Source organism: Lepisosteus oculatus, chromosome 15 (genome assembly GCF_040954835.1).
Source record: "Lepisosteus oculatus isolate fLepOcu1 chromosome 15, fLepOcu1.hap2, whole genome shotgun sequence".
In the NCBI taxonomy this organism is placed as follows: Eukaryota; Metazoa; Chordata; class Actinopteri; order Semionotiformes; family Lepisosteidae; genus Lepisosteus; species Lepisosteus oculatus.
The window spans coordinates 2,226,309-2,298,397 of NC_090710.1; the positions used below are offsets into that span (position 1 = coordinate 2,226,309).

At 37.6% G+C, this 72,089-nt stretch overlaps 1 protein-coding gene and 1 long non-coding RNA gene across 3 annotated transcripts; both read left to right on the forward strand.

Moving 5' to 3' along the window:
- Positions 1 to 10,778: 10,778 nt before the first annotated feature.
- si:ch211-214p13.9 (cell surface glycoprotein CD200 receptor 1) lies at positions 10,779 to 31,316 on the forward strand. Of its 2 annotated transcripts, XM_069179066.1 has the most exons (7): positions 10,779 to 10,995; positions 22,941 to 23,015; positions 24,108 to 24,413; positions 25,433 to 25,696; positions 26,069 to 26,180; positions 27,003 to 27,054; positions 29,237 to 31,316. In XM_069179066.1, exons 1-7 carry the CDS (start codon positions 10,923 to 10,925, stop codon positions 29,321 to 29,323), a joined length of 969 nt encoding a protein of 322 aa, XP_069035167.1. In that variant the 5' UTR covers positions 10,779 to 10,922; the 3' UTR covers positions 29,324 to 31,316. The 2 variants fall into 2 exon arrangements, with proteins under 2 accessions (XP_069035167.1, XP_015219031.2); XM_015363545.2 differs by lacking the exon at positions 22,941 to 23,015.
- Positions 31,317 to 49,790: 18,474 nt separating this feature from the next.
- Positions 49,791 to 54,812, forward strand: LOC138223158 (uncharacterized). The gene is made up of 5 exons (XR_011181678.1): positions 49,791 to 49,992; positions 50,764 to 51,075; positions 51,634 to 51,769; positions 52,860 to 52,902; positions 54,353 to 54,812. It is a non-coding gene; the product is annotated as an uncharacterized lncRNA (long non-coding RNA).
- The last annotated feature ends 17,277 nt before the right edge of the window (positions 54,813 to 72,089 follow it).

Here is a 72,089-nt window from a genome sequence, read left to right on the forward strand (position 1 = left end):
CTAGAATGGGTTAACTGATTAATTTGTCGCAAATTCGAGCCTGGGTCATGTCAACAGGCAGAGCACTGCCGAGGGTACAGTGGGTTTAATCAGCCAGGGCTCTCTCGGATCTTGGATGCACAGTGACCCTTGTGGTCTCCCAGGTGCTTGCAGGCTTTCAATGATTGAGAGAGAGAGTCTGCTTCTTTACTCAAATAGGCTGTTTTTTACTTGTGCAGTGGAAATAAGAGATAAGGTCTCAGATTTACCAGGCTAGGGCTCTGAATCCTGGACCTACAGGCCTACATACCTGCTGTTGTTCACTCCAACTGATATTTGCAAAGCTTCAGTTTTTTTGTCACTAATGAAGGGTAATTGTAAATAGGCAACCTCCAAGGAGTTTAAAACAGTCAAAAAGATTAAATTAATCCTATTATGAAGTCCGTCAATTGTGTAATGTAGATCTGGGCTGGAACAAATACCAGCAAGTGTGTACGTGAGTTTTCCATGACCGGGACTGGGTAGCCCTGTTTAGTGGAAGGGAACAACATATTGACTGAGCATCCAATTAAAATGGCTTCACATCAATTTTGTGACAATTGAATTAATTGCAAAATATCAATCAAATCTGGACTGGGGTCTGAAGGGATGTTGACAAGAGCAGGAGGAAATTGTTCTGCCTCAGTCAGCTGTGCTTGGATGCAATTTGTAACACTTTAACCATCAATTGTGGCTTTGCAGTAGGAAACAGAAAGAAGAATGTTCAATGCATTTCCTTTCATTGGTGTTTAACATACTTTGAAGTGGTATCACAGACCTTGATCTATACTTATTAGCACTAATTCTATTTAGTTCTTCCTATAATTTAAGTAAAGTTGTTCTAGAGCTATTGTTTAAGTTTTGGATCATGATTAAAAAATCTTTATATGGAGCTGAATTATAAAAGATCAGATTTCTTGTTTGTATTGTGGACAAAAACAAAAACAAAAACATTCTGCTAAACCGACCAAAGTATTACAGTGTCTCACGCTGATAAATAGATGTGACACTCTGGGAAATGATTTTGGATTTGCAGAGTCCAAAATAGTACATTTTTACATCTTACACATTTTACCTACCTCTGCTATTTCTCTCCCTGTCTAAAAAAATGAACAGCTGTTCTCCCTTCCCAGATATTGATTTTTAATTACCTCTTAAATTTTTCACCTTTCTTCGAGCTCACCAAATTATTTTAATTATTAAGAAGAAATTGCTTTCAAGAGGGAATGTAATACTGTACATAACGTACATTGTATTTACACTTTATACTCTTGTATTTTCACTACACTATAACTGATGGCTTGGTAAGATTATTTTCCCCCACGTTCCTCTTGATTTTAAAAATAGTTAAAAGTTACCTTACAGACATAAGGACAAGTGTAATGAATACCTTTTTGAAGTAAATTTCCTCAACACAATTGCTTAATTTCTGTAATTCCTACTTGTAATACAGTATGTGATGTATTACAGTACTTTTAACGGGAAGGTTGTGAATTCAAATCCCAAGTGAGGCAACAAAGTTATACCTTTGGGTGAATTACTTTAAATTGCTGAACTATGTAAATGGGAGTCACTTTTAGCAATTTAAGTTATATATATATGGCAACTTAATTACAAAGGGGAAGATATCTGCATTATTATAATTATATTATACGATTATATTGTATGTTTTGTTTTAGTGGTTCTGCAGTTCTGTTGAATGGTGGGTTATCAAAGATATATCTTAATAATCCACAGAGGTCTGTAAGATAAGATAACATCACTTTATTAGCCATACTGTATACAATTCTTTGCATTAGGAATTTGTCTTTTCACATACCCTAGGTGGCTCTCTATGAGACACATAGGCAGGGAGAGAAGCTTGGGGTCAGAGCACAGGTTCAGCCATTTATATGGTGCCCCAGGAGTAGATGGGGTTAAGGGCCTTGCTCAGGGGCCCAACAGAGTAGGACTCCTCTGCCAACCACAGGATTTGAACCAGCAGCCTTCAAGCCACAAGGGCAGAGCCTTAGCCACAAGGCCACTGAGAAAACTCTGTCAGAAGTGGGCTGTTTCAGCCAACAAAAAGTCCTGGTCTAGATTACAGTTTTCTTTTTAAATCTTCATTGTGATATTCTTATAAATTCTAAGAGTCTAGTTTCAAGATCACCCAATCTGTTTCTAAATGGAATGTAACCTCAACCATTACTAAGACCTTGCGATAGAGATCATCAACCATACCCTCAGTACACATCTGATTTTATATTTCTTGCAAAAGGACATATTTTGTAAAATAACCCACGCAGAAGCAAAGTCAGCATTTCCCTCCACATCCTTTTAATTATGTATCTGTAACAAAATCTTACTTATGTGAGAAGGGGGTGTGTAACTGCTTGTTCAGTAAATAACAGCACAGGAACACTAAACCCACAATGTAGACATCTAAGCTAGCAAAGGTCTCACTTCAAGCTTACTTATATTAACACTATAAACAGAAAACTATACCAAATATGGACTTTGTAACAGACATTAGAAATATAAAATTACAGCCTTACATACCAAATGTTGGGTAATTATTTGTAGATTATCAGAGTACTTAATATTTTTAAAACTAAATAAATGTTTATTTATACAAATGCAATATAATGCAATGCAATATAAGAAATAAATACTGAAAATAAACTGATTTGTGTAAGTTCTATGATTAGTGTCAAATCCTCTTTTGACAGTTCATTAAAAGTAATTCATTTTTAATATGGGTCAATACTATCTGAGTCTGAAATACAGCTAATAAGAGAGAGTTATGATAAGGTATTGTTTCATCTTTCTTCGTAAAAATAAATCATAGCAGCACATACTATAGGCATTCTCTCACACAAATTTCACAATTTATTTCTAGTCATACTATTAGATTTTAATTGGTGGGGCAACTGGATAGATCATTGTGACATTTCTAAACCTCTTTTTCCTGAGTAAAATTAAACAAAACCCTATTTATTTTTTAATAATTTTTTTAAGATTTAGTCTGTGTTCTAAGCCTACTAAGTGTTTTCTTGTCTGATAAAAAGCTACAGCTCTCTCTCTCCATCTTTTTCAAGCTGTAATTTTCCTGCCATTAGCAAGAGAGGAGGTTAGGAAAGGATTACCCTGGTGCTTCTGAGTAATCGGTCTGTCTTCTCTTTCAGCTTTTTCCTGTTTTTGAACAGCAGCTAGGCTTTCTGTAGCCATATCTTGTCTGGCAACAAATAAACTTTTCCTTAACAGAACAACCTTCCTTGTTCAGGGGAATTATGGACACAGGTTCATGATAGTTCTTCCAAAACTATTAATTTACTTTGGATTGACTTACCACACAATACCAACAAACTTCACTGCTTGTAGATAATTTTCACTTTTTATGTAAATTTAGTTCAGATTCTGAAAACTGTATGTAGCCCTCTTTATTGAAAGGGGTTTGTATAGTCCATCACAAACATTTAAGTTTTAAACATTTAATACTATAGAACATAATCCAGTTTTATATTTTCTCTTGAGTTGGATAACACATTTTTTGCTTCATAAGCAGATAGCTTTTCTCTGTAAGGTTTTACATAGATTTATAGTTGTTTCAATAGATGTAGTAACTGACACATTCAATATATTTAATATGGACCTGAATATCAAAGAAATCCACCAAAAAGACAATGGCCTTTATGAAAAATATGAACCTTATCATTGATTTCTTAGTTATTTTGAAGTCTTCACACGTCTTTGTATTTCAAACACCACTTAAAATCTTTTGTATTGAAACTACTGATATCAGCAGTGTGCAGTACTCTGGCAGTGACAGCAGTTGTTTGATTGCAAGTTTAGTTTTGTGCAGATGCATCCTGAATCATGCAACTCACATTAAAAGGTCAGCTCAAAAAATGCTTTGCTATGCTAATAATGCAAAGCATGTTGCTTTTAACACACATACTGTAATAAAAAACATCATCCTGCAGAAACCCACCAACGGTACTAGAAAACTCTCAATTCAGCTAAACTGTGCAGTATTAAGAACTAAAACCCAAGCTGTATTTATGGTATACTGAGATGCCTTATAGGACTTGGTTCCAATACATTATTCTTGTATATTCATGCCTTTCAGTAGAATATTTGTTATGCAAGTACACTGCTCAATATTACTCAAGACTTCAAAGGCAAAAAAAAAACAATAGTTATTAGCATGATTGTGAAACAGCCAGATGTTTGACTCATTCTGCAATTGCAACTTGAGGTTTGTATTAGGGGGACAGTCTTTCATTTTGTTTATTGAAAAGACAATAGTTTATGAGAGCTTAATTAATAAAATTGTATAAGAAAATACCTTTTTAGTCTCATTTTTTAAATGCCCTTCAATGAGACTTTAGGAAATTCATACAACCTTCACAATTATCCCTGGTACAAGTCTCAAAACATTTCAAACATTTGTTGATTTTCAGTATTGTTCTGCTGTGTAATTGGAGTAATTTTGACAATAAATATTTTTACATTCTTGCTCTCCATTTCTCTGTCTCAAGCTGCTTATTGACCAATCCTTAATTAAACTGTATCTTCTTTAACAGTCACAGTTTCCCATTCTCTGTTCACATTGTTTTGACAGGCTCTTTTTAGGATCTCATTAGTAGTTGCTGCATATAAACATAAAAACACAAAAATAACACAAATAAAAACTGTTCTCTGGATCTTTACTGAGAATATAAATATATAGTCAACAAAAAGTTATTGGAGATCATAGATTTTATTTTCTCAGTGCATCCAGAGTAGCCTCGGTTGTGCACGAGAATACAGTCAGAAAGACAGCTAAAAGAAAAAAACAAACAGCAAAGGAGCAAGTAATTAAGTGTTTATATCAAAATGACAGTATTAGGAAAGTATTAGGAGCTGAGAGCTAGAAATAGTAGGTACTGATTTAGCATGTGATTATGATGCAACTGAAATCATAGAAAGAAGAAGTGGTTATTATAGGAGATTTTAATTTCATCAAATACATTGAGAAAAAACTTCAGGGATGGCAGCAGCTGAAACTGAAATGGTACACATGGCTAAACAACTGCTTTCACATGCCTCCTAGAGTCTGATCCCTAGCAAGAGGCAGCATCTTTGTCCATAGACTCTTTTATTATAATTAAAATACCATTTTGTTTATGAGCAGCCTTCAACAAGCCTACTGTACAGTTGGTCAATTTACAAGAGCACACATGAAATGCAAACAAAGGATGCAAAAGCAAAGCTAAATAGAAAAGCAAATTTACATAGTGAAACAGAGAGTAAAAATAAACTACAGTGATGTGAAAAAGTACAAACCCTTAGGATTTTAAGGTTAGACATACAGTATTTGTTCTTTGCCTAGTCCTTATCAAGTCCAATTAGTAGATAAAACTAACCTCATTTAACAACAAAAATTCTATTTTGTCATTTATTTAAAAATAAATATGTTGACATTTCCATTGGTCTCTTCTTCATAAACTGTATGCTTCATAAACTGCTTCCCCATTAAGAGCTACTCTTAATAATAGTTCCCTATTATTTCTGTCTAGTCAGAAATAAGGGTGAGAAACTGAGGAGAGTCCGCTTATACGCTGTTGGAAACACAACCCCAGAACCAGGATATATTTGAATCTCAGAGATGAGCGCAGGAACACATTCATGAAAAGTCTAAATCAGTTAAAGGCACCAGGTAGCACAGGAGATTTAGGGTATAGATGAAAAAAAACATCAGGCACAGTGATCCCCAGGACTGGGGCTGAAAACAATTACTGTATATAAGACAAACCTTTCATACCCTTAAAGGTGAGCAGCAATATTTCAGATCTTAATCCTAAATCCACAAGCAGCAAATGCAAACAAAGTAAAAATGAATACTAAATATGCTGAAGCATTTTAGTTTTAGTTAAGATCTGAGCCACCGAATTCACAACTTGTCACAATGTCTATATTTCTTAGAAGTGGATTTAAAAGAGAGAACAGGGGGTACTTTTATGCAAAAAGTTGAAGGAATATGGGACAAGCTACCCAGCGTGGATACAAGAGTTACAAAAAAGATAGACTCCTTAACAAGATTGTGAAGATGTGCATCTAGAGCTCAAGTTGACCTGAATATTTTGACTGGTTTTAGAACCCTCTATAGTCAAATTAATGTTGACCCATTTGGAGAGTTGTTAAGGAGATAATAACTTCAGAAATTCGGTCCAGATGTAAAATTTTGTTGAATCCATTTCTTAATGTCTAAGCAGCGTTAAGGCAGAAGCTGCATTATTAAACTCAGGTTTTGTGTGAAAACTGTTGACATAACTAAAAATAAACTAGCCAAATGGTAACATATACAGTAGATACTAAACTGGATAATACAAAGAGCCCCACAGATGTCAGCATTGCAACAGAGAAGAATGCATGATTTGAGCAAATTGTTTCATTTAGTTAGATAAGATTTAAACTATATCAAGGCAAAATAATACCAACAGTCTGATCATCTGGTCTGATCAGTAGTGTCATTGTGGTCCAGCAGAAAAAGAATCCCCTAGATAAAACCTGTCAGTAGTCATGAGCAGATCATTAGTAACTCTGAAATTGTCAAAGTTTACTTGCAGAGTACAAGTGAACGTGTAACGGAATAGCAAAGGACCAGTAATTACAGAGCAGACTGGAGTTCAAGTTCTGCTTTTATAAACAGAGGGATATTAATTGGAAGTTAAAGGGCCAAGGAAACAATTGTAATCCCGAAATAAGGCAGTGGGAATAGAATCCAAAGTCCATGTGATTCAGGTACCTGCTGAGGAGACACTGCATGAAACTATGCAAGGTGATACACACTACAGTACATTTGAGAGAAAATAAATTATTCTCATAAGTGGCGTCACAGTCTGACTCTGGAAGTTATCAATCTTAAATCAGAAAACAATTGCATTAGACCACAGCCTCTTCAAGAGTGTTGTTCATTACTGGATTTGAAAGACAATGATCGATTCTTCTTCACTTCAATTAGCTTTCCCAAATAATAACCCTTGTGATAGTCAGTGCATTACAATAGGTTTCAGATTGGCCAGTAAATGAACTGCTAGACCTAATTCCCTCCATCTCCAAGGGTGAAACTGTAGACTAGAATGAAGTCCCAGGTACTAGTTGAATGAGTAACTGACAAAATGAATAAGGACATTAAATCTGAATCAGTAGACCAGATGCTGTGAAACTAAATATTACCTTTAGGTGCAGTAATAGTCTTTTTTTCTTGAAGACTACTGTTGTTTTTGACACAGTAATTAAGCTCAAATGCCCACACGGGTGTAGCCATGTGGAGCCTTTCACACACCTCTGACTTGGCCATCGCATCCAGCCACCACTCTGGGGCTCTAGAAAAATAAAACATTGTCTTATTTAATGTTACAGTTGCAGTTTTGTTAGAGTGTATCTCGCACGTTGTTGCATTGCTCGGTACATTAGACATACTCCTGGTAAAGTTGGAAACTTCAACTGTAGTATCTGTTTTGGTTTGTAAATCAATCTATGTGTCATCAAGATAGAAGTAGAACCCAAGTCCCCTATGGTGAATAATTTAACCTTGTTTAGGAATGCAGGAAAGCAATTCCAAATATTAAATTATGTATCATTCAAAAGTTTTTGATTAGGTTTTACTAATATATTATATAGGTATACTCCTATTGATAGAGGATGGGCTGATCTTGGTTTCAGAATATGTTGCTGTTCTGGAATCTGTTCAGAAAAGAACAAACTGACACATTCCAGGGCTGAAGGGAATGCCCTACACTGACAAGCTGAAGGAACTGGACCTTTTTATACTTAAACAGGGAAGTGCGTTGCATTGTGCTAGTCAAATCAAGAACAAATCTCCAGTAGCATTACTTAAATGTAAAAGGTGTTATCTTCAAAAGACAACACTGTATTTGAGCTTTTTTTAGTACAGTATTATGGTCAGCACAGTGACAGCACAGAAACAGAGAACAAAAGGCATTGAATTAAACTGCAGCATGTACGTGCTGGGAGCAGTGCATGCTGGATAGAAACCAATTAAATGAGTCTTTTAATTGTTGTATTTTCTGCTAGCCTCCTACATTTGATGTACGTAATGTCATGTTGCAAAAACCTAATTTTTATTTTGCTCCAAATCTATCTGTGTATTCACTTTACATGATAACTATTAGAATATGATGAAGGGAATTACGTCTGTCTTCGTTTTCAAAGAACCATGTGCACATTTTAACATCATCCTGGAGTAATGAGAGATACAGAACTTCATAAAAGTATTCAAAATCTTCAAAACTCCTGATGAATAATGAAGTGAAACATGAATGAGACCCAAATGGAAGTGCATTTAAAATGGAGAACAAAAGGCAATTCTTTTCCCAGAGGGTCTTGGGAGTTTGGAACAAAGCTGTCCACCCATATGTGGTCCTTACAAGAAATAGCTGGATAAGATTAATGGCTTAAATAACTACAACCAAAGGGGCCAGATGCCCCGAAATGTTTTCTTTAATCTTTCTTTTCTCTTCATTTTAGCACTTCTTATGTTCTTATATAATTATCCCATCATTTCCTATTTATTTTACATACAGTACTGTATACACACTTACAGTAAGTGTACACCAGAAAGGCATGTTACATTAAAAACTTTGCAATTCCTTAATTATTCATAAGCCACAAGTTGTAAAGGAAACAAAGAAACACTGATAGCATCTTCAAAGCTATGACATTATAAATGTGCAAAATCACCAGATGCCAGAACCACATTGAATTTTGCAACAAAAGAAAAAATCTCCAATAGCATTGCCAAAATATAAAAGGTCTTATCTTCAAAAGACAACTCTGTATTTTACTTTTTTTAGTATTACGACCCGGACTGTGACAGCACAGGAAGTTGACTTTCTAGACTATGCTGAATTAAACTACAACATACTGTATACTTACAGGGAGCAGTGCATGCTGAATAGAAACCAATCAACTGATTACTGTAATTTTGGTCATTTCTGCTATTGTCCTACATCTGATGTATATAAAGCCCCTTGAAATGTTGCAAAAAAATATTTTTTTCACAGTTTGCCCCAGATATCTCACTTTATATGACAACAATTAGAATGTGATGAAGGGAATTATTTCTGTCTCTGTTTTCACATTTTGACATCATCCCAGAGTATTGACTCCTGTTGTTCTGTACAATTCTTTACAAAGCTTTTAAGTTAGTTTTACACCTGTCCCTTTAGATATTGTTTTTATATATTTATTATTATAATAATTTTAAAACAAATTAAAAATAAATAAAGTTAAATAAGTAAAATAAATTACTATACCCTTAGCTATCATTATAGTCTATTTATCATTTTATTGTGTCCTAACATTATGTAGACTATGTACCAGCAGCCATATCACCCTGCAACTCACAACTGGCAACCCACTGAAACTCAGCAGGTGTGAGCCTGGCCAGTATGGGAGACCTCCTGGGAAAAACTAAGGTTGCTGCTGGAAGAGGTGTTAGAAGAGCCAGTAGGAGGTGCTAACCCTGTGATCCATGTGGGTCCTAATACCCCATTATAGTGACAGGGACACTATACTGTAAAAAGGTGCCATTCTCTTGATGAGATGTAAAACTGAGGTCCTGAATCGTTAAAAATCCCAGAGCATTTGTTGAAAACAGGGTGTAACCCTGCTGTCCTAGCCAAGTTTCCCATGGCATCCTAATAATCCCCATCTATGAATTGGCTTAATTACTCTGTTGTCGTACCCACTTAAAACTTGATGTGTGGTGAGCGTTCTGTTACACTATGGCTGCCATCGTATCATCCAGGTGGGGCTGCACGTAGGTGGTGGAGGGGAGTCCCCATTACCTGTAAAGCACTTTGAGTGGAGTGTTCAGAAAAGCTCTATATACTGTAAGTGTAAGCTTATTATTATTAAATGATGTGTCAACATAAACACCTGTCTTTTTCAGAAGTAGCCTCTTCTAGCTCAATATTTCCTATTTTATTTTTTTTAGTAATTGCATGATTGCATGTAAAACTCTGCGCTTGACTGCATGAAACACCATTTGCCAAGTATTTATCGAGCTGTGAATTTTATCTTAATCTTTCTTAACTTTATTTTCTGCTTCTACAGTTTGCTAATTCTCCTATTTATTATTTACAAACTTGATTAGTTTACTAACAGTCAGAATGCAGATCATTGATCTACAGTACATAAGGAAGATCATTGGTCCTAGTACAGATCCTTGTGGAACTCCACCAATTACCTCACCCCAGTTTTAGCATTCACCCATAATCTGTACATTATACAAGCTTTCTGAAAATCTAAGTACATTGTATTGTGTGCTGTTCATTACAGTTTACATTGCTTGTTCAAAGAACTCTAATATGTTGGTTAGAAAGACCTACCTTTAAAACAATGAATCCTCCTTCCACACAGGTTATGCTACTGTTACAAATATATGATCTTATTGTATTGGAACCAGTAGCTTTACTTACAGTAATCTTAAATACTGCATAACAATTATTTTTAAGAGAATAGTTTGGTTTGAAATCATCTGTGTCATATTAACTAACTACAATAGGGGGCAAACAATTGAAGGCAGCTATTGAGCTAAATTGGAAAGTGGGAGAGAAAAAAAAGTAGCTAAGCCAGTATTCATGAAAGCAGGCAAAAGAAATTCTGAAAAGCCTGTACACTCTGGATAAATGCTCCCAAGCACTCTGATAATCACACCACGTGCTTACAGTGGCAACAATAACCCAGGCGGCAGGAAATGAATGTGTCAAGACAGTTTCTCAGTATCTGAGAAGAACAGACAATGCTCTGCTGGATCACCAGTGGTTTATCTAAATATAGGAGAGCCTGGGTGACTCGGGCAGTTGCCTTGTAACAGTTTATTGGGCATTGGAAGTCTTGGGACTGTCGAAGACATGACAGAGAACTGGATTGTTAAAGTTATTTTCTTTCTGACTTTTTATGCTAGTCTGAGTCTGGCGATTAACGGTAAGATCATATTTCTTTCAATCTGGATTATTTCCCAGTTGTTTGAGAGAAGTGAAATTATTTCTGAAAATGCTGTCTGAATACCAGGGATTTTATTATGCTTATGTGTATTACAAAAGCATTGTTTTGAGTGTTTATGGAACATCGCTCAAAGGAGACACCTGAGTGTCTCAGATCAGATTCAAAATGTGACTGCCGAATCTTTGCACACTTCTTTACTACTTTCTAAATTATAAGGAGGAGCATGAGCTGGCTGGTAAATTTTATTTAACAAACAAAATGGCAATGATATATATTAACAATGTGATTGGACCTGTCCTGAATTTTCTAAATCATTACAATGTAATTTCTTGTGAAAATGAGGATCAATGTATTAATTTTAAAGCTTAAACACAATTTGGCACTATAAAAGCTCCACAGTAAAATTACAATGGCAATTATTACTTTTCTCAACAAAATTACATTAAATACTTGCATCTTAATAAGAGAAATGTGAATTATCATATTATATTAGCACATATATTAACTCAGCAATGTCCAGAAAAATATTTATCATTGATATCAATTACATATGTCTAGATATGTATATATATGCCAAAACAGGATTGTGTTTCAATTTTAAAAAATACATCAAATGATGTATCTTTCATTGATTAATAAGTATTATTTTAAATCTTGGTTACTGTAAAACTTTGTGATTTAAAAAAAAATATTTTCCAATAAGACATTGACTCACCTTTTTTTTCTAAAAAATACTAAAATGTATTGACTCTTATTTGATCCAGTTTTTGTACAGACACTGGAATTAACACAGAACTATAATTTGTATGTCATACTATCAAGTAGTGTGATTTACAGTATAGATGATTAGAAATAAAATTGTGCTGCAAACACAATGGAGTCATGGAATATATTTATCATTGTGCAGGAGTAAAATGTTCACCAAGAAGTGGAAAACAGAGGCTTAGAGCAACCTTTTACTGACTATACAAACGTTTGCTACAATTTAATTGCACTTATTAATTCATCTATTTTCTAACCACTTCATCCAGTTCAGGATCATGTGGGAGCAGGAGCCTATTCCAGCAAGCAATGGGCACAAAGCAGGGTACACCTGGGTGGGACGCCAGTCCATCACAGGGTACACACAGACACATACTGTACATGCACACCAGGATCAATTTTCCCAGACCCCAATTAGCCAACAATTATGTTTTTGGACTGTGGGAGCACCTGGGGGAAACCTAAGCTCATATGGGGGGAACACACAAACTCCAGGAAACCCCTGCAAACACAGTGGGAACAAACTCACACAGATAGCACCCCACATCTGGAATTGAACCCTACTGTAATTGCATTTCTCATTTTGTAAAATATTTTTCACATTAGATGTCTGACTTATTGTTTTTTTTTTGCAGTGTTAAGGAAACACATTTAATATAGTGGTCCCTCACTCCTCCTCAGTTTCAGGGAGTTTTCAACATTATATTGTGAAAGATTCTTTCTTTTCTTAGAATTTTAACAAAACTAACTTTTCAGTCAGACTATGAAATAATAAGTTACGTCAATGTTTGTGAAGGCCTAACTGAAAATGTGATACAAAAACAATTTAAAGCATCTAATTTGTGGAAATTTGATTCTATTCATCGCTTTGGTTCTGAAGTGAAGACATTAGTAAAATGTGAGAAACTAATTTTCAAGAATATCCAACATTCATTGTGAGGGGCTTACACATTACTATTATGATTGTGTATTGTGATTGTAGTACTACTGTAGTTCAAGTTTGTTTCTTTTTTAATTTTTAATCTTCTATTTTATTATTTTATTTTGGCTTTAGAAATCTGATATGGTCCTTGCATTGAGGACAAATAACCTTTTTTAAAAAATAGTGAAAAATATACAGTACCTAATTCCACACTTTTGAGAGATTTGGATCTAAGCACGCTGAGCAATTTCATGCACTGGCTGAAGTGAATATTGATTTCTTACAGTACAAACAAAAAAGGGAAAGGCAAGTATAGTTTAATGAGAGGAAAAGATTTAAATATAACGTAAAAAGATAACATAATAAGGATATGATATTTAGCTTTTTGGTAGCCAATTTCTAATAAGTGTGTGTAACATGTGTAAACTATAATTGTCTGGAATTGCCAAGAAAGATTTGATTACCTTTTATGTGAAGGTGTTGATTTCTATGTACAGTAAGAATATGTAGCTGGGATGATGAGATACAGTAACAGAAAATTTCAACTAGGGCTCTCATGGACCTCCCAACTTAAAGGAGATCGTCAAAGGGGCCCAGCTCTGTAACATGTTGAATTGGGCCCATTTGCCAGGTAGAGTCTCTGTGGGATGTACAGTAGCTAACCTGAAATATATTCACCTTGCAACATAACACATAATTGTTTTAAAGTCCCTGTCCCTGGATGAAATTGAGTCCCCAGTCTCCAGCTCCTGGGGTTTCCAGTCACTTTAGGCATTTGGTATAACTGGCTGTAAAAGTAGACTTAAAATAATAATAAATCAGTAGTGATGTTGTGTTGAAAGCCTGAAAATGAACATGTTAGGTGTATCTATAATGGGGACCCCCGGTTGTCACTACTGGGGAGACGCGTGGAAAGAATAATGATATATCACATAATTAACTCTGAAGAGCAGCAGTAATGAAAAGTATCTGAGTAGATCTGCTGTGGAGGAGGAGAAACTTCTGATTTGTTACTAAGTAGTGTAAGTGACAGAAACGCACTAAAAAGATGCTGTGTTACTTTCTTTGCTAGAAAAAGAGCAACAAAAAACTAAAGACTACAAGAACATTCAACTATGTTAACTTCCATTCTTCTTAAACATTTCTGTTTTATATCTGCACCATCAAGCCCCATCTTACACAGGCAGCTTAGATGACCAAGTAAGATAAGTGTGAAGCGACTTTGCTTCATGCAAAACTGAAAGCTTTACCATCATGTCTCCTGGTCCAAAATGTCAGTTAAGTGTTTAATTAAGGAAAAAAATAACCACAACCATGCCTTTACTTTCAGTCTAAAATATGCAAGATTACACTTCTCTGAAAGCTGTAGTCACTTCTTAGAAAATAAAGAGCACTGTGTGAGTACTTTAACACACCAAAAAATGTGGAATTTTCATAGCACTGTATCAGTAAAGCACTGATTCTTGGGCCCTAACTCCAAGCAATCTGTGTGTGTTTTTCAAGCATGGAGCAGAAAATGAAAGAATTTCTCAAAACATTTTTTCTTCCTACATACTGTACCACATTTTATCTAGCATTTCTTTAATTATGACTGACGTAAGCATTTTTCTTGGGTAAACTGTATGATGTGATATTGCTAATTTTGTTCTTTGACCATTTCTGAAGAATTTTTCTTCTGCCAATTTCTTTTTCTTACTAAAGATATTATAACACTGCTGATTAAAAAAAAATATCAGAAAAAAACACACCTTTGTGGGTAATTTTATTTTTTCCGCATTCAGAGAATAGCTCTTGTCTTTGCTTCCGACTGCTAGGTTTAACTCAGATACGAGGATTTTTAATGAAGAGGAGTTTCACAGCAGTGTTTACTGAATGGGTGAGAGAGGAATCATAGATCTTAACCTTCAGAAAGCCTTGTTTGGTCGTCTCTAATAAAAGCTACAAGTGTAACAACCACCAGATGGATAGGATGGCCTGAATGTTGGCTTCTCTTTTGTGATCTTTCTTGTGTTTTTCTAACCAGCCACAAAGTGCCTAAACACCCCAGTAATCAGAATTTCCAGCCCTCTGTGAATTTGGCCCTTTCACAGGCACTTCTGGAGAGCTCAGCAGTGTTTAGGTCAGTGTGCTTGGTGAACGCAGACACTGTTTGAAGCTTGCTTGATGGAGGCACACAATTCGTGCTAGTTGCACTAGCATATGATTCCGCTATTAGATGGGAATTGGGAGTAAGAACCGGCAGTGAGAGTACCAACTGAGATGTTGCAGTTAATTGTCCTGGAGCATGATGGCTCCAGTCTGAACTATGACAGACGCTCCTCCTTCTCTAATGGGCACTGCAGCTTCATGTTTCATAAAGGCTTGACCACAGCAGCAATCTATATTTCTCCACAAGGGCACCAGTGTTCAACCCCAGGAATGATCCCTGAATCCCTGCTGTATTCTTGCCTACATGTGAGCAACACACACACAAGCATTTGCTGTGGGTCACTGTTCCACCAGACTCATGAAAGCAGCTGCCCATGATCTGTGCAACAGGGTTCAGTGCACTGAGCGAGGTGACGTTAACCCTTGAAACTTAAATGGCGTAGAACTCTGCTGCTGCTGAGAAGGCGGTCTTTACGCATAGTGAAGTTATATGCGTGAGCAGGATGTGGTGTTGCACATGCTTAGAGCCAAGGATTGACAGGGACAGAACGGAGCTGTAGTTTGTCACATCTGTATAGCAATACTAACTCCTGCTGCAGCCTGAGCATCATCAAAATGCTTGTGCTTGGTGAAGGCTGCTCATAATGTGGCTCAGTTTGACAATTCTTCCTGTGCATCTTCTTTACCTTACAGCAAGATGTGATATTGACACCAGCTACAGTACATGTAAGGGGGAGCAGAACTGTGGACACATTCACTGTCTAAAACTGGAATTGCCCCATTTTCCATCCATCTTCATATGGCAGTCCAAGTCGTAATAATGAGTTACTCTTTAACCTAAATTTTCCCATTTGCAAAATTAAAAATTCACACCACTTACTGTATATCACTGTTAGCAAGTTTAATTGACTTCAATTTATTCAGTACGTGGATTACTTTAAAGCTGGAAGGCTAACTCTTAACAGAAGTTGAGTACTATTTAACACTACTGTAAATGTGTATGCAAGGAAAAAACACAATGCATTGCCATGCATTAAATACAGGTAAATCCCTTAAATTTAAAAAATATAGTATGAATCGGGTGCAGCAAGCAATTTATCCATCCTTCTTCCAGATTATAAGGGTGCTTATTCCAGTTCAGGTGGCAGGGGAGTTAGAGTCTATCCTCTAAGCAGCCATATCACCCTGCAACTCACAACGGGCAACCCACTGAAGCTAAGCAGGTGTGAGCCTAGTCAGTACCTGGATGGGAGACTTCCTGGGAAAAACTAAGGTTGCTGCTGGAAGAGGTGTTAGTGGGGCCAGCAGGGGGCGCTCACCCTGCGGTCTGTGTGGGTCCTAATGCCCCAGTATAGTGATGGGGACACTATACTGTAAACAGGCGCCGTCCTTCGGATGAGACGTAAAACCAAGGTCCTGACTCTCTGTGGTCATTAAAAATCCCAGGGTGTTTCTCAAAAAGAATAGGGGTGTAACCCCGGCATCCTGGGCAAATTTCACATTGGTCCTTACCAATCATGGCCTCCTAATAATCCCCATCTATGAATTGGCTACATTACTCTGCTCTCCTCCCCACTGATAGCTGGTGTGTGGTGACCGTTCAGGTGCACTATGGCTGCTGTCGCATCATCCAGGTGGGGCTGCACATTGGTGGTGGTGGAGGGGATCCCCATTACCTGTAAAGCGCTTTGAGTGGAGTGTCCAGAAAAGCTCTATATAAGTGTAAGCAGCTATTATTATTATTATTATCCTTGGCAGCAAGTAATGTGATTCACCAGATGCCAGGGAGATGATAATATGTATTTTTATAGATAATAACCATTGTGGAATGGTTAAATAGATAACCATTCAAATCCCATCGAAATAATGACATTTAAATTGAAGAAAAATCCCCCATTTTATGATTCACATATATATATATTATTTTGTGTTATTATACCATAACATACTGTACCAGCACCAGCTCCTGTACTGCAGAAAGAAAGAAGAAAGGCAGAGAAGTGCCTCTGACCTGCCCACCTATCCGAACTGTATGTTTTAAGAGACACTGATTTCTGCACAGTGTCTTACAAGAGAGTTTGTGCTTATTGTACCAATCTGCACTGACCTCTCTCGCTTAAGTCACTGTTTTGCTGAGATCCCCACAACTCTCGGTAGAGCTCAGCCAACTGTACTGTACTCCACCATTTGGAGAATCCAGGTCAAAGGCTAATTAGATGACCCACGTTCGAACCTATGATATCAGTTAAACTTAAGTTCAGCCAGTTGTGGTTACAAGTCTCTTTTCTGAATGACTCCCCCTTTACATGATTCTGAGTGATGCGTGCATTTAATTAAACAAATATATTAAGGGTGTACAATTTTAAACATCATTCTGAACGTAATGCATTTTACAGACACAACTCTAAAAGATTTAAAATAGACAGAATGACAATGTCTTACATGCAGTAGAACCCCCAAAATAAATCTTCCTGTTGTAAATCTCCTCTACCATCCTAAACCAATAGGGGATGGTTATAATCAGTACAATCAGACCAGCAACATTGTAGATAGCTTTAGCTTTGCCAGGGACGTACAAGACTTAGCCATGGAAACCTTTGAAGGTATCTGAGCTTCCAGTGTGAATGTCCCCGTCTGAACAACATCTCCTAATCTTTGTACAACAAACCAAATCTAATTCTGCATTTATGCAGCAAATGCTGAATATATCATTCCTATTTTAATACTCTAAAACACTAAGGCCAAGATGCTTTTTTTGAGTTCTGCATTCTACAGAGCCAAACAATGACGTACAGTATCATAAAATTAATTGCACAATTTAGGCTCCTGGATACAAAATCAGGATTTTGTTTAAGTATTACTCATTGTAAAACCACTCTGTTCTTTTTGTGATTCTTCCTTTAAAGGTGCTTTTCATTTAGACAGATTCCACTGACATACAGTACAGTAAATTCTGTACCATCAGCTTACAGATAACGTTTGGCGTTTTGGGTAAGCATGAAGAGAGCTGGTGGTTGCTTGTTAATAAGGAATGTGCTACGGTATGTTTAATACTGTATTGTAGTGAATGGATTTTGTAACATAAAACAAGTAGAGCTTGGATCATGAAAGACAAAAAGACTGTTTATTTCAGACCTTTGCTTCGCTACTAGAAAATGTCAGTTTACACTTCAAGCATATACTTTGTGAGATTTAGGATCTAATAAGTAACAAAAGGTAAAATACTCCATGAAGTAGTCTTATACCACTAACTGATGTGTTCATTTAACTCAAGGAATTTGTCACCATTACAAAGAAAAAAATACAAATAACTGTTTCACTTTTTTAGCTAATTCAGTTCTCTGAAATCTGATAATTAGCTCTAACTTTGGTTTTTCACTTAGGTTTAGAAAGTGCCTGAACAACTTTAATGTTCTTAAGAGTTGAATTTCATACCTTGCTTGTGATGTGTCAGCATTCAGCAAGCTTAAGCAATTTGCTATTAGTGCAGAGTACAAGATCAAAAGAAAAGAACTAAACTGCTGTTTAATTTCAAAAGTCCTAGCTTCCTTTCACATGAGTCTTTTGTTAATAGGCAGATTGATTCCAATTTATTGAGAGAATATATATTGAAGTCCCACAAACTCAAACTGTAGTCTGGATCCTATTTAGTAATATTTTTCAATTTATCTATTTTATATAAATCTCAAGGTTTGGCATAATAAAAAGTATGACTTCAGATTTTACCTAAAACCCTCTGATGTAAAGAAATATTTTCTCCTTTTTACTTTATCTCTCCACTGAGATGACAAAATGAAAGTACAATTTTATTGTTGCACAGAACAGTGTTGTGAACAGTGGTGACCAGGTCTTAATTTGTTCTCCTTTATTATACTCAGGAAATCTTAGGGATATCTTGCATATTTTCAGTGATCTGTCTTAGAGCAGAGTCTCCTAAGAATTAAGGATTCTTTATTAGCTGCAGTCACAAGCTAATAAAATCAGGAGCTTTTTCTCATTAAGAATCATAATTTGCATTTATTGGCTGCACAAGCTCCAATACTGAAGAACGATAATGCGACAGTTGTCAAAAATTATGTGAAAGTATAAACTGAACAAGATAAACATATACACAGTTGAAAAATGAAAGGTCAGATGAGAAAGAGAAGGTAAATACACTTTGAAAATTAAAATATACAGCAGAAAGGCTAGTAATCATACCAATTCAACAAATTATCTTTTTTAAATGTATCTTCTGTACTCTTAATGTAGACCACATCCTTATGAAGGGAACTAATGTTTCTCTCACAGGGTCCAGTATGATGTCAGCCCACTTTCCTCTGTCCACTCCGCTCCTCTCCACAAGCAAACACATTTCTTGTACTCCAGCTCCCTGATACACTGTATCAGACTAAGTAGACATTGAAGATGGAGGATTCAATTTTTTCAGCATCAGATAGAAAGAGCAAGGACTGTAACTAGAGAATTTTACACAGAAAAAAGATCCATTTTGATGTTTTTAACATGACAACACACAGACCAAAACAATACCAAGATCAGTTACAGAACTGAACCTCACCACCAACAACACTGAAATCACCAACATTTCTAATCTGTTGCTGGCTGTCATAACCACAGACCTACAGTATCACAGTTCAACTTTTAAAAGATTCTGCTGTATCCTTATCTAGATATCAGGCAAGCATAATCTTGTTATTAATGCTATAGGCATCTTTCAGAGCGCACCAATCTATACCATGTAGATTTACAATTCATTCATCCATCCATTTTCTAAACGCTTCATCCAATACAACGTTGGGGAGAGCCAGCAAGCAGCCTGGTAAGCAAACATGCTTAAGATAGGAAACACCCTGGATGGGGCACCAGTCCATTGCAGGACACACACAGACGGACACAAATACTTACACTCACACCAGGACTAATTCTGAAGTTAACATACTGGTATGTCTCTGGACTGTGGGAGGAAACCAGAGCACCCGGAAGAAACATGGGGAGGACAAACAAACTCCACACAGATAGTGGCAACACCGTGCCACTGTGCTGTCTGGATCTACCATTTGGTAGGTTCAATTAACAATTAGCTTTCTACCTCACCAATGACAGCAGGCTAGGTAAAACACATGCAAAGCTTTAAGAAAAGTGACCAAAGTTCTCATATGACATTTTTTTGAAAGAAGATGGGTATCCTCTTTATCCACTACCACAAGGTGGCTCTGTACATTGTTCCATACTTCTACAACCATTTGTGTAATGATGTGCCTCCTGTTCTGGGTTTTAAACACACTTCTTCATAGTGTCCACTGTTGACTTCTGCTTTGTGTTTCACTATGGACTCTGAAGAAGTCTATTGGATTGACTTTGTTAACGTGTTCAAAAACTTTGAAAAACACATTTACTAAACCTGATGTTATATCTGTAATTTTTGTAATAGATAGTTTTAAAAAACAAAACAAGAATTAATCTCACAAGAGACATCAGTAGTGCTCAGGAAGTTTATTTTTCTGTGGTTGAATCTATTTGCTTGTTAATTTAATAGGATCACAGAGCAAAGAATCCCATAAGAATGAAAACAAACATATATTTATGAGGAGCTATTGATTGATATCTTTATGGTTTTCAAAATCTTTTATGCTGTCAGCTTCAGGTGTGAACTAATGTGAGGCGAGAAAAATGGAGATGAAAGGATGGAAAGTGAAAGCTGAAAGCACATTCAGAAGAGATGACAGAAGTTTTACATACAAAGTCACTTATGTGTGGAACAGTTTACTACTATAATGCTACACCAGGATTCTCTCAAGAGCAAAACACACCTACCTGAAACTGTGGGATGCTTTACAGTAACTGCCTGATTTGCCGCCTCCATTTTTCACTAATAAAAATGTGTTTTTCACCATAGGAAATGGAATTATGTAGTGGTTGCTACTAAATAAAACACAGTTATAAACTGGTGTCCAACATCACAATCTCTTCAGTTTCATTTTGATTTACCAGTGTTCACGAATTCTTTTTTTTACATATTGTCTTAGGTGGCTGTTTTAATCCTGGAGAACAGTGGAATTTTATTTTCATTCTTGATGCATAGTTTCAAAATATTTTTAAGAAATGTCACCTAGAATTTAATTAAAAATGTCTATATAATGAGTTGTGGTTGCAAGGTGCTAAATTTGTCAAGTCGTATTTACTGTTAATCTGATTCAAACTTCCCACACACTTTCTGAAACCCAGGTTGAGTGTTTCGGAGCTCTAAAACCAGAACATAAAAGGGCAAAATACAAGCACTGGCAAGCAAATGAGACAAGTCTTCACATTTGGAAGGCTTGTGATTTTTTGAGTATAGAACTGCAAAGTTATTAAAACAACATTTAAAATGTCATAGAAGAGTGAAATGTTTACTGTACATTGATTTTAGTTTCTGTCTAATCTTATACTGCATTGTCTTGAAAAATTACACCTGACCTTAACACAAAATTGTTAAATTAATTTTATACTATACTTATATTACACTTGTGGGAGTCCAAAATTAGACACTCAGCCATGTTGTTGAAGCCTGGCTTCTTTAAAGAAAAATACTAAATGGGCTGATTTGCCCTCTCATTTGTAACCTTTCTAAAGCTCATACTATCTATAACATACTATAGAAAAAATGTTAACACTGAACTTGTCAGTCAAAAAAACAAATAAAATGTTATTTGTTTATTTTTTTTCTCCTGACTTTATTGTGATGTCCATATCAGCTTGTTTGCAATGGGCCAGTGACATGTCTCATCCTTCATTTACTTCTCTGATCTTTCGCCCAGTCTTAGCTGCACTCCAGTCTTAAGGACCAGACTGAGCACCATACAGTAGGTCATAGAATGTCAATGCACCAGTGGTTCTCAGTTCTTATCTTAGCATAATCCTGTGCCTGCTGGTTTTTGCTACAACTGAGCCCTCAATCACCAGTGTTACCAGCAAGATATCTTTTTGCATTCAGTCCTGGATTCAATTCCTGTTGTGCTGTCTCCATGAAGTTTGCTTGTTCTCCATGTGTATATGTGGGTTTCCTCCAGGTGCTCCAGTTTCCTCTTATAGTCCTTAAACATACTTGGGTTTTGGATACATTGGCCAGGGTATGTGTGAGGAAGTATTTGTTTGTCCAGGAAGTATCCTGCCTTGCTCCTATTGCTTGCTGGGACCCCTGCAACACTGTGTGAAGCAGTTAGATAATGGATGGTTCACTTCAGAAGAATGAACTTCTTGCTTACAGTCTCTCCTCAACGAACTATTTAAGACATTTCTCTTATTTCTGACAAAACATTAGGTAATCAATTGATTCTGAACAGGCAGTTGGGAATGACAGTTCCCACAGTGAGTCTGTGTTTTTCTTGAAATCCAAATGGTAAAAATTCAGTTAGCACAACTTAGCATGCCCTTAAACCATCCATTTCTAATTACCTGGAACAATTTCATTTTGACCACTTAATCAGGTTATTTGCTTAACTAAGCAGGTTAGATATCTTTTTAAATGAAATTTCCCATACTTCCTATCGTTTTATGACCACAGGTAACTATTTCAGACTTCAATTAACCAATTAACTTACTATGTTTATCTTAACTTTGATCAATCTCACTTATGTATTATTATTCTATATAAATTACTGATTCAAGTATGATGAAAGACTTTGTATCTTGAAACCTCGGAACTAGACTGTGGAATACACTTCTAAAAAATATCTGTGTTTCCAGTTCTTCATGTACAGCGAAAGATAAACAAATCATATGATTTTGAGATGCACTAATGTTCATTGGAATAAAACAGAGACTAAGTCAAAATGTATTTTAATGAAGCTCTTGCTTTTGTTCAAAGGAAAGGTGGATCCTGCAGAATGTACTGTACAATGCTTCTTAACTAATTATCTGTACTAACAACTAAATGATACTCCTTTAATTTTTAATCTAATTCCTAACCTTTTTAAGTATATCTGATCAGTAACAATCGCATGTTTATGTGTATTTACTATCTTAATGTCACTATTTATTAACATGCAGGAAATTTTCTGTTTTTAATGTTTTACTAACGTATTATCACGCCTAACTCTCATTCCTATTTTAGAAAGTGGTTCTAATTTCACTGGAACAACGCCACTGTCAACGCATGTAACATCGACTAATCCTTTGGGAGTAATGGGTAATTCACTATCATGCTCATTTGTAAAAACTTTAAAAAATGTCAGTTTTAATGCTTCTCTGTTTGATGTGTTAGAAAGACATGAACAAAGCAAGAAACAGACTGTGTGGACTGGTACAGAAACCCTGTATTAAAATTATTTGGAAATACAGAAATAAGAACAGATATTTGAATGCCATTACAAATTAATTAAATCAAATTAGGGAATAGAACTATTCTAGAGCAATCACGCTTGTTCTTCATGAGAGTTCAGTCCATAAGTATTTGGACTACTACGTTAAATTTTTTATTTTTGCTTTACAATCAGGGAATTTGAAGATTTATATGAGTGATATAATAATATACTGTAGAATAAGATAATGTACTGTAGTTTATTTTGGGGTAATTTCCCTCATACATTTGATTATATTAAAAGAAATATACATTGGGTATGAAATATACTTTTGTTAAACCCAGTGATTTCCAGTAATCATAAATACTGAGATGTATTGACTTTTGATACATTTCAGTGTAAAAGTTAGTATTTGATTCCATATGACTTTGAGGCAATAACAGCATAACTGTAAGTCTATGGCCAACTGAACACACCCAGCTCTTTGTGTAACAATTTCAGATGCTTTGCCAGGCTTCAGTGTCAATAAATAATATCACTTATCCATCTGCAGAGGATTCTGTGGAAGGATGTAATATTAACACATAAATATTCCAAGAATAGAGTGAAATAGGGTGAATCGGCAAGAAATAGAAATATAGCTATTTATGGAGTATATGATGTCACTTTATGTCATTTCATCATGGCTATAGTCAATAATATGTCAATTGATTGTGGTGATCTACCTTGTAAAAACACTGTAAGATTAATCAAAGAAGGGCGGGGTCACTGTACAGCACTGACAATATATTAGTTTATAATAATAATATTTGACACAAAGTGTTGTAATTAATAGCATGATACAAAACAATATGTAAAATGCTTAAACAACAGTAAGAAAATGTTAAAAACATCAAGCCAACTTATCTCCATCAATGATACATCTAAAGTTTATATGTTTTTAAAGTTGATATGTTGTTCATTTTGTTTTATTTGCACAGAACACAGAAGTGAGATTGTTGAACTGGACAGGAGTGTTGATCTGATGTGCACAAACCAGACCTGGAACAACACGATATTTGTTGTCTGGAAGAAAAAGAAAGGAGGGAAAGAGGAGTGTAATATAGCAAAGAGAACCATTGAGCCAGAAGTTAATTCCTGTAATGATGGAAAAAGGATACAAAACAGACAGAATGGAACATTTCTGCACATCCCTCATTTTCAGTACAAGGATGAAGGGATTTACTACTGTGAGGTAGTTTATCAGGGAGGCTTGCACGCTTCACAGATCAACGTGTCTGCTAGAGGTAAGAAAAATCTATCTAATCGAAGGATTTTAATAAAGTGTCTCCACAAATTTTAGGTTTTACTGTGACATTATGATGGAATGGAATACTTAGAAATTATTTGAAAGATTTTGTTTTCTAAAAAATAAGACTGTCCCTCACAAATCAGATTCCAGTTGTTTATGAACATACTTATCATCATTACAACCATCTCCATCACATTTCAGTATGCAAAGATAAATTATTCTGGAACTAAAACTCATGCATCCCACTGCAGTGCTTTCTGCACCTGCTTTGGTAAAGCCTGAAACGTGACATTTAGCTGACATATTTAAATGCATTTCAAGGCGTAAGAAAGTTCTGTTCTTCTTGAAGGCAGTTCCACTGTGGTATGTACAGTAGTTATGTTGAACAGCCCTCAGAGTTCAACAGCTCAACAGGATTCTGGAAACTCCAGTGGTCAGTTAGAAAGACTGAACTTTTAAATTTTCATTTCACCTTACACAAGTGAATTGTAAGTATAATTTATTATGTTTTAAAAGCAACTTTCCACAAGGATGAAATGTATAAGATATTGTGAGAAAGCAGTTAGTCCAGATAAAATGGAGATTCCTGTATGAGCTTTCTGTGTTGCTCATTTGATGAGTCTGCAATCTGGAGGTCAGAGGACAGATACTCTATGCATGGTATTAGCCTGAGGGAGAAGGACTCAGCAGGTACCTAAAGGACTAAGAGTCTTTGAGAGCGTTCAGTCAGTAGCTTATAGAGGAACTTAAGTTTTTGTTTGGTGTTTGTTTGGTTTGTGATGTTTTTATTTTCCCTCCACTGTAAACAGAATAGCTGTAGTTTTAACCTTTCAGCTATTACAGCTATATGTGTGTCTATTGTCCTTGACCATATGATCTTAAGATCCTGTTACAACAAGCCCAGTGGGCGTTCACAATATATTCACCTTTAGAACGTATATTCAGAATATCCAGATGTGAACATTTCCTGGAGTAAGTTTTGAATTGACAGCTATCTTGCCTCTCTTCCTCAAGTTCCACCGAAGATAAATTTGGTGTATGACATCACCCAGAAGATGGCCACTTGTACAGCAGCAAACAGTAAACCAGCCGCCAACATTTCCTGGATTGGAGTGTCAAACTGGACCGAGAAAACCACCAAGAACCCAGATCACACGTACACTGTGGAGAGCTCGGCCAGCATCCCTGACAACACATCCCTGCAGAATGTGTCCTGTGTAGTTGAGCACCCAGTTTGGAAGGAGGGTGTACATAAGACCGTCGGACTACCTCTTGAAAGTATGTCACATGCTACTAAAAACTTTACAGTGAAGAGAATTGCTTAGTCTGTCATTAGTTTTCCAAGTTTAGATGTAAACAAGAAGTAGGTAAAAAGGAGAGAGATGACGTTTGATAGTAATAATAATTTAATTTGTAACTATTAACTGAGAGCACTGCAGTAAAGTCTCAAGTGTTTCCATTCACCAATTCTGTGCTCTCTATCAGTGTCACTTTTAAGATTCTGACTTTATTATTTTCAGACAAATCTGCTCACGAATAAACATTTTGCAGCTTCTTTAATTGATCTTTTTCTACAAAAAAAGAACAATTTGTTTCTGTTTTAATTTACAGATATTCACTTAAAATATTGAATTGTTTATTTTCTTTTAGATTTCCCTTCTTTCCCTCTCACGTGGACGATCATTTCTGTAAGCTTATCCGGATTTGTAGTTCTCATTCTTGTAGCATCCTTCTTTATAAGAAAACATCTAAGCAAAATCAGGTGTGTAATATTGGCCTTTTGTTCTACAGCTGTCTTCTGGTTTATTAAATAATACTAATATTGCTACTAAGTGTAATAAAGATACTGCGCACAGACCATACTGTTATATGGTATTTCTGATAGTTTTGTAGTTCACTGTAGGCAGCAGGATCAATTCAAGAGTATTACTAGATATGGGTGTCTGTTCTGTTTCAAAACCCTTGTGTTTTGTGAAAGTGTTAGTCTAATAATCTGATTATGTTTCTAAGCACTAGGTAATGGTCAAATCTAATATTATCTAGAACTATTATATTTCTATTATCTAGAATTAAACACTATGTTTGCAGGTTGTTATGGAAAATTAAAGCTGCTATTAGGTGACACTGACTCCATAACTTGAATTAATTATCTATGAAGGGGTCTAAAGAATGTAAGAATTCGACATTAAAAGGGTATTTCTATATGCAGTATAGGGAAAAAACAAAATTAAAGGAAGGGAACAACTGAGATGGGGAAGAACATTCCCTTTAACAAATCATAATCGTGGTTATCATTAGGTAAAGTAGATGGTTAAGCTCTTGCAGATGGCTGTTTCTTGGCTGTTTTCCCCACTGTTTCTTCTGTTTTTTCACAAGTCACTTAAGGATCAGATGTGATCATCTGCACTTGTCAGTAAACCTTCCTTACCTCTTTCTGAAGTGTGTGATGCTGGATCTCAATTTGTTCAATGCTTTATAATAAAGAGTGGAAAAAATTACCCACAAAATGCACTGCCTGCTAGTTTCTACTCTACATTTGCTAGTACAGTAATTGTAATCAAATTAAATATTGTGTGTTCCTTAGAAATTGCTGCAAATCCAGCATTCCTGCACCACCTCCAGCCAACAGAAAACAGGTGAGTGAAATGTCAGATAATTCCACATGGATAGTTGCATTGTCTTATAATCTTGTCTCCTTCCTCTTTCAGGAGATGGGAACATTTGGAATGAGCAGGCTAATTTTTTTTATATTGTGTTATTGCTCAGCAGAGATAAAGTAACAAGCAGATGTCTGCTAGTGACCTTACTCCTATATGAACAATTCTTCCAGTTTAAGAAGGAAAGCTGCAATGAGAGAATCAATTTCATGAAAGAATCTGCCGATTGGAAGAAACAGACTGTAGGACAAAGGCTGTGTCACTCAAGTCCTGCAGCTTTTGAAATGAAAAATAACTCAGAGGAATAAAGACTAAACTGGTTCAGTTCAGTAGATAATTAGATAATCGTAAGTAGCTCTGGTTGATTGAGGATCAGCAGATGCCACAGCTGCCTAGTACTGAAGATCAACAGCCTAGATGTTAAAGTCCATATGGCCATATGATCACGGGTTTCCTATATTGAGTTTTATCAGTCATCTTTCCATTTCAGTAAGAATAAAATCCAGCAGAGGCACATCTCCTTTTTGATAGAATGAATAAATGAAATGCAAGGAGAGGTTTCTAAACTCATATTCAAAAGATGAGTTCCCCATTATCAAGGACTGGTAGTGACAGTAGCTTGCAGAATGAAGATGAGTGTAGGCAGGTGATGTCATTTTGTAATTAACACTTTTTTAACAGACATCTCCTTATTACAAGTGATATCTCACAGTCTAAATTTTGTATAATGTGTAGAATATAAAAAAAATCCCCTAAATTTGTCATCTACCCTACATACCAACTGCCACTGAGAAAAAAAATCAATTATTGCACTAAGTGTGTATCTTCGATTCAGCTCAAGCTTATCAGAAAGGTGAGATATTTGCAAGTTAACGGTCTCTAAAAAACAACTTGAGCAAATCTTGTCCAGTTCAAGTGCCAACATAAATTATTTCTGATATTTTTGCAAGCGTGCATTTCCTCAGTTACAAATGCTTTAAGCAAAACATTGTGTCTTAGTCTGTGGTTTCAAAGAAGTCTCATTTCTTCAAAACATTGCATAAGAGGGTATAGTAATAGTGGGTCTGTCTGAGGATGACTCACTTTTTGATAAAAATTAATACAAAAGATACTGTTTAGGTTTTTCATGGGATGATAACTTAGCCTAATGATTTTCTACCTCTCTTTTTCAATTTTATTTTTACCTATACCTATACCTTTATTTTTCTGTGACTGTTTTTAAAACACCAGCTTCAGTCCTGAAAGACCTTTGTATTTAGTACATTAAATATAAAGAACATTACAGTTCAGGTGAAAAACACCTAGAAAACAAATAGTCTCTTATCACTGTGGTGGTTACCAGACATTAAATTAAACTTGCGTTGAATGATAAAAAGACATTCACAGATATGTAAATTGGTGTTTTATTACTTCGCAAAAGGACAATTAAGCTTTACAAAAAATAATTTATGAAATCATAATGTCTCATTTTTGATGTTAGGAATTTAAAACAATGTGTGTTTGGAGCGAGAAAATGGTTTCTGGATAGTAAGCAGAGACAGCTGTTGTTCCATTTCAGTGATGATTCTCAAAAAGACCACAGGGTTCAATTGGTCAATGTCTGTGAGGATTTTGAATACTTGTATTAGGTTCCTCTTAGCCTTCTGTGCTCAAGACTTTAAAAAATACAATTAATTCAGCTCCACAAAGTAAGACATTTCATTATCGCAGAGAATGTGTCATGTTACTGAACTCTGGACTGATTCCTGTCAGATTTGTTTATTTAGAATGGTTCAGCCGCTAATAACAGATGGAACAACTCCTCAAGTCAATGACAATATACAGGTCCATTCCAGATAGATTTCCTGTGAAGGATGTTATGATGATATAACAAGCGAAATGTGCATAAATTCTTTCGGATTTATGACCGAAATGTTTTTCTAGGGTGTGTCTTCCTGTGAATGACAGAAAATTTACCACCAAATGAATCTGAAAAATAAGTGTTATTCTGTAAATGGCTTCATCTTGCAGCTGCTATGGTATTCTCAAAAATGCTTCTTTGTTACAACATAACCAGAAACCTAGCTTGGGTGCGTGTTCAAGCTGTGTCTGTTAAAACAAACTGTACATGTGAAAAAAACCTAAACATTTTATTATCTGTTTTCATCTCTTGTCCGTGCAGGATGTGGAAGAACTCGAGCCTTATGCAAGCTATGTTGAACGGGTGAACTCTATCTACAACTCATCAGCAGAGCTGTGCAATGCATAGACTTGTAACTGATGCAACCCAGCAGCCATCTTCATACAAAACCTCGGGCTGAGAGCTGTTCCTCAGAATGGAATCAGAGAAAGAAACATAAAATAGAATTTGTAGGAGACGCTTGGTTACAGTAAGCTGCTGTTCTCAATGGAGGAAACCTCAGACTTGCACAAAAAAAATATATTTTTTTCTTTACACTATAGCCATGAAACTAAAATGTCCATTTTGAATTCTCAGCTTTGGCTGTAACAGTGAAGTTGAAAATTGTGTACAGGCCATTATGCATGTGTTTTTACTGCAACAGCATTCACACCTGTTAACTCAATTCAGACTTGAATGGGAATAGTTAGACCCAAAAATGGGAGAACACTTTACTCTGTATTCACTTTCAATGAATAAGGTATTAAAAATTGATGTTTTTATTTATTCATCATCTATATCATAAGGATACACAATATTACCCTGTTTCAAAACTTCAATATTGTTCAGTATCAGACATACCTCCTGATTCTGTAATACACTCCTACTGTATGTGTGCCAGCTGAAATTGAGCAAACTGTCAATATCTGACTTTAGGTCCTTCGTAATGTATGGGCAATCCATTCCCTTTCTTTAGGTATCCCCACAGGAACATATTAAATTGGCTCACGGGACTTTAGTGGCAGAACAAAACTGGGCAGAAAGAGTTCAAGTAGGAAGCTACAGTACGTCAGCATGCACAGGAAAAAGTCAAGGTTTATTCCATGCTGAAAAGAGAAGAAAAGAAACAATGTTGACACCCACTGAGGCTGCACAGTCAAAATGTTGTGTTTTTCTTTCTTCTGGACAGGAAGATATTAGGATGTCACAAATTTCAAAAGTCACAATAAAAACTTCACTGAATGCTACAGAATTGCATGTCTGGAAACACATTGTCCACAATGAACACTTGTTTTTTCACCTTGTATGACAACATCACGAATATGTACTGCTTTGGGATCTCTTGAAACCAATTAGGTCTTTAAAGAACAAACTTCTGAATCCTTATAACTGTCAAAAGAACACAAATTAAATAACAATAGATTTAAATAGTCTGCAGAACACATGTGCCTAGATGTAATATTTCACTCCTCAGTTTTCTCTACACAGTGATGTATAGTGACAAAACAAGGTCTTGTAAATAATTTTTCATTATATGATCTTTCACCCCCCTTGGGGAGCTCTTTATTTTACGTTTAGGAAATAGTACATAGCTGAGACAGAACTGCTCTGTGAGATTCACATTGTTATAGCATCCAGGTGAAACAGGTGACAGCTCTTGGTCCCACATCCTTAGTGGTTTGATTGGCTGGATCGACTGACATTACAGCAGGTTGCTTGGAAATCCAAATACGTGTAACAGCAAAAACCTTCTCTTTGATTTTGGTTATCCTCAAATGGTAGCAATTCTTCTAGAGCAGGTTGAACTGTACAAAATGAAAACAGAAAATGTTTGTGTGGGACACAAGCCTTAAAAATGTTTTTGCAGGGTGTTTTAGGGCAACAGTCTACTCTGGTTCTGTTTTGTAACTAAAGTACATGTCCAGAATTCAGGATCTGTGTCTTGCATTTCCTGTAACACATGATTATTTAAACCTTGTGTATAAAACAGGCTCATCCTTTTCTGTTTATTGATGTGTGTTATTGATGCAAGTCCCATATGTTATTCATATTAAGAAGAGTTCCATTTAGAAGTGTGAATGGCAGTGGACAGAGTGTGCCCTGTTAACTCTATTGTACTGTTTCTTTTCTTCTTGTGTTATTCTTTTTAAATGGACAGTCTTGGGGAAGTGTGCAATCTGAATGCTTTTCTCTAAATAGGGACATTTCTGCATTTAAAAGTGAACTTTGAAAATAATGTTGGTTATCATTTTTCCAATTTCATGTTACCTATCATGGGAAAAGATGTAAATGGTGTTAATATAAATTATCAACATACTATTTGTGTCTGTACTTTAACATTAAAAGTTAAATGATGAATTCAGCCTTGAGTAGAACCTATTTTAATTACTGCTATTCAATGGAAGTTATTAACTGCTGTTTGGGAGGGATAACAATGACAAGGTCATCTCACACAGCTGTTCCTAATCACCATCGTTACAGAAATTAGATATAGTATATATAGAACACAAACACCTCCCTTTGCATTTGTCTGAAGAATCCCATGTCCACTCCATCCCCACTTATAGCTACAGTACCGCTTGTTTCATTTATCTCCGAACAGGGATGGGGTTCGAACCTCCTCTTCCTGTGATGAGGCAGGTGTTTTGAAACACTAGCCTTGTTACAAAGAACAGCATGTGACCAGTGAAATCATGCACCTTTCCACAATAACAAACATCTCTAATGTCTTCCTTGAGGTCCATAGCCAAGTGTCTGGATGTTTGTAACATTCCATTTGTGCTTAGAGATGTGTTATTTCCTATTTCTAAGTAAGTCACTTGTAGATGATTGAAATCTGTATAAACCTAGTATTATTTTTCCCACATTCAAATGAGTGTTTATTATCAAACGCTCAGTTAAACAGTGCATCGAAGTAGCTCATGTACAAGTTCCACTACCCCTAACTCAAGGTTAATATTAATAAAATTATATATATTAATAGAAAAACAAAAATGATTAAAAATAAATGTATTTGTGTTGTCTGTGGAGAAAAAATGACCAATCTACTTACCTCAGCTACCCACAGTCAACCACCTATAATAACCACCATTACCAGCCCCACATAGATTTTCAACTCAAAATGAAACTAATTATCTCTATAGGTCTCATTTATGGCTGAACAGCAAATTCCCCGTTACCCCACGGCTTCCTCGACTAGGAAAAATTCTACTCATAGTACACTCTCTGTAACTAATTGTAATGAATAGACTAAAGCAGTGGTTCTCAAACTTTTTGGACCAAGTACCACCCTTGATCAAACCAAAGCATCCAAGTACCACCTACAAGTTATCGTCTCATAGGAACCACAGAAAATGTCAATGACCACATTGAGCGGGCGCGCACACACACTCACTCACAAATATAATAAAAATAGCACTGAGCACTTAGATAATTTGGATCTTATCGCCTTGTAGCCATTTTCTGATGCTTGCAACAGGTGTGCGTGATCTATCGGAGCTGGCGTCAGGACATGGCGTCAATTCCTTTCAGCCATGACATAATACTTGACTTTTGTGAGGTATTCATTTTCGATCATTTGTTCTGTTGGCGAATGTGGCACTAAGCTGTGTCTCAGCTCAAGTATAAGCGCACCCTGTATCGACATAGCTAAGTATTTAGGCTGCGTATTTGACACATGAACTAATTTTATTCAAATAGAAAATATGAAAACCTGTCTCAGGCTTTATGAAACCGATTAAGTACATTACAGATGACACATTTACATAATTTATAATTATTCAATTTTTAATTCCCAATTTTTCAGTGCACATAACAACTTTCTAGCATTGCTGTAGTTCTCCATGAAACACAAAGCAGGGAGAGAGAAGCTTGGGGTCAGAGCACAGGATCAGCCATTTAAACAGCACCCCCTGGAGCAGCTGGGGTTAAGGACCTTGCGCAGGGGCCCAACAGAGTAGGATTCCTCTACCAGCTGTAGGATTTGAACCAGCAACCTTCAAACCACAGGCACAGATCCTTAGCCGCTGAGTCACCACTCCTCTTGTCTGCTACAACTACTAGGCTGGCCTTTTCCATGACTTTGAGGATTTTGAATACCTGTAATCTCCTAATCTCCTCATTCAAGAATTAAAAGGTTCTCATTTTCTTATGTATAATATGAGTAGAATGAGACTTGTAAGATCCTTTGCAGTGCTGTATGTTGCAAAGCTTAACCCTACAGAAGTTAATCTGTAGGGTTCATATGTTGGACAGTTACAAAGGTTTACCTGCTGGCTACATGGACTCCAGGAGTCCGTCTGAAGGGTAAGGGCTGGCGCTGCTGAGGCCATGGGGTGCACAGGTGACTGATGGTAGCTGTGGTTCTGCCTACAGACCCTGGTGCTCTCTTCAGCAAGTGAAGGAGGAGCCAAAGGCAATCTACACAGTTGGGCTCTGAGTGACCCTGATGGTTGGAAGAAAACCAACCACATAAAGAGCTTTTTTTTCCCCTTTTTGTCAAAATAAAAGCTTGGACTTGCGCTCTCATTATGAAGTACACCTGTAACACCTTGCATACTGTTACGATTTTGTACTGACACAAAATGTAAAAAAAAAGTAAAATTGTAAGATTTTTGTTAGAATTTGATCCCTTTAAAAAGCTTTCCTTTTTATATTATGTCAATTTCGTTACACACCAGTTCAATTAAAATAAGTTATTCGATATCAGTCAGACTTTTCTATTATTGTCTTTGGGGTTTGCCTAGAAAAAATAAATCACAAACCTGTATGTAGTACAGTATGTAGTGTAGAACTGTCCAGCATCAGATATGTTATAGTTGCTGTAAATTATCAGAACCTAAAGGTCAAAGGTCATTTAACTTTGGAACCGGATCTGTTGGTCGTCTGCCTTTTCTTATTAGAGAAGTGAGTGCAAGCAAGTAGACTGCACTGCCGTTTGAGAAGTTGTTCTTAACTGTTCATTAAATTACAGTAAAGAGTGTTGAAGCTCTTCAAAGCGTCCTTATTGAAAGTTACCATGAGATACTCTTGTCTTGTATTATAAACACAGATTCAGACTGTATACTTAATGTTTTGTCAACATTACAATTTTACAGATTTTGTAACTAAAATAAATCCTTTGTGATGAGTAAGCTCTTAACCAAGAAAATGTTATGTTGTATAATATTGTGCCACAAGAGGTCGCTCTAGCATGTGTCTAGAAAATACTGCAAAAAATAATTCTAAGCGAGATCAAGGAGGATCACACACTTAACTTAAAATAACTTATTTCGTATTTATTCCTCTAACAATAAATGTTTCTTTTAAAAAATGTCACTGAAAATGTGATATTCATAATATCATAAAATCAAACATGCTGTTATTAATTACTTCAAGTAGGCAGCTGCGTCTGCATGCGTAGGCTGCAAAGGAACAAGTAAAGGTTTATTCCATGGTGAAAAGAGAAGACAAAAACAACGTTTTGGTTGTGGAGCCTTCTTCACTGTACATATTCCGATATAACTGTTTTACATATATGTTTTACACATATTGGAAGACCAGAGCTTGTTGCTAATGAAAGAAATATAATGTAACCGTGCTTTTTAGGCAGTCAGTGGAAAGAGGGAGGCGAGGAGGCTGATGTCTTGGCTCTTCAGGAATCGTTAGGACATTTTATTATTCTTTTTATTTATAGAGGGCTTGCTATTGAAGGAGGGGGGAGTTGTGGGGGGTAGGAAAAGCGGGCTGAAACGAAGAAGAGAGAGATGCTGTTCCGTTCCAGGAGGGAAGAGAGCATGCAGAGGTCTCTCAGTGATATTATGGGGGTAAAAGGTGGGAAAGTGTTAGAGCCAGAGAGGGAAGGGCAAGGGGCACAGCAAGAGTCCATGTTGGGGAGGAGCAGATCACTACAATAACATTATATGCTGTTTTATTTACTTGTGGTATTTGAAGTCTCTAATATTGGAAAAGACTAATGTCACTATTGTAACTCCATTTGCAGGTGACGTAGCCAACTATGCCACCTACAGATTTAAGAGCTTCTCCCCTCAGGAGCTGTTGGATGTCCCAGAGTTACTGAGCAACAACATGTCTCGTTAAGCCCTTTGTCCAAACACAATCATGAATTTGATCTGGAACACGAATGGAAGTAGAAGCTACATATGCAGGAACTCAAATTCAGTAAATATTTTTTTAGTTTTTAAATCCAAATTAATGTTTTTTTTTTCTACTGATGTTTATTGAACTTTAAATAACAAAGTAACAAAGGAAAACCTGTTACAACACATGTCAGCAAAAACTAACATGGTAGCTCTAATGTCAGAGTGCCGATGAAGGTGTGAATTCTGATTTAAATATCTTGCTTAATGAAATGATTGCCCAGTGGGTTGGGCCCAACAGAAACTGTATCCAAAAAGAAATGTAAAAAAAAAACCAAAATTTTGCCAGAGATAACTTCAAATCTGAACAAAATATTGATTTTTGCACACATCAGTTGTGTACAATCTGTCAATCTATCTAAAGTAAAAGAGGGACAGAGCGTAGTTGACTCAATAGTAGAGTCAGGTTTCAGAAGTTAAAACCTATCAGCCATGCACTCTTTTTTCATTAACAGAGGATACCCTACACACGTTATTGAGAGGGCCTTCTCCTGAGTCAAAACTAGCCCTCGGATCATCAACCCAATTAGGAACTGCTGGACTCACAACCTCTTTCCATTGGTGCTTCCCTATCACCCTAACTCCCTGTAGAAAGCAGGTGATGGGAGCACAGGTTATTCAACAAGGAGCAAGGTCATCTCATTTAGGTGAGGCACATGTTTCAAATTCTCACGAGAAAATCACTGAATTGGGTGTACCTGGAATCTCTAGAATAATTTAAAAGCAGTTCCTGAGACAGAGGTTGGCTTTACACAGACCCTCAGGGTTAAAAATAACAGTGAGTATTTAAAGGAAGATATGGAGGTTAGAGAGATCTTCTTGTACAACTAAATCACAGGAAGATTATAGTGGGATAATGTTGGTAGCGGACTCTGTAATTTTCCGGGTCGGGATGGCAGTAAACAAGAAGGCGGTTAATGAGCGCACCTGGCCAACTGGAATCAAACAAGTGGGGCTCTTGCCATTGCCATCTGGGGAACTATACAGTTACGGTTCATGAGAAGAACTCCTTGCCACGCTCTCAGAAAGGGGGATCCTTCCCACTCTGTTTCTATCTCTAGGATCATTAATAACAATGTCCCCATCTACAGGATGATCCCTCCACTAGTATCTTTTTTTCTGACCACCCCATCTTCTCATATCATGGACTACCTAATCTGCATAAGCTCCCTTGACTGTGCAGAGCATCCACACCAGACACCTTCCCCTGCAACAGAACTCGCTGCATCACCTGTAAATATATATCCGGTACCACATACTGTACATTCAAGGCCTGGACAATTCTGGATAATTCTGTATCACTCAATGACATCTTTTATTCCCAGCAACCTTATTAACTGCATCTCTTGTAGAAAATGTTAAGCTATGAGTAGAAAATGTTTACTTTGGTGAGACAGGAACGAGACTGGGAGACTATTTCAGGGAACATTTCAGGGCTGAGAGGATCAAATCTCTCCAAACTCATAATTGCAGATTTCACCTCTAACAGTCATGGTCATACTGATTTCTCTGTCTGCATCCTCACAGAGGGGTTTTGGAACTCCTGTTGCAAAAAGACATCCAAAACCATAAATTATCCTGAAAACTAGGATCACACCCTCCCCCTTCTCTTAACGATAGACACATTTCTTCTAATTCTTTTTAGTAAGGTCTACGCAGGTTTTGACTTCACATTTTTCTTTATCGCTTTTGACTTCACACCACTCAAGTCTCCCACCTCCTCTCCACTCCTGGCTTTTGTTCTCCCATGCTTTATCAATTGCCTGTTTCTCTCTCTCCCTCACACCTGAAGAAGGCTCCACAGCTGAAACATTGTCTCTCTTTTCTTTTCAGCATGGAATAAACCTTGTTCCTTTGCAGTCTACACATGCTGACGCAGCTACCTACTTGAACTTCTTCAACCTATCAGGAACAAGGCCGCATTTACATGAAAGACATTTCCAAATGTCGACTACTCGGTTTAGTCTTTCGTTTAAGGCAATCATGTTTCACATTTGGAGGCAGTAATGCAACACCCCCTTCCAGCTCTGTGAATCTGGCAGCCTTGTTTTTTTGGTTTGTAAGGAGAAGGAAAAAAAAATTACTATGTATTACTTATGTATTACTATACATAATTAAAGATATGTATAGTAATTAAATCTGAACAAAAACTATGAAAGCCTACAAAGAGAGCAGAGCTGAAAATTGCCTGCTAAGGTAAATTTTAATTAAAATCGAAGAATGAGGATTTTAGCTCCAAATCTTTGCTTTGAGTAAGAAGGAAGGAGACCAGTGAAATTTCAGCTGCAGATACACAGGAGACAGCTGGCGCCAGCTCTGCTTGCAATAGAAGTTCAGGAAAGGGTGAATTAAGTGAAGTTAATTGCACCAATGTGGTGGTCAATAACTGAGATGCATATTTTTAAAAGGAGCAGAGGTTTATGCAAGAATGCATGAAACTAAATTATGAAAAAGTCCAGTTAGTGAATGGAAAGAAGAGGACTTAAACTTCACTTAACTTCAGGCAGAAATTCAGATAAATATATTCTGGGCAATAAAACGTGAAAAGTGTTTGAAGTGCAAAAATGCTCAAACACAGAGATAAAAAAAAATCAGGACTTTTATCAAAACTTGTGGGAACTGGCAGAAATGTGACCTAAATATGGAAAAGACTGGCGAAAGGTAGTAATGAATCACAGGATCAATTGCAAAAGCTTAGATTCATGGAAGAAAAATGAATCTTGGACAGTTGCCTGTTACAAAAGAAAATGTGGACCTTAAGCACATTTTACTCCTAGAGTGTGGGACATGAATGAGCAGGTTAGGTTCTGGCTGGGAGAGTATGAAGATTTGAAAATAGAGAAAGGATAGTGAATCACAAAATTATCACATAATAAAATAAACTGACAAGATGTTTTGGACAGCATGAAAGGAGAGTCTTTTATGAATTTAGTGGGCTTTAGTGCATGGAAAGGTTTCATAAATAGGACACATTTGGATAAATTGGCAAGCCTGGAGAAGTTTTTGTAAATGTCTTGTGTGAGAAGAAATTTAAAAAAAATAATTTAATCCTCACCAGTAATGGAACCACGCAATTAGGACAGATTGATCAGATACAGAAATTCACAGAACAGAGGAGTGCTGAGTTTGTGAAAATGACAAAGCAGATTGTGGAATTGATCCTTTCTAGTTTAGTGGAGGCATACCACTGGGAGTAAAGGAAAAAGTAATAGGTTTATTCCATGCTGAAAAAAGAAGAGAGAAAAAACACGTTTCGTTGTGTTTTTTCTCTCTTTTTTTTCAGCATGGAATAAACCTATTACTTGTTCCTTTGCAGCCAACGCATGCTGATGCAGCTACCCACCTGAACCACTGGGAGTAAGGCAGGCATGATGGGGAGTCACAATTTTGGGTTGTTGAGTAGTGTTATACTTTGTGTTGGATGCATGTAAATTAAACAATAGGCAAACTGCTACTACTAATCATACTTTATAGCTTATACTTATACCTGACTTTATTTAGATGTATTTAATGTATTAAATTGTGACAGCTCTTTTACAAGTACAATCAAGAATAACTTGTAATGATGCGGCGAGTTGAAAAATAGCTGCATCTGACTGAGAACACACAAGGAGGTCTCAGGCAGCGGTGAGGTGAAGAAAAATTTAACAAGGCACACAACATATACTCAACACTCAGGGCTGAAAGGCGGTAGCGGTTAAATACAGCTTAAGTGCTGAAACGACAAAAAAAGTTAAAAATATAGAAAGCTCACTGGCGAAAAAACTACGAAGTAGCGAACGCACAGCAGCTCAGCTAATGACAGAGCCCTGAGTGATGAAACTAGTCAGAAGACTGCTGTTAAAGTCTGCCTGAGTATGTTCTAACAGCTACAGGAGGTGTCCTGTCCCACGTGTGCAAGTGGGACTGATCAGCTGCTTACACCGGGACATGACATAATTGAGAGGTTTTTGTAAAGATGATACTTTTCTGATTTATAAAGCATTAAAGATTAATGAAATCTATAATATTTCTTTGTGCAATGCCATTACAAATTACTGTACTGTACAGTTGTTTTGTAATCAAATTTCAGTTCCAACTGGTAAAGCTGTTATTAATGATTAATGAGGACAGAAAAAGAAAACATTATGTTACCAAAATAATTTTAAAAGCTAATTAAAACTTAATTTTAAAAGATCAGCCGTGTTTTAAGTGTGATCCAAGATTGCAAATACTTTTAAATGCTTCAAGGTCAGTTTTTCATTTTGAACTTCCACAACTTGTCAAGAATCTCCGTGATGCCTCCTCTGAGAGTGCTCAGTGGGTGGTGTGCTGATTTTGTTGAAAATACTGTGATTTTTGCTGAATTTAAGCATGTTACTTTTATAAAACTGAATTATCATAAATTTAAAGAGCAAATGTAAATTATAAAACAATCAGGAGGAAGACTGATTGTAAAACTGGCTGTATTTGGAGGATCTATAGGCACAAACTCCCTTGAATACAGGGAATATGGAACCAGGGCTGAGTCTGGACCAACCATAGTCTGGTCCTGAATAACCATGCAACTCACAACTGGCAACCCACTGAAGCTAAGCAGGTGTGAGCCTAGTCAGTACCTGGATGAGAGACCTCCTGGGAAAAACTAAGGTTGCTGCTGGAAGAAGTGTTAGTGGGGCCAGTAGGGGGCGCTCACCCTGCGGTCCATGTGGGTCCTAATACCCCAGTATAGTGATGGGGACACTATACTGTAAACAGGTGTCGTCCTTCGGATGAGACGTAAAACTGAGGTCCTGACTCTCTGTGGTCATTAAAAATCCCAGGGCGTTTCTCGAAAAGAGTAGGGGTGTTACCCCGGCGTCCTGGCCAAATTTCCCATTGGCCCTTACCAATCATGGCCTCCTAATAATCTCCATCTATGAATTGGCTTCATTACTCTGCTCTCCTCCCCACTGATAGCTGGTGTGTGGGGAGCGTTCTGGCGCACTATGGCTGCCGTCGCATCATCCAGGTGGGGCTGCACATTGGTGGTGGTGGAGGGGAGTTCCCATTACCTGTAAAGCGCTTTGAGTGGAGTGTCCAGAAAAGCACTATATAAGTGTAAGCAATTATTAGAAATTATTATTATTACTTGCCTTTATGTTTCCCCTCAAGTCTGAAACCTGATCTCTATTTGTCAGTGACACAGCTTGTACTTTATTTCTCACCATGAGACTGAACCTTTTCTCTATATACAGTCTTGCTACAAGACCTGTCTGTCTCAAAACCAGACCAGATAACTCTTTCCAAGGTTTGAACTTTCTATACCCATAGGCTTGTGGTAGTATGTTGATGGCAATCCTCTGACTTTCATCACGAAACAGCTGGATCCCTGTATAAACTAATTACTAACAACCAAATGGACTGAATGAACTCCTGTTTGTGACATTTTTATGATCAGATTGCAAACAAGGGATTTGTCTCCTAATTTCATGTAATTATAGAAAACCTATCAAGTTCTCTCCCTGAACTGTACTTCAACTGCCCTCTAGTGGCGTAAACCAGCATTGACAATTTAGATCCAGCCCCTCTGTCACACTAGACTTCCAAACCAGTTTTTTGCTTCAGTTGTATGTGTGTTGATGTACAGCAATTTCAGGTGAAAAGCATTCTTAAATCAAATTATTCTTCTTATTAATCATAAGATTAATTAACCTATAGAATGTAAGGTAATTAAGCACATGGATTGAAAACTGGTTAATAATCAGGAAACCTCAGATCATTTGGGGTGATGTAAGAAGTGGTGTGCTGCAGGGATTTGTTTTGGCCTTATTCATTTTTCTAGATTGATCTTTATCCAAGATGCTGATATAGATAAATTAAATTTGCAGATGATGCAAACATAGAGGTAGTGGCAAACAGAAACAGCAGTAAGTGAATTATAGAAAGTCTTAGATATAATCAAGTAATGTACAAACACTTGCAAATGCAACTGGAATTTAACGGTAATCTGTCAGAAGTGATCAACACAGTAGACTAAACTGAAGAGGGTTTAGGTTGTCTTAGAAGATTTTACTGTGTACTTATTTCTGTCCAATTATTTTGGGGAAATAAATATATAAGGAAACAGAATGATTCAACAAATAACTAGGAGTGTGGAATTTAATCCTGGACCAATTATGCAGATGCAGAATTATGAAGATCTACAAAGCACTAGTAAAACATTATGTAGACTGTTGTGCTCTGCTTTGGTCACCAGGATCAACCTTTTGAATTTTCTCCATGGTGTTATGCCACACTTGTTTTGAAGGTTTGCATTGTTGCCGCCAACACCATTTCACTTTTCAAATCTCTTATCATCTGTGCAGTTTTCCTACACTTTGACTTTAGGGTGTCCCCACAAAAAATCTAAAATCTGTTTTTGAAATCACTCAGTCCTCAAATTGCATCATAATTGTTGGGGTCAATCCTTTAGTGTTCCTGTGCAAAAAGCAGATCGGCTCGGTCAATAGGACAAAATAAGTTGTTCACTGTTTTCTTGTATCTTGTATGTAAAAAAGACACATGCAAGCACATCCCAGAAAAAAGAATGAAGCACCTGTGCAACCACTCAGTTCTTTTAACCATGTCCTCACACTACATAAAACCACAAGCTGAGTAATTCCTCCTTTAGGAGGACAGTGTTCTGCAAAAGCATGCATCATTGAAATAAACTTTTCTCCAGATTGAGCAGCTCTGCTGAGCAGACACCCACAACCTTCTTCCATCTTCAAAGACCTGTCACTAGCCACAGTCTCTGTCGAGTGTAAACTCCAGGCCAATATTGACTATTGCTTTGCTTAGCTAACTTGCTGTGCTTTGCTCAATCACTCCACTCCACCCTAATCAAAGACTAGTGCCTTTAAAAGAGTGATATGGTGAATTCCGATTTTTAGAATACTTTTCTTCCTCATAAAAGATGAATTATCAAATTTCAGGCTGTAGGCATTCAGGGAAATGATAGTGTTTGGACTGAAAATTGATCAATAAAAAACTGCACAGATAAGGTGTGAATAACACAATTTGGAATGATGTAAGCAGTGGAATACCACAGGGATCTGTACTAGGACCACTGCACAACTTAGTTTATATTCATGATCTAAATCTTGGTGTAGTTAGTTAACTAGTTCAGCTTGCTAATGGCACCATGCTAACAAAAATTGGAGAAGCTGCAAATTAAATTAAAAATAGATAATCTGGCAGATGGCATTTAATGTAGAAAAGTGCAGGGTTTTATATGAAGGTAGCAAAACCATAAACTAAAAGAGTCTACTTAAAAAATGACATTCACATTCACAAATCATGTTTGCATAGGTTTCCTCCAGTTGCTCTAGTTTCTTCCCACAGTCCAAAAACATATTAGTAGGTTAGTTGGCTTCTGGGAAAATTGGTCCTATGTGTGAGTTTGTGCATGTGTGTACAGTATGTGTCTGTGTGTGCCCTGCAATGGACTGGCATCCCTTCTAGGGTGTATCTTGTCTAGCACCTGTTGCTTGCTGGCTTAGGCAGATACTGTATAGCTGTTTTTAGCACCGGGTGAAGGGATTACACCTGTAGAGTTCTGCACAGAGACGATTACGAGGGGACATGATACAAGTAATTAAAATAGTCAAATCAGTAAGTCAACCCAGTAGATGTCTTTAGAATGAACAGTGAAACATAAACTAGAAAACACAAGTAGAAACTATGTGGAAGTGCATTTAAAACCAAGAACTGGAAGGAAGCACTTATTTACCCAAAGTGTTGAGAGAGCTACCCAGCTGATACCCTGGATTCTTTTGAGAAACATCTGGATGCAATCTTTGGATCAATTAGGTACTTACTTCCAAATGCACCAGATGGGCCACATGGTTTGTAACCTTTCATATGCTCTTAATCTATGTTCTTATCTTTCTGATGTACAGTACCTTTACCTGTAGCTTTGTTTGGCGAAATATTTAACTTTCACCCATTTAGCTTACAACCCTTCCAGTCAGAACTATAAATGGAGGTAGTAGTAGTTTCATCAGAAGGACTTTGCTGATTCTGCAGTGAATTTGTAAAATGTTACCAAATGTCTCACAATCCATTATAGAGTCAGCAAAATACAGGACTTCCATTTCAGTTATGACCTTGAAACAAAGAACTGTAAGAGTACAGAATCTATACCTCAGTTTCTGATCAATGTAGTGTGAGGAATGCAGCAAGCCATTCTTTAAGGTGAATCTATTTTGAAAAAGATATGTAAGTGACAAAGGCAAGACACTGAAGATCAAAATTAATTTTCCTTTTTTAATTACAATTAAAAATTGATTACTTTTATCTCCAATTTATAGAGCTCCCAAAATGGTGATTCTCCACCATGTGCTCAGTGTACCCTGTCATTTTCCTAAATAATATGCAAGACAGGAGGCCAAGCTAAAAATCAATACAGTTTTCCTGAGGCCACTTGGTGGTTTTATTATTCCACAGCATTCTGGAAGTACACAACAGGAAGATAAAACATTTGATAAAAGACAATAAATTGTCATGAGTTACACGACAATTGTCATGAGGATTAACTTGCAAGTCTGCATGAATTCTGAGGTGAGAGCTGTCCAAAGATCACATGACGTAAACGAAACCAAGTAGGTTTTCATTCTGTAACTGAGGTAGAGTTAAAGCTGACTTTGTCTGCAGCAACGCCTGTGGTCTGCGAATTACTGTATCTGCCTCATGAGGTGAGATTGCAGGTTTGCTAGTGTACTTGTATAAGCAGTGTTTTAAAGTGTTTTCTTGCTTTATTGTTTCTCTCTTGACTCTACATTGTCCGGTTTATAACTAATTTTGAAAACTATCCATTGCTTACAGTCTTGCTTGTAAGAAGTGAAGACTTTTACACCTGTTAAAATATGGCATCTGTTAAAGAGTGTTACAGAAATAATATGATACAAGGTCATAGTGGCTTTCAAAAGCTGTCACATTTACTCAATAACTTCCCCACTTCCAGAAGGGGAGGTTTGAACTCTTTTTTAACATGAGTGCTCAACTCCAGAAGGTCTTTAAATCAGGGGTTCCCAGTCCTGGGCCTGAAGGCCGACTAGCTGCCAGTTTTCATTCCAGTCCAACTTAATTGTTCAGCTCTGAAGCCTTATGTGAACTTTTAAGTTGGAATTTTTTTTTTTAGTTTACTTAATACATGTAATGGTTAAAAGCCAAATTCAAACATATTTAAAAACAGAAAAAAGGCAGACAACTCAAAGAAATCCCATTATTCAGTCCATTAAGGGTGCACACTCTGTGGGACAATCTGCTGGTGAACTCCAGGTCTGGATCAGAATTTTTTGGTCGCATTTGGAGTAATTTCTCCCTCTCATAAATAACAGAGGCATCAACTTGTCATGATCGTCATCCCTCCTCTTAAGGACGCTCTGACCCTTTCGAATTTTAGTTAATTATGTGCACCTGCCTGTTATTATTTAAGCCTGGTGCTTTCGCTATTCCTCGCTTAGCATTGGAAGATCGACGCCACAAGGCTTGCCTATTCCCCAGGCTCGCGGGTAGACCGTAGGTAGACCTTATTCCCTGGCGTCCTGACCATCTGAGTCTGGGGCTGGCAGCGCCAGGCCTCATTATCCTGTTTTTAACTCCCTTTTCCTGTTCCGGATCCCATTCTGGATTTTAAGCTTGTCTGTCTTGGATGGTTCTCCCAGCACCTTGACCCTGGAATGCACCCCAGTTTCCCTTTTGGACTGTTTGGACTTATTTCGCTTGCGCCACGGCCCCCAAGTACCGGATCACCGTCATCAAGTCTGTCATCCTGTCCTGATCCTCAGTGTATTTTCCCAGTTGTCCTTTTCCAGTTACAATGGATATTAAAGGTCTACACACCCTTACTCAAATTGCAGGTTTTTGTGATGTAAAGCCAGAAATCAACTAACAAAATTCAGGAGAAAAACAAATAGATAATTATTAGGAAAAATAATTGAAATTAAAAACCTATGACACCCTGGTTACATAAGTGTGCACCCCCCAACTAATACTTTGTGGAAGCACCTTTTGCATTTATTACAGTAGTAAGTCTTTGCGAATAAGTCTCTATCAACTTTGCACACCCGGACCCGGCCAAGGGATCTCCTGTGTACAGCTCTCTTAAGGTCATTCCACAGGTTTTCTATGGGATTGCGCCATCCAAGACTTTGATCTTCCCTGTCTGAAGCCATTCCTTGGTTGACTTGGATGTGTGCTTTGGGTCGTTATCATGTTGGAAGTTATAATTCCTCTTCATCTTCAGCTTCCTGACAGTGGCCAGCAGGTTTTGTGCCAAAATATCCTGATGTTTGGACCTATTAATTATCCCATCTATCTTGAGTAGAGCCCCTGTCCCATCTGAAGAGAGGCAGCCCCAAAGCATGATGCCGCCACCACCATGCTTCACAGTAGGTATGGTGTTCTTTGGATGATGAGCTGTGTTGTCTTTGCACCAAACATATCTTTTAGAATTAAGGCCAAAAAGTTCACCCTTTGTCTCATCAGACCATACGACATTTTCTCCATGTGTTTTAGGGTGATTGAATGTATTTTTTTGCAAAATGTAGACGGGTTTGGATGTTCTTTTTTTGTGAGAAATGGCTTCTGTCTTGCCTTCCTACCCCATAGCCCAGACGTGTTCAGAATAGGGGAGATTGTTGTCACATGCAAAGAGTGACCAATACCTGCCAGAAATCCCTGCAGCTTCTTCAATGTTGCTGTAGGCCTCTTGGTAGCCTCCCTGATAAGTTTTCTCCTTGTCCTGTCATCAACTTTGGATGGTTGTCCTGATCTTGTCAATGTCCCTGTGGTGCCACATTTTCTCCACTTATTGATGATAGTCTTCACAGTGCTCCACGATACATCCAATGCCTTTGATATTATTTTATATCCCTCTCCTGATGTACCTTTCAACAATAAGATCCCCTAGATGTTTTGTCAGCTCCTTGTGGACCATGGCTATCCCAGTAAGATGCAACCATAAACGTTTCAAGGAAATCCTACAGGAACAGCTGATTTTTATTTGGGGTTAATCAGAATCACTTTCATTGATGGCAGGTGTGTGCAACTTACCTTTGGACATGATTTTAAATGTGATTGGTTAACTCTGAACGCAGCTACAGCCCCCATAATAAAAGGATGTGCTCACTTATGCAACCAGGGTATTGTAGGTTTTTTAATTTCAATTATTTGTTAGGAATTAGTAGTGAGGACCCTATGCAGAAAACCAGGGCAAACTCCAAAAGGTGTAGTCGAAAGAACAATCTGAGGTCAGAAAGCCGTAGGTAAACCAGCCGGTGCTAAAGTACAAATAACCAGAGGCGGAGTCGTAATCCATAAGGAAGGTGAGAGTCAAAACCAGAACGAGAGCAAAAGTACCAAAACCGAAACCAGGAGACGTAGATGGAGAACAAACCAGGATCAGGAATCCAACAACCAAATAGTAAATAACAATAAGACTGGGAGTAGCTCTAGCCAGGAAAACCCTACGTCCGTCTCCTGAGGGTATAGGCCTTATCTCCGACACCTCCAGCTTCCTGAGCCCGGGGTCTGGAGGATCTCGCCCCGTCACCCTTGGACCTCCATCTTTTGGCCGTGTTCGTGTTTTCCCCCTTCCCGGGGATTTTAACCTTGTCGCGTCCCAGGATGGATTACTCGCCGCTGGACTCCCGGACTGTGCCCTGACCTGCCTTTGGACCTGTTTGGATTTGGATGCCATTCTTTGTCTCCCCCGCTCACTGTCTCATGGATTGTCACTATTATTTTGTGCACTATTAAACCCCTGTGTGTTTCCTTTTACCACGCCTCCTGTTTTCTCCAGCTCTTACCGCATCACATCATACAAGACCTGGCACGGATCTCAGTCCGTGGCTGTAACATTATTTTTCCTAATAATTATCTATTTGTTTTTACTCTTGAATTTTGTTGGTTGCGAGATCACATTAAAGATGGAAAAATGTCTGACACGATCTTGATTTCTGTCTTTTCATCACAAAAACCTGCAATTTCAATAAGGGTGTTTAGACTTTTTATATCCACTGTACTTCTGGATTATACCATGTCCATAGAGTCCTAAACTATGCACTTCACAGGACCCTGGACCAGCACCCGTAACACAACTATTGTAACAAAATATATAAACACAACCATAAACAACAAAAACACTGTAATGCTGCCATTACAGTATTAACAGTCAATTACAGCTCATGTCACTGTGGGGACTGCTGCCATTACAATATTAACAGTCAGTTCTTACAGCTCATGTCACTGTAGATAGTGCTGCTATTACAGTATTAACAGTTTCTTACAGTTCATGTTCATCACTTTACTGCAAAACATTTTCATAAATTTCCCTGCATTTCCAAAAAATTATCTGCAAGTACCGAAAACTGCCTCTTGAAATTAGAAGAGTAATTGAAATGAAAAAAAATGGCCACCTTGCTGACCTTCTTAATAATCAGGACTTTGCTACAGCAAGCTATTGTGGTCGTATCATAAAAGCTGAAACTTTCGTAACTAGACAAAACAGAAACGAAATCTGACACTATCTATAGAGTTCCCCTATTAATGACACACGGGGACTGAAACCACTGTAAATTAGCACTCTGATGTACAATTAGTCTGAAACTTAGTGTGTAAGTATTAGATCTTCAATCCTTGACTTTTTCTGAATATTGGAAAAAACATATACCAATAGCAGTTGCATGTTCCTCTCATTCATTTAAATACAGGTATCAAAAGAATAATTTTTACTGTCACAAGATGTGTGTTAACTGCACAGAGATACAAAACTTGTCTTCCATTAGGTGTGTTCTACATTGCTACAGAGCTGTAATGAGTCTTGGGGTTCTCAATTTACCTGGAATAATTACTAATTGATAGTTAATTATTATTGCTTATCTAATGTCCGAGCCCTCGACACAGAGCTCGTTTTAAGGCTTAATTGGATACAAAAGGTTAGATGGCATAACAGCTCATCACTAAAATTAAACTATCAAAAATTAGAACACGGGAAACTCTACACTTACAAACTCTCGGAGTAAGGATGAATAGTAGCTTGTTTTTGTTTTTGCAGCTACTGAAGAAGTTTGGAACACTTCCTGATTTGATTACTGAAGTCAGTGGCTGTTTCCTTCTGGGTTTACCACTGAAGACACACTGAGTTTGAAAGTTGGAGAGTACAGTATGTAGGCTGCACAGACTGCTTTAAATAATTGCTCAGGAAAATCGTTTAAACATTCAGTCTTTAATTATAGTAGATATACAACTATTGTTGATGAAAATTATTTTTCAATTTTTATTTATGTCAAAAAGAAGGTTTTATTCATTTTCCAAATAAATGTAATTAAATCAGACTAGTAGCACATAAAAATGATGTTTGTATGAAAAAACACAGTTTAGAATAGAAAACAAGAAGCATTTTTTCTTGTAAAAAAGGACTTTTAGTTCATTTCTTGATATGATTGTTTAATGTAAATGGGTACTTTTCTGACATTAAAACATTTTATAATTGTTAGTATTACTCAGATAAATAGTATTTAGCTATTATTTTTGTTAATTGCTGGAAAACAGTAATTATGTGAAGATACATTTTCAGCATTCTTTTCTTTGGTGGGTATATGTGCATAGTTATTTACATAGATAATTGTGTTTTCCAGTTAGAGGATGTGATGATGATGAATCTTGTATGCAATGTCAAGGTGTTTTGCACATGGCCTTTAGTCCTTTAGTCCTTTAATCATTCAGAGAAAAGAAGAAAAATGACAATGAATGACTTAATGTACACCATTACAGATTTGTGCCACAAATATTTATTTATATTCTAAAAAAATATCTGTATTTTGATAAAGACCTTGTGCTGACGTCCAGTGATGTGTCCTGCTTATGCTAGAACCTACGGTGTGCAATTCATTTCGCAGTGGAGTCTGGAACTCAAACCTGTTAACTCACTGTTTTGGTATAGTGATGCACTCCGCTGGGGGATTGTATTGCAGATGGCCTCAGTGTCTCAACACTGACCTCATCTTCTCTGATGTCTTCTGCATACAAGAAGAGATGGGCATCCAACAGGACTGCAAGAAGCTGAAATGAGACAGTATTGAAGTATTGACCTAACATTTAAATTGGCCCAGCTGGAGAGCATTGAGGAAGATTACATTTTTGCCAAACTTTCTGCTGAAAGGGATACCATCACCTGCCACCACCAGGCCCAATGAAGCTTTGAGAGCACATGGGAGATCTGGAGCTGCGATACAATTCTTGTAAGATATAAGTTTTAAAGAGGCATTGGAGTTGACAGTAAAATGCAGATACAAAAAATTTGGGAAAGTAACAATGACTGCTTCATTGAGGCCGCTTTCACTTTAAATAATGCTTTAATTTATGGAAGGTTATACACGTGGTAATTATAATTAGAGAGACCCAACCCAAATCAGAAAACAATTGGAAAATGTGTGGTTTCATGCCAGCTTGTTCTGGGGAGTGACAATTTATCAGAATGATGGTAACTTCTGTTTCTAACACAGTTGCTTTCATTTCTTGTTTTGTTCTGAAGCACAGTACAGAAAACTGTGTACTACCTTTGTTTTCATCTTTTTTGGGCACACAGTCAAGCGTCTGAGCAAACTCAAAGCATTAGGCTATTAGAGGTTACTTACGTAAATTGAGAACCACAGTTTCCTTGAGCAGGACGTTAACATTTCTATTCTGTCTGCTGGCTTACATTCACTTTAATAGAGTCCAGCGATGCAGAAGCACTGAGGTGACACTGTGACTTGCCTGTGCAGTAGCCCTGTGCAGGGGTTCGAGCTCCTGCTGTAAACTGTATATCTCTTTTAATTCTGCAGTCAAACAGCATGCAAGTGGACACAGTTGTCTGTGCTTTTGTTCTACTGCTGAGACAAATTCAAACTCAAGGTAAGAGAAACAACAGCTCCAGTAAATAGTAACAACAGAAAATATCTGTAGGAAGGTAGTAGCCTTATCATTGCTGTTAAGAGCAGACAGAGCTGGATGGTTTTTATCTCTGCCCTTGGTCATGCTCATGTCTTTGCATAGCACAATATGGCAGAACTTGGTGAAACATAAAAGCAACTTCATACCAAAATCTTGCCAAAAGACACAATTATTAAAATGTGCTCCCTTAAATGTCTAGAGAGAACACTGGAACTACACTGATAATTATATTTAAACGTTTATTTATTATTTCTTAATACTTATTTTGGTCACAATTCAAGTGTACTTGCCATTCATACTCTATACTTTACACTACAGAGACGTGCATTTAAAAACTGTTTTAGCAAAAAGACTGTGGGAGTCTGGAACACAGTACTTGCCATTTTGCTAATGCCAATACTATGGTATCTTTCAAGAAAAGGCTGAATGAGATCTGTAGATTAAATTTGTAAATCTGTAAAAAATTAGTTACTAATTACCTAATGGGCTAACGGGAACATTTGGCCCAAATAGTCAATCAGGTTGATAGCAGTTAAATACTGGCCTCCTCCCATTTGTAACATTACTAAAGTTATTAATTTGTCCATGTTTTCAACTTTCATTTTTAATCAGTTTTTGGAGGAGATCATCATAAATTGTGGTCTAGCTCATAAACAAATGGTAGATAATGGAAACGTTTAATTATGTCACAATACTCTTTTTCGATAATAATGTTTAAATTATTTTTTACAGAAACTCAGCATGTAAGTTTTATCACGGGGACGGATGTGTCTCTACAATGTTTGAACTGGACAGTTAAGGAACTAGTGTATGAAAAATGGGAATTCAACAGGACCAGCAGGACTGGGTGTTTTGTGATTTTCCGGTCTGATAACAATACTGTAAACAGCAGGTGTGGTGATTCCAGAATAACAATAATGAAGAAGCACGACAGTCACTTTCTTCACATATCACACTTTCAGAGTTCTGATGAAGGGAGTTACAGGTGTGAGATTGCTGAGCCTAATGGGACGCATACGATGCATTTTAACGTATCTGCACAGGGTGAGTAAAAAGTTTGCTGACACTTGACAATACCAAATACTCTGTGTGAGGTGTGTTTTTTTTCTTTTTAAACAGTGCATCATTTTCTAAAGTCACATTCATGACCAAGAAATTGAGAAAACGATGGACATTCTAATAAAATACATTTTAGTTTAGATGAAAGCAGCAGAGCATATGGAGGGACTTAAAAAGTTAACAATAACATACAAACACTGTTGTATTTTTTTTTCTGGCTGCATTACCTGAATGCAGAAAAGAGACCCACTGCTTTGACCCCTTAGACTCCTCGGCCTGGAACTGTATACTCACCTACACTGTGTCATCAGTGTACATCACAAACCCTTTATTTAACTACCCTGTCCTACCTACTGTAGTACCTTGTGTGTAAAAGAAGTTTAAAAATGTTCATAGCAAGTTAAAGATAAGTCCACGGTTATGGGTAAAGTGTCCTCGAGTGTCCTAAAACCATGGAGTGTTTCTACAATTGCAATAACATCTTACGGTTTGTGAATTTATCTACAAAAGAGTTAAGTTCCTTAATTTACTTTTTTTCTTCAGGTAATGAAAGTGAGGGAATAGTATCCAGTGAAGCCAGTTTGAACAAAATATTGGGGATATGTGCTTCTGCTGGAGTTATAAGTGTTGCATTGATTTTAGTCATAATTTTCATGACAAGTATAAAATATAAAATCAGGTAAGAAATTCAGATTTCATTTTTATTAAAACTTGAAAGTGATTTTGAATTTATCATGGTGTTTATGTGTTCGTGTACTAGAGCACACAGTGAACCCTGTTCTCAATTGTTCAATGTTAATGATAATTGGTTCTCCCCTGGAATGCTGATTTAAATTGAATAATGAATTTTTACTCTCTTTGCAAAACAGCATTAGAATACCTTATAGTTTTTTTTTTCAATTTAATTCAAATTCTGTATTAGTGTTTACAGATATTACTAGAAATGTCTGCTAATTCTGCAGTGAACATATAAACTTACAAATTATTACCATCAGCAGACCGTTTTGTACATACTGGTAAAATATTCATATAAATTCATTAAATAAATAATAATAGTAAACTTCACATATAGATCAAAATACAGAATGTCAACCAGTGGACATGCATCTTAACAGTACAAATGAGCATATACAATTAAAAAAATAATAATTTGCCTATGCAATCTGACAATTTAAAAATGGTTAAATGAGATGGCATTAAAGTAAAAGAAATTAAAAATATTGAAACTGAAAATCTCTCCAATAAGAGTAAATAGAAGAACTACTATATATCATTACGAGAACTGAAAAAGATACAAGTGCTCATTGGAAGTGTTTTGAGTACTCTAAAGCATTATAAAGAAATAGGATAAATAAATCTCAAAACAAAAAATAGTTTAGGTGCTGTAGGAAGAATAAATTTGTGAAGAAAATACACAGACAGGACCATATTAGACTTGGATCTCCCCTAAAGATCTTTCCCCCGAAAGGATGCATTCATTATTAACACAAGACATAAGAACAGTTTTATTACACATTTAAACCCTCAAGCAATTAAGAATTGCAGATTTTCCTCTGGAGTTGGAAATCTGAACTAACCCAGGGGTTATAACTGAGTGAGATTCTACAATGAGCCTGCACTGCCATGATAACAGTGAATTACTGATCTTACAAGACGCTGCATAATTATGTGTACAGTATATCAGTACTGTACAGTAGCTGCAAAGGCATGAAAACAGAAATGTTCCATATCTCTTACTAAACTGCTTGTGATTTAATTTAATCTTAAAGGAACCGCAGCAAGAGAAAGAACCCTGCATTTTACAGCAAAGAGGTAATTAACTTTTAACATGATAAATTCATGCAAGGAGGAAAAATGCTTTTACATCCCATTCAAAAGAAGGATATTTTAGAGATAAATCTCTTTTATACTCATTGCTTGAGACATGCATTTTGAAGAGCACATGGGCAATTAACTCTTGCAGTTAAACACCTATCTGACATCTATTTCCAACCAAACCCCAGTACAGGATATTGCACTCAAAGATTTCTTTTGAAATGTGAATAAGAATAATGTGAGAAAGTTCCTACTGTATATGCTTTTGACTAATATGTCCAAATTTTATAATGTAATTATAAAATGTAGTTACATTTTAACTATTGCTGCAGTCTGCTGTTAAAATAATTTGAACCTTAATAAAGATATTGTCATCATTTCTCATCTGATTATTCTGCTTGCAGAACATTGCTCACACTTTAAAGAACCTTACTTTGGCTGAATGACTACAGAACCCTAGCTAGCACTCATGGGGGTGTTACATGTGTATTTATCTACCTAATAGATTTATTGGACCTATATTGTGATTTTAATATAATAGCCAGACACTATAAAATTGCAGAACAATCCATACTTAATTACAATTACTGGGATTCTGATTGGAATTACTGGCAGTGCAAAATATAATTGATTATATGTGAAGATACAGACCCAAGCAATGAGAAATATATATTTTAGTCTGAATTTACATATTTATATGGGTTTCACGTGCAATTCAAAAATATAGTTACCATTAACTGTTTTTATTGTTTGGTGGAAGTTTATAGCAAGCATTTTGTCACATCACAACTTTCAACAGTTTTCAAATACGTTCATGAATTTTGAATAATATTATTCTCTTGACTTTCCCTTCTCTGATGTCTGCATGCACTTGTCATTGACATTTTTGGTTATTCATAGCCCATGTATTCTGACACCCACACAGCACTAAACTAACATAGCCTCCAGAGCAGGTGATAATGTTATACTTGTGAACAAGATGTCTCCTGTTAATGATCAGTAATCTAGTGCTAAGTATGAGTATCTTTGAATATGAGAACATATGAAACAGCTGCATGAACCCATGATCATTATATACTGTATGACAATTAATCTGCAGGTTTCAGATAGGTATTGAAGGTACTTATTACAAGTTGAGCAATATCTTCAGCTCCCAAGGTAACTTTTCTGGATATACTGTCCTTAAAGTTGCAAATATAACACTCCTTTCTGCACTAGTAAAATAACTTACAAATACATACAGTATATAAAGTCACAACTATGATAATGTGCTCTGCTGAAGGCTTATGACTGTTTTGGCAAAATCTCTGTCTTTAAAGCCAGCATTGACTTTATACAAGTAACATGGTTGAACATGTCTGTGCTAAAGGTCTTGAGCACTCAAGTTAAAGACATTTAGTAATCTTTACATCTCAACAAATTATGTTTTTTCTTCTATTTTTTGCAGGATCTGCATGACTTTGAACCATATTCTGTATATATGGAAAAGACCAATACAATTTATAACTTATAAACTGGGGTGAGATTGAGGACAGTTCTGTGACATAGTGCAGGTCAAATATAGAGACTTGCATGTATTAATGGCTTTACTGTTGTTTTGCTCTTAATATTGGACAAAGATAGAAAATGTAAATTTTTTATTAAATATGTGGAAAGGTTTTTTGAAATATCGAGAACTCTCTTGAATAACTAGTAAATATGTAATGCAATTACTACTTTGTGTATGTCACAGAAGATAAGACATTTCCATTAAGTATCTCATTTTAAATCATCACTCACTGCTGTGTATACCAGATCCTTGGTGGCCCTGTGCTGAAAATTTGAGTTTGAGCCCCCAGCCGAATAGTATTTCACTCTTATTTTTCCCTCAAGGGACTTTCTAACAAATATATAATTGGTAAAACTCATTTGTATCTCATAAATTGATTTCCACTCTCTGTGTCATCATACACTTCAACATACTGTATTTTTATCAGACCAAACCTCTCAAGATCAGCTACTGGATTTGGTTGCAATCTTTTCAGTTTGCCCCTGCCAGGGACCGGAACAACCTGAAGAGAAAGCCAGAGCTTTCATACCAGTGGTCATTTTTGGTTGTGATTAAATCTTTCCTGGCATGTACAGCAGCACCAGCAGTGATAGGTGCAACGGGCCATGATGTAAGGTGTGAGTAGGCTGGGCTGAAGTCATAGGTTTTCAGTCTGGATTTAAATCTTGAGATTGATTCAGAGTCCTATACGTAGGCTGGCAGACTGTTCCATAAACTAGGGGCCCTGTAGCTAAAGACTTTACTGCCAACTGTTTTTTATTAATATGTGTAATAAGAAGAAGACCTGCATCTGTGATCTAAGTGGTCAACTTGGATTGTATACATTTATCAGCTCCATTGTACCTAACAGGAAGCCATAGGAGAGAGCTAAGTATAGGTGTTATGTGGTCATACTTTCTACTCCTAGTAACAATTCTAGCTGCCGTGTTTTGAATTCGCTGTAAGGTGTTGAAAAGTGCAATAGGTGCTCCCTGATAGTAGGGCATTACAGTAATCTAATCTGCTGTATATAAAAGTATGTATTAGTTTCTCTGTGTCTTGAGTGGAGAGGAAATGCCTTGGTTTTGCAATATTTCTTAGCTATAGGAAGCATGCCTTCGATTCTGCATTAACATGAGAGTTAAATGAGAGCCTTGTGTCTAAGATGAGGCTATAGCAGTCCTATCAGCACGGTTGCCTACAAACAACAGAACCTCACTTTTATCAGAGTTGAGTGACAAACTCTTTTCACACATCCAAAACTTTACTTCATTGATGCAATTAGCTAAAGTGACAATTGATGAGTTGTCATTAGGTGTAAATGAAATGTATATTTAAGTGTCATCAGCATATGAATGAAAGTTAATATTATGCATTCGTATTATCCTACCTAGCGACAAAATGCACAGAGAGAACAATACTGATCTGAGCACTGATCCCTGCGGTGCTCCAAATTTTACTGGTGACAGTGACGAAGCAGTAGAATTATTAGATATTTGAACATAGTGAAAATGGTTAGTTAAATAGGAGGTAAACCACTTAAGGATGGTTCCAGATACAGTAGGCCAACCTCAGACTCAAGCCTGTGTAATAAAATACAATGGTCAACCATGTCAAAGGCAGACCCAGAAAACACAAGCACTGTTGCATTCCCTGCGTCAGTTGCTAACAGAATATAATTTCGAACTCTTGTTAATGCAGTTTCAGTACTGTAGCCTTGGCGGAAACCAGATTGGAATTTCTCAAGTATATTATTTGAATCCAGATATGACTGAAGTTGGGCCACAAGCATTCTCTCAAGAATTTTAGATAGAAATGGAACATTTGAGACAGGTCTGTAGTTGTTAAGAACTTGTGAATCCAAATTTGGTGTCTTAAGCAGCGGTCTAACCACCATTACCTTAAATTGATCAGGTACAACGCCTGATGCAAGGGACATGTTCATCATACTAAATATAGGTCCTGCAAGTACGTCGAGGGAATCCTTAACTAGTTTGGTGGCAATGGGATCTAGCGGACAGGTGGTTGATTTTGTCTTAATAATTAATTTCTTTAGTTCTTGTTCAATAACTAATTGAAAAACATTGAAAAGATGGGCACGTTGCTTTTGCACCAGACTTCATTGTAGCCTGTTTGATTGTATTTGAAGTCTGATGTTGTTAATTTTATTGTTAAAGAAGTCCATGAAATTGTCACTACTAAAGTTAGCTGGTACGGTTGAATCGGCCTTATTTGTTAGATTAGCTATTGCCCTTAATAGGTAGTGAGGGTTATTTTTATTGATTTCTATAAGTTCAGAGTAGGAAGCTGAATGAGCTTTCATATAGGGGTTTCTTATATTGTTGCAGGCTATCAGTCCATGCCGACTGGAATACTTGCAAACCAGTGGCCTTCCATTTGCGCTCTAGCTTGCAGCACTCCTGTTTAAGGGATCATGTGTGATAATTACACCATGGAGAGTGTCTAGTGGTTCTGACTACTGAAGTAAGAGACAAGATGTAAAAAGGGTTAACTTAAGTCAGTTCTGCCTGAAAATTAGACTTCTAAGCAACAGGGGTTTATGGCAGGAAAGGGGGTTAACTGATAAGGATTCCAGATGCGAGCTAGGAACCCCCTGGGGGCGTAATCTTAAACTGATCATTTGGTCAGGGTCTCTTAACTGGCCAAATACCATGACCCCCCCTTACCATAACACCGAATGACATCCGAAGCAGCAAAGAAGGATTAAATAACCTAAAACTTTGTACCGGCACATCGAACAATACTTCGGTTTTGTTGTTTCTTGCGGGAAACAAGACTTCGGCTTTCTTGTTCCTTGCATGCAATAAACTAATCTGTTTTACTTCATCTCGGGATCCAGAACCTTATTCTTTCTGTTACAACACTACCTTAGTCTTTTAATGGGGCTATTTAATCGAATAAAGAATTATAGTTCTTATTTTCCAAAGCCTATAAGATCTAGCTTAAAGCCAGCAGTTACAGATCATATCACACATGGATATCCTATGGGGACAATGTAGATGTTAGGGAATTATTAAAATAATTAATTACAACATTCACAGGCCTTTCTACCTTAAGGTCTAGATGTGGGTATTGTGAAATGCAGCAGTGTTTTAAATTCTATAACTGTAGACGATACTAATAGCCCCCTCATATGTGACCCTGTGGATTACTGTACAGAAGCAGAATACTGCATGTCAGGCATGAAATATATTAAAAGTATATTTGAACCCAGCATGTATGTGACTCACACAATTGATGAGTCTCAGTATAAGAGTTGTAATTTTTAAATGCCTAATAATAATAATAATAATAATAATAATAATAATAATAATAATAATAATTATGTATGTGGTAAGTACTGGGGTAATGGAAATGTTAAAGTCTTTAATTAATTTACAGTCAGTTGAATGTTCTGCATGTTCTGCGGTAAAGGCGTGCTCTACTGTTTATTTTCAGCTTCATCTGTTTCATCTCTGATAATGATCAGAATTGTGTTTCCCTCCAACTCAAGCGGCAATATTACGAGTTTACATTTAATTGTCCAATATGCTCACAGTGAGCTGTAAACCACAGCTTACTTCAGTTACTCTTGTTTTGCAAATTGATGTTAATTGAGATTGGGGCTGAAATCAACTCAATACACTCCTGTTTTCAACAGACAAACCTTGACAGGAGTGAAATTTGGAAGAGATGCTGAGCTGTTAACCTGTGCATCAAACAGCCCTGGTTTATCACAAAGAACCACATTCAAACTTATACTGTAGTTCTCACTGACTTGCTCTCTTGTTCCTTGAGTACTAATGGATTAGTTACCATTTATTAACTGCTATGTTAAAAGAGTCTCACATTTTAATTTTGGAAAATGTGAATCAAATTTCATAGTCTCTTTTTCAAATATGAAGGGTTAACAAATATCATGAAATTAACTTGTTAGAATTTTTCAGTTAAGTAATACATCTGTGGATTAAGACCCTTCCTGTCAATTTGATGTCGAATGGCTGGTTGAAACTGAATGTTATCACAGCACAACCAACCATGTCAACCAGGTCAGAAAGATTAACCCGATATCTGTTTCAGTCTTAAAGACGTAGCTCACCACAGAGAGGAAAATGATTCTTAAAGCACCTAAAAAAGGAAAATGTGGGAAACTTCTTTGAGCTTCAGGATGGGAATGTGACTGTTATCAGCAAATGGTAGCATTTCTTTGAAAGCTGCAGACGAGGCTTTCAGGAATCTTTCCAGAAACGTATTTTGTTAAAAATACGTTTTTTTTTCTGTGATCACTAACAAGCGCCTCAGTGCAATGTAAGGGCATTAGGCAATGGGCCTTAAAATACACGTTCCCATCAAGACAAGCTGGATCAGTTTAGATCAAGCCTTGTACTGCACCGAGTAAAGGTTTAGACAGCTCTGTGGCTTGACTTTGAGATTGTCAAAGAATACAAACCGTTGATCCCTCCATTGGGGCCCTCTTTTCTGATCGCCCTATCATCTCTTATCGCCGACCACCTAATCTGCGTAACCTCCTTGTTCACAGCTCCCTTGACCGCCCTCAGCAACCATCCACACCAGACACTTTCCCTTGCAACAGAGCTCGCTGTATCACCTGCAAGTACACAGCCACCACCATACTCATTCAAGGCCCCTCAGACAGCATCTTGTACCTCCAGCAACCTTATTTACTGTATCTCTTGCAGTAAATGCCCAGCCATCTACATTGGGGAAACAGGAAGGAGACTCGGAGACCGCTTCAGAGAACACGTCAGGGCTGTGAAAATTAAAGATCTCTCCAAACCCATTGTTTCTCATTTCACCTCTGACGGCCACGACCACTCTAATCTCTCCGTCTGTGTTCTCAAAGACGGTTTTCCAAACTCATACATCAGAAAGACCACCGAAACTAAAATTATTCTGCAGATCACACATTCTCCCTTCCCTTAACGACAGATTACTGTTCTTTTAAATTTTCTCCATTCATTGGAAGTTTCATTTCACACCTCTCTGCACCCATTCTGACTTCACACCTCTTGATTGGCCTCTCTTTCTGTCCCCTGCTCCCGCCTCTCACTCCTCCTCCCTCTCCACCTTTGTTCTCCCGCTACTTTACCTTTGCCTACTGCCCTGTCTCTCTCACACCTGAAGAAGGCTCCACGGCCGAAACTTTGTGTTCTCTTTCTTCTTTTTTTCAGCATGGAATAAACCTATTACTTGTTCCTTTGCAGCCTACGCATGCTGACGCAGCTACCCACCTGTATTTTGTTAAATCTGGATAACTAGCATCACATGTACTGTAACAATTCACAAGAAAGGATAAGACAACTGAGCTAAAGAGTCTGAAGTTCACAGAGTCCTTAATTCCCTACAGCAGACTAGAAGTGCTGAAGGTGTGGGAATTCATTGTGCAGTAATACATAAAGTAGGTCTCTAGAATGTTGTATCATCCTTTGGATGGGAAATTGTATTTTAAGACCCATTGCCTGATTCATTGCATTGCATTGTACTCAGATTTGGTTGTACTCAGGCGTGGGATTTGGGTCCCAGTCATTGCGGGGGCATAGGTTCAAATCCCACTGCTAGCTCTGTTGAGAACTGGGGGTATGCAGACCTCAGGTGTTATGGGCCCTCTCACTTCTTTGTTTCCTGCCCCTCCCCCTCTGCCCAAGGTGTGGTTCAAACTGGCTCAGCAGCCACTCACACCTCTGTGCCTCAGTACCTAAGCTGTGTTAATTGCTTCCTGTCAGGACGGCCAGTGTGTTCTTAACCTGTTGCTGATTGTGCCCTGTTTGTCTCTCTTCTTAGAAAGTAGAAAATCTTGGGGTGGAGGCATACATTTCACAATCCTGGCAACTAATACAACCTAATTAATCACAGCCTGTTCTTCCTTCAACGGTTTGTATTCTTTGACAATCTCAAAGTCAAGCTACAGAGCTGTCTAAACCTTTACTCGGTGCAGTACAAGGCTTGATCTAAACTGATCCAGCTTGTCTTGATGGGAACGTGTATTTTAAGGCCCATTGCCTAATGCCCTTACATTGCACTGAGGCACTTGTTAGTGATCACAGAAAAAAAAAAGGCACTTTTATGGGTGGGCCTTTGCCGCAGCATAGCTAAGTGGTCTTAGACACTGGATATTAGCGTCCAGTTCCTTCAGGGGTACTGGTTCAAATCCCACTGCTGCCAGAGCACATTGCAACACACTCGATGTACTTTAATGCCACTTTACAGAAAAATAGCAGGAACAAGAGAGGCACATAGAAGCCTTCTAAAAGGAGGGCTTCTACGCCAGTGAGAGCACACTGGCTTCATGTTTCTTAGGTCTTTCAGACTCTTCAGGGCAAACGCCGTAAGTAGCGCATGGTTGTATTTGTGAAAGGTGAAGGGGCAGAGAAGAAGAAAAACACTCCACAAAACAAAGCAGTCAGTGAAATAGTTTTCGATTGAGATCAGTTTGCCTCCCAACCTTTTTTTATGATATCTTTAAGTAATATATATGTAGTCCGACTACACCATCCTCAATACAGGTGAGAGAACTTTTTCCTACAATGCTCAGGTTCTTTTTCTTTTCCAGACTAACATAACATCACTTTATTAGCCCTATACAATGTATTGCATTAGGATTTTGTTTTTTTGCATACCCCAGCTTGCTCTCCATGAGACACACAGACACAGAGAGAACCCTGGGGTCAGATCACAGGGTCAGCTATTGTACAGCACCCCTGGAGCGGTTGGGGTTAAGGGGCCCTGCTCAGGGGCCCAATGGCATAGGATTCCTCTGACAGCTGTAGGATTTGAGCTAGCAACCTTCTAGCCACAGGCACAGGTCCTTAGCCACAGAGCCACAACCCAGCTCAATAATTCCCAGGGAAGACACCAACATGACTTTATCCGACATGTATTCAATTCAGACAGGACAGAAGCGCCAAACAACTCCAGCCGTGTTAGGTGAATGCCTGTACACAAACTCCAAGGAACAAAAAGTTAAATGTGACCAATGAAGCCAATGCTTTCACAAGTATTGAAACCACCCACTCACTCCATTTCTGAAAGGCCACCCAAAAATGTTTTTGTTGTAAGGCCAGCCACACCAAATTCAACTCAAATAATAAGTTACAATCTCCAGCCACTTTCATTTTGTGTATGTACAGTAAAAGCAAAAGGATTTTACCAGAAAAACACTTACATACCACATTGCATTACCTACTTTATTGGCTTACAGTACATACACTTTCTTTCCCTGTGCGCATGCATCAACTAACACCGCTGGATATATAGATTCATTATTTGTATCACTACAGGAGGGATGGAAGTTCTGGAAACTATCACTATAAAAAACTCCAAACCATCTGCTGTAATACTTGATCAATCCAAGCGGGAAGAAAATAAAACTAAATACATTACTGATCCCTGTCTTTCTCAGCACTCATCCAGTACAATCTCCCATCTCAAGTTCCCAGCACAACAAAATATGCCAGTAGGCAAGTGCAAAACACAGGTCTGCTCTGCCCCACTCATTCAAACCCCAACTTTAAAATCATCCATCACCACATAAGAAAAGCAAGCCATAGTAAAAACCCAATCCAACCTGTGGCCACCCAAACCAGCAAAAAACACCACAAAGACCTGCTATTTCAAATGCTTTCTCTTTACAAGCGATTTTGTGGATTTTTTTAAATCTTCTGTGAAATGCTTGAGGGAAGATGACAAACGGCTGGCTGCATGTCAGACTTCTAGAGACAGATTTTCCTGAATGCAGACCTGTTGCGCACACATGCAGTAGCTTGTCCTCTTTCTAGTGGGAAGCAAAGCCACTTTTCTACTCAGAAGGACTAGAGAAGGGAGTGAGTGGGAAAGAAAAGCGGCAAAACAGCGTGTGTCCCCAGGTGGGCACAAACCACCAACCTTTCACTTAACAGCCAAACATGCTGACAGGTTGCACCACAGAGATGGTGCCACACCTGCCTCTGGGTGTTTGGACAGTGAGCACAAAGAGTAAGGAGACGACGGACGTGAGGTTTCGAAAGTAAAAGTAGCCAGCAATACCATTAAAAATGCATACTTCCATTCTTGTCTTGTCAAGGAACTCAAAGCACCTGAAATACAGGCCCGAAACATCCATAACAGCAGTGAACAGAAGGAGACAGGAGCACAGGAAGTTGGCCTTGTATAACATGCGATTCCTATAGGCTATACATTGTCCTCTTTATTCAAAGCTGAAGTTCCTAGGTGACTTGAGTCACTCAAGTCCTTTTGAAGCAGAAAATAACTTAACTGTTTGAACAGAATAAAGACTTAACTAGTTCAGTTCAGTAGATAATTAGATTATTGTAAGTAGCTCTGGTTAAATGAGGATCAGCAGATGTCACAGCATCCTAGGACTGAATATAAACAGCCTAGATGTTAAAGTCCATATAGGCATACAGTATGATCATGGATTTCCTACAGTATATTTATCACTCATCTTTCCATTTCAGTAAGAATGCAAATCCATCTCCTTTTTGATAGAATCCTGTATCAACAATGTTTAAACATACTGTACAACACAAAACATATTAGTGAAACGGAAGGAGAGGTTTCTAAACTCAGATTCAAAAGATGACTTTCCAATTATCAGTAGCTGGCAGATTAAAGATGAATATAGTCAGGGAATGTCGTTTTGTAATTAACACTTTTTTTCTAACAGATTATTACAAGTGATATCTCACAGTCTAAAATTTGTATAAAGTGTAGAATATTAAAAAGTCCCCTAAATTTGTCATCTACCCTACATACCAACCGCCACTGAGAAAAAAATCCATTATTGCAATTAGTGTGTAACTTTGATCTAGCTCAAGCACTATCAGAAGGGTGAGATTTTTGCAAGTAAATGATCTCTCTAATAAACAACTAGGAAACTTTGAGCAAATATTGTCCAGTTGAAGTGTAAACATATTATTTCTGACATTTTTGCAAGCATGCATTTCCTCAGTTACAAATGCTTTAAGCAAAACATTGTGTCTTAGTCTGTGGTTTTAAAGAAGAATAATTTCTTTAAAACATTGCATAAGAGGGTACAGTAACAGATGATTGGAGCAGCATTTGCACCATACAGCAAAGTAAAATAAAACAGAATGTTTAATTTGTTTATAAAAATAACAGAAGCTTTCATAGTGAGATTGTCCTTTCAGTCAAACAGTAGCACAGGAAACTGATGAATGCTAGGCATTAAGGGCTTTGAAGAACAAACGTCTGAATCCTTATAACTGCCAGATGAATACACATTAACATTGGATTTAAATAGTCCGCAGAACACGTGCCTAGATGTAAAATTTCATTCCTCAGTTTATTCTACACAGTGAGGTCTAACAAGACCTTGTTAGTGACCAAACAAGGTCTTCTAAACATTTTTTCATTATATGATCTTTCACCTCCCTTGGGGAGCTCTTCACTTTCCAGCAGTTTAGGAAATAGTACATAGCTGAGACAGAACTGCTCTGTGAGATTCACATTGTTATAGCATCCAGGTGAAACAGGTGACAGCTCTTGGTCCTGCAACCTTAGTGGTTTGATTGGCTGGATCGACTGACATTACAGCAGGTTGCTTGAAAATCCAAATACATGTAACAGCAAAAACCTTCTCTTTGATTTTGGTTATCCTCAAATGGTAGTAATTCTTCTAGAGCAGGTCGAACTGTACAAAATGAAAACAGAAAATGTTTGTGTGGGACACAAGCCTTAAAAATATTTTTGCATGGTGTTTTTTTGGGCAACAGTCTACTCTGGTTCTGTTTTGTAACTAAAGTACATGTCCAGAATTCAGGATCTGTGTCTTGCATTTCATGTAACACATGATTATTTAAACCTTGTGTATAAAACAGTCTCATCCTTTTCTGCTTTATGTTTGTTACTGATGCAAGTCCCATATGTTATTCATATTGAGAAGAGTTCCATTTAGAAGTGTGAACTCTATTGTACTGTTTCTTTTCTTCTTGTGTTATTCTTTTTAAATGGACAGTCATGGGGAAGGGTGCAATCTGAATGCTTTTCTCTAAATAGGGACTTTTTTGCATTTAAAAATGAACTTTGAAAATAATGTTGGTTGTCATTTTTCCAATTTCATGTTATCATTCATAGGAGAAGATGTAAATGTGTTAATATAAATGATCAACTTACTATTTGTGTCTGTTCTTTAACATTAAATGTTAAATGCTGAATTCAGCCTTGAGCAGAACCTATTTTAATTACTGCTATTCAATAGAAGTATTAACTGCTGTTTGGGAGGGATAACAATGACAAGGCCATCTCACACAGCTGTTCCTAATCACCATCATTACAGAAATATATATAGATCACCATACTTGGTGAGAATACTGACCAAGTATTTCAAACATTCTAGGACGTTGTTGTCAATAGTGAAAATTAATTAAAGACTACATGCAAGACAATTGTGAAAATACAAACTGTGATGAGGCAGGTGTTTTGAGACAACTGCCTTGTTACAAAGAACAGTATGTGACCAGTGGAGTCATGCACCTTTCCACAACATCAAACATTTCTCACGTCTTCCTTGAGGTCCATAGCCAAGTGTCTGGATGTTTGTGTTTATTCCGTTTGTGCTTGGAGATGTGTTATTTCCTATTTCTAGGATGGTCAATAAACTTTGTATAAGTTTTCCCTCATTCAAAAGGGTGTTCATTATTTAAATGCTCAGTTAAAAAGCGCACCAAAGTAGCTCATGAACAAGTTCCACTACCCCTAACTCATGGTTATTATTAATAAAAGTTTACTGATGGAAAAAAGAAATGCAACACCTCCTCCTCCACATTCTGGCCCTCCTGTCTGCATGGAACGGGCTGAATAGTGTCTCATCCGTAAAGAGGACCTGATGCGACTGCTTACGAGTCCAAAGAAATGTTATGTTGTACAATATTATGTCACTAGAGGCCGCTCTAGCATTTGTTTAGAAAATACTGGAAAAACGAATGATCAAGGAGGATCACACAGGAAGTGGTTAAATTGTGGTTGTATATATACAGTATGTTAAATTGAAATAATTAGAACTTCACAATAACTTATTTATAGTTTATTCCTATAACAATAAACATTTCTTCTAAAAATGTCACTGAAAATGTGATAGGCATAATTGTAGCGTTCCGCTCCCTCCCCTGCAGTGGACTGGACCGTCGCCCTTCGATCCCTTCCCAGCAGCAGTTTCCACTTCCTTCCATAACAGCTGTATAAGGGGGGAACCCGAGGCATTTACTCTCTTTCTCCCTTGTAGCATGGCGGGGTTACCTCACAGCTGTGAGTTCCTTCTTCCATCCCCCACCTGCCAGCGCACCTCTGTATACAAAAGGGCAAAACATATCTCACCTTACTGCTGCAACTCGCCTTCTCTCAGCTCATCCTCTCCCATCCTCACTCTAAGTCAACCAATTTGCCACAATATCATAAAATCAAACATCAATTACTTCAAGTAGGCAGCTGCATCTGTATGTGTAGGCTGCAAAGGAACAAGTGAAGCCTTACTCCATGGTGAAAAGTGAAGATAAGAAACACAACGTTTTGGCTGTGGAGCCTTCTTCACTGTATATATACGATATAACTGTTTTACACATGCTAGAAGACTGCATGGAAGACTAGAGCTTGTTGCTAATTGAAGAAATATAACGTAACCTATCATGATTATTTAGGCAGTGGAAAGAGGGGGGTGAGGAGGCTGTTGTCTTGGCTCTTCAGGAATCGTTAGGAAGTTTTATTATTCTTTTTATTTATAGAGGGCTTGCTATTGAAGGAGGGGGGAGTTGTGGGGGGTAGGAAAAGCAGGATGAAACGAAGAAGAGAGAGATGCTGTTCCGTTCCAGGAGGGAACATGCAGAGGTCTCTCAGTGATATTATGGGGGGTAAAAGTGTTAGAGCCAGAGAGGGAAGGGCAAGGGGCACAGCAAGAGTCCATGTTGGGGAGGAGCGGATCACTACAATAACATTATATGCTGTTTTATTTACTTGTGGTATTTGTAGTCTCTTATATTAGAAAAGACTAATATCACTATAGTAACTCCATTTGCAGGTGACGTAGCCAACTATGCCACCTACAGATTTAAAAGCTTCTCCCCTCAGGAGTTGTTGGATGTCCCAGAGTTACTGAGCAACAACATGTCTCGTTAAGCCTTTGTCCAAACACAATCATGAATTTGATCTGGAACACGAATGGAAGTAGAAACTACACATGCAGGTACTCACAATCAGTAAATATTTTTTTAGTTTTTGGTTAAATCCAAATTAATGTTGCTTTTTCTACTGATGTTTATTGAACATTAAATAATACAAACAAAGGAAAACCTGTTACAACACAGGCACTGGTTGCAGAGCTGCAGCGAGAGACAGGACAAGACCCAAGCGCTGGGCTCAAAAAAGATCCTAGAGAGATGAGCAGTTAGTGAGTAACGAAGGAGAGATTAGCTAAGAGAAGGCAAGGAGATGTACCCGAAAATAAAAGTAGAAAAATCATCTTAAATTAAGCACATGATTGTCTCAGTTCAGCAGAAAATAAGCTGTGAGACAGTGACGCATCAGCAGAAGCTAACATGGCACCTGTAATGTCAGAGTGCCGATGAAGGGGTGAATTCTGCCTTAAATATCCTGCTTAATGAAATGATTGCCCAGTGGGTTGGTTGCCACTAGCAATGGCAGGACACAAGCAGCTCCCAGCACGGCCATGATAGTACCCCCTTCCAACAAGCAGGCACTGGATAAATCTTGAGGACAATTTAAGAGAGGTCAGGTAGGGTGTATGGATCCTGTGCAGGACTCAGGAGAGAGAGAGATCACCAATCCAAATCACTAAAATGAAACCAGGAAGCAAATGAGTAGGTCAGAACACGGGAAAGACAACGAGAGGGCAACAATCCAAAACAAAAGGCAAAGTCGAAAACGAGTGGCAGGCTAGAAGATAAAATACCGAAATTAAGTTTAGTAAGACAATAACGTGCACTAGGGAACTCTAGGAGTATACACAATAGTAAGTGGGAAGTGAGGAAAGAGGGGAACTAAAATAGTGACAGGAGTAAACGGCAATAGGTGTATTACTTGTGGTGTAAGCGTTTGTTAAACATGGCGCACGTGGGAATGCAAGATGGGACAGAGACGTGTGTGGAATGCATAACAGACCAGAAGGATAACGGGCATGAAATGCTCAGATTGATTGCGAATTGTTAATTTCCCAGACTGGAAACTAAGTATGTTTTTCAGGACCTCTTTGTTCCCAATGAAACAGATACTAAAGACATCACTGGGCTCTGTGGGAGTCTAGGATGCAGTTAAGAATGATTTCCGCTGTGTTTTTCACAGGCAGAGAAATAGTTGGAGACCCAGTAGAGATCATTGCAGGTTTCAGCAAAGAAACATAAAACATCGAAGATATCCATCTAATTAGAGATTGCGATAAAGCCAATCACCTGTTTTGTGATATTGTACTGGCTGATGAAGGGGGCAACCAGAGAGAAGGTGTAATGTAGAGAGCCACATCCATTGTCCAGGTCTTAAGGGGGGGGTGGCCCTTTGACAACAGATGGCTGTCCTCTTCTGTGGCTGGATGGCCTGAAGGGGGGCCGTATTATGTGCCAGACTCCTTCTAAGTCCCTGGCAGCTTGGGTGGCGATGGGGACATTAATTCATCCGAAAGACAATCTGAGCAGAGGAGGCTTGTACTCATATTGGCATTCAAATGGTTAGATGCCTGAGGGCGAGTTTAGTAGGATATTTTGGGAAAATTCTGCACATGGCAAGAGGGGTTCCCAATCATATGGAAATGTCAACACTTGACAACATAGGTAAGTTGCCAATTTTTCATTTGAACGCTGTTTGGTCATTGGATTCTGGACAGTATCCAGAAGATAGGTTGACTCTGATTCCCCGTTTCAGGCATAGGGCTCTCCAAACACATGACATGAACTGGGGACCCCTGTCGGAAACTATGGTAGTAGAGAATCCATGTAGCCAGGACACTTTCTCAAAGAAGATGTCTACCATCTGAATGGCAGATGGTAGTTCTTGGACTTGAACAAATTGTGTGGCCTTGGAAAACGGTCGACAACAGTCAGGTTTACAGAGTTGCTGCAGGATCAAGGATTACATGATAAAGTCTGCCAAGATGTGTTAACACAGACAGTCGAGAATAGGTAGGGAGAGGAGATGGCCTGCTGGTGCTTGCCGGGAGTCCTTACTTTTATTGCAGACAGAACAAGCAGTGACAGTCTGTTGAGGTGGAATTATGGGCATAGGTTTGTAAGGATTTTTGCCAGGAGCGTGGATCCTTGACAGTGCATCAGCTTTAGTGTTCTTTGTTCCTGGTCATGGGAAATAATGAAATAATGAAATCAAACCTGGAAAAGAAAAATAATCAGCACACTTTCTGTGGGTTGAGACATTTAGCCTTGCAAAGGTTCTTGTGGGTGTTTAGAATGTTTCCATTCTTCTCCACTCTTCTAGATGTGATCTCCTACATCATAGTTTTGCTTGACTTGGGACATTTTCTTGGAGAAATAGCGAACTGGGTAGAGCTTAGGTGGCAAAGCTCTGTGAATGGATGGCTATGACATCAACATCTGTGGTGTCTACCTCAACCACAAAAGGTTGAGTGAGGTTTGGATGTTTGAGAACAGGGGTTAAGATGAATCAATTCTTTAAATTTTTGAAGGCCTTATGTGCCTTGTTTGTCAATTTTTTGTGGTTAGCTCCCATTTTGGTGAGATCAGTAATAGGAGCTATTACGGAGCTGAAGTATCAAAAATATATATAATAGTTCTCAAACCCATTTAAAATGAATTTCTTTTATTTGTAGATGGCATGTTCAACAGCTGCTGCCTTTCCAGGGTTCATGTTAAAGCCCTCTGGGGAAATGATGAAGCCCAGGAAGGCCACCTTTGCCAAAGGAATTCACATTTTTCTAGATTAGCATTGAGGTGATTTTCCGTGAGCTGTGGAAGGACCTTGCAGACATGATGGACATATTCGAGAATATATTAAATGTAATCTAAGTAGAAAACCAGAAAGTCATCAAGGAAGTCACAGAATACTTGGAACCTCTAACACTGCTGGAGCATAACAGAGACCAAAGGGAATGACAAAGTATTCATAGTAACTTGTGTGTGTGTTAAAAGCCAACTTCCATTCATCTTCTTCTTTTATTCTGATTATTAGATTAATTCTACTGAATGTAGTTGCCTGGTAGGCTCTGTCCAGGAGAGATGGGATGAGGGGGAGAAGGTATTTTTGTGGTGATCATATTAAGTCCCATATAATTCAAGCATGCTCGTGGAGAGCTGTCTTTTTTCAGAACAAAACAGGGTCGATGGGCCCTGTTGGAAGATTCTCCTCCATATAGGTTTTTGTGGCTTTAGTTTCATGAAAAGAAAGAGAGAATAGATGGCCCCTAGGAGGGGTAATTTCCAGAAGGAGATCAATGGTGCAGACATAAGCATTGTATGGTGGTAGGGTTTGAGCCTTTTGTTTAGAAATAACATCAGCAATATCTTGTTAAGCAGGAGGCAAGGCTAAGATGGCAGACAGGTCTTAAAGCACTTCAAACCCCAGGCTGTGAGTTCTGCTGATGCTCGGTCAAAGCTGGAGTTTTGGCTCTGAAGCCCGGGGAAGCCCAGGACTAAAGACATTGAGGTGAAGAAATGCAGAGGAGTTTGATATTTTCCTCGTGCTGTACCACAATACTGAAGGTTAGGGGTTTGTTTTCTTAAATTGCACCAGACCTGATTCCAAAAGACTTCTATCTATGACTTGAATAGGTAGAGGAGGTGAACATGAAACAAGGGGAATGCATAGTTTTCAAGAGGTTTTGATATTCAGGAAATTATCTGTGGCATAGAATCTATAAAGGCTTCACCCTGGCAGCTGACTGATACGCAGACCACACGTCATACTCAGCACTCAGTAGACCCTCCCCTTTGTCTCGCAAGCGGGTGTTTCCCTGATGGATCGGACACATGGAAACATTTTGTTTAGAATGCCAGCAGTATGTACAGAGGCCCTTTTGGTTGCTCTTCATATATTCAAAGGAGGGTAATCAGGTCTTGCCTAATTGCATTGGCTCTTCCATTGTCTTTCACTGCTTGTTTATCTGATTTCACTTCTCGTGGAGGGCTGTTAAAAGTCAGTGATGAAGTGTGTCCAGAGACAGGGGCTGCTTTTGCAAACATCAGTCTCACTAGAAATACGATGGCTACTTCAGTGCACGAGATTGCTAACAATCTACAAGAGCAGCTTTCAGAGAAAGCGACCAAATTTATTGCATATTCACTTGCCGTTCGATGCCGTTCAGGATTTTATGCTAAGATTAGACTTTCTTGCATTAAAGAAAAGAGCTCAAGAGGCAAAGCAACAATAGGCTAACAGTTTGTGATGCAGACCTATTCTTATTTGAGTTTGTTAGTTTTTATTTATTTCAATTCATGTATTTATTTCAATTCATTTTGTGCAATTTACTGTAGTTACGTTGCCAAAAATTACCTCAAATGTTTGATCTTATTTTTATCTTGAATACATTTTCTTTTATTAAATGTTCAACCATATTCTTAAATAGAGGAATACTGAAGCAATATTTTTTTGTATTGGCTACATTCACTTGCCTATGTGGAAACATTTATAATAAAACTTTAATCAGTATTTATCTCTGCATCTCATTTAGGCGAGCTGCATTTTTCAAATTCTCACGAGAAAATCACTGAATTGGCTGTACCTGGAATCTCTAGAATAATTTAAAAGCAGTTCCTGAGACAGAGGTTGGGTTTACACAGACCCTCAGGGTTAAAAATAACAGTGAGTATTTAAAGGAAGATATGGAGGTTAGAGAGATCTTCTTGTACAACTAAATCACAGGAAGATTATAGTGGGATAATGTTGGTAGCGGACTCTGTCATTTTCCGGGTCGGGATGGCAGTAAACAAGATGGCGGTTAATGAGTGCACCTGGCCAACTGGAATCAAACAAGTGGGGCTCTTGCCATCGCCATCTGGGGAATTATACAGTTACGGTTCATGAGAAGAACTCCTTGCCACGCTCTCAGAAAGGGGGATCCTTCCCACTCTATTTCTATCTCTAGGATCATGAATGACAACATCCCCATCTACAGGATGATGTCAGGGAACCAATACGTGGAATAGGAGTATCCTTATGCGTGACCGGAATCCCACAGGACACAGAGTAGCAAAGGGACAATCCAAAAGACAAAATCCAAAGGCAGGGTCGATAAGGGAGGCAAAGGGTCCGGTAACGAGAGATAGTCAAAACAATTCAAAGGCAAAATCCAGAAGGCGAGGTCAAGAGGCGGAAGCAGAAGATTCGTAACAGGAGATCAGTCAAAAGGTTAGGAAACGCGCACTGGAGAATATTAAGATAGGCTTCTCAATAGTGAGCGTGGGAAGGTGTGCGAAGGGGGTTTAAATACTGAAAGGAAAGGGGTGTGATTGGATGATTGGTTAGGGAGTGAGAATTTGAGGAATCTGATGCATGTGAGAATGTGCTGGGTTCAATCAGGGATGAGATTGGGAAGCAGAGGTTCCGGGAATGTAACGTCGTTTGCGAGGGAGAGTGTGGGGCGTGACAGATGATCCCTCCACTAGTACCTTATTTCTGACTACCCCATCTTCTCATATCACTGATTACT

Bases quoted from the DNA above. Each gene is read 5' to 3' on its own strand.
- si:ch211-214p13.9 (XM_069179066.1), top strand. From the start codon at position 10,923: ATGACAGAGAACTGGATTGTTAAAGTTATTTTCTTTCTGACTTTTTAT. The intron at 10,996-22,940 runs GTAAGATCATAT...TTCCTATTTTAG, and splicing joins TCTGAGTCTGGCGATTAACG to AAAGTGGTTCTAATTTCACT. The intron at 23,016-24,107 runs GTAATTCACTAT...TTATTTGCACAG, and splicing joins TAATCCTTTGGGAGTAATGG to AACACAGAAGTGAGATTGTT.